The sequence below is a fragment of the Nicotiana tomentosiformis genome, chromosome 1 (assembly GCF_000390325.3).
Source record: "Nicotiana tomentosiformis chromosome 1, ASM39032v3, whole genome shotgun sequence".
Taxonomy (NCBI): domain Eukaryota; kingdom Viridiplantae; phylum Streptophyta; class Magnoliopsida; order Solanales; family Solanaceae; genus Nicotiana; species Nicotiana tomentosiformis.
In genome coordinates, this window is record NC_090812.1 from 26,336,237 (window position 1) to 26,408,325 (window position 72,089).

The window sequence follows — 72,089 nt, forward strand, 5'->3', positions numbered from 1 at the left end:
CCTTGCTTGTTAATGATATACATGTGCTTGGTAAGGAAGAGTGTAAAGCACGAAGGGTGATGTCGTGCCATTTGAGAGTGTAAAGCACGAAGGGTGATGTTGTGCCATTTGAAATTATATTATCATGTGAGGGAGAGTGTAAAGCACGAAGGGTGGTGCCGTACCATTTGAGAGTGTAAAGCACGAAGGGTGATGTCGTGTCATTGAGAGTGTAAAAGCACGAAGGGTGATGCCGTGCCATTTCATTTATATTATTAGGTGAGGATGAGAGTAAAAACACGAAGGGTGATGCCGTGCCATTATTTTTATATTATCATATATTCATGGAATGAAGGGTGTTTCCGTGAAGGCGAGGACAAGAGACATACATTATATTGTGATATCATTTTGTTGTGTATACATTCATGCCTTTATCTTGAGATGTTATTGTGCACCTATGTTTTCTATGTGACTTGTAGTTGTGGTTGCTTCATATGTGCTTTCCCATTTATTTCTTTTATTATTATTGACATTTTTCCCACCTAGTTGATATTGTTATCATGCTGAGAAAGAGATAAATGCACGAAGGGTGTTGCCGTGCCAATTGATTTGATCTACGTATATACATTTGGTGAGCATGAGACAAGTACACAAAGGTATTGCCGTGCCATTTGATGTGATATATTGAATATATTTCTCACACCATGAAAGTTAAATGAGGTGTCACATGGTGACTTTTACTTGAAAGAATTATATTCGATAGATATTTATTTGAAAGAGATTTACATGAAAGAATTATATTTGAAGATATTTATTTGAAAGAATTGTATTTGAAATAATTATATTTGAAATATATTTATTTGAAGGAATTATATTTGAAAGATATTTATTTTAAAGAATTATATTTGAAGATATTTATTTGAAGGAATTATCTTTGAAAGAGATTTATTTGAAAGATATTTATTTGAAGGGAGTATATTCGAAATATATTTATTGGAAAGTATTATATCTTAAAGATTATTATTTGAAAAGCATATAGGCGAAAGATTTATATTTGAAGGACTTGATTAATTGATTGTACTTGTACTTATTATTTATTGAACAATATTAATGATGTTCTTGTTGCCCTGCTGTGTATATCACTGGTTTATTAGTATTGCCATCATTGTTATTTATTTTCTATTATTTTTGTATACTATATTGCACATGTTATTAGACTAGTGAGTGTCTTGACTATACCTCATCACTACTCCACTGAGGTTAGTCTTGATACTTACTGAGTATCGACTGTGGTGTACTTATACTACACTTCTGCATATTTTTGTGCAGAGCCAGGTATTGGAGATATCGAACTCGGACAAAGTTAGAGTGTGATCGCAAAGATTTCAAGGTAGAGCTGCTTGGTCGTTGCAGTCCCTTGGAGTCTTTTCATTTTATGGTACTGTTAATTATTAATCAAACAATATTGAGTATTCGATCCGTGAGATCATTTCATGTATTCAATTAGAGTTCGTGACTCAGTATTACCAGTCTTGGGAGGTTGTATTAAATTATATGTTTTACAAAAAAAAGGGCTTGAATTGTAATTATAATCGACTTACTTAGTCTTAGAGACTAAGTTCCATCACGACGCCTGTGGTGGAATTTTGGATCGTGACACCCGAAAAAGGTAGAGTGGCTGTTTCCGGGAGACTCTCGGCTCAATAGAAGAGACAATAATATCATAAAAAAAAAAGAAAAGGCTTGTAACAACAAAAGATGCCAGAAAGATAATAATAACAACGAATAAGTGAAAGTACAATAACACAAAACTATGCAAAATAACAATATGAACACAACATAGACCGCTAACAAACCTAAACAAAACTCTATCAGACTACCCGGTACAAAGAGGGAAGAACTCTCGACTACCCCTAGCCTACCACCATAATGCTCGACCTCCATATGTTCCTATCAAGAGCCATGTCCTCGGAAATCTGAAGTCGCGTCATGTCCTGCCTGATCACCTCGCCCCAATACTTCTTAGGCCGCCCTCCGCCTCTTCTCGTACCTGCCAAAGCCAACTACTCACACATCCTAACCGGGGCATATATTGTTCTCCTCCGCACGTGTCCGAACCACCTAAGCCTCGCTTCCCGCATCTTGTCGTCCACGGGAGCAACACCCACCCTCTCTCGAATATCTTCATTACTGATCTTATCCAGTTTAGTATACCCACATATCCATCTCAACATCTCCATTTCGGCTACTTTCATCTTCTGGATATGTGAATTCTTTACTGGCCAACACTCAACCCCATACAACATAGCAGATCTAACCACTACTCTGTAAAACGTACCTTTGAGTTTCGATGACACCTTCTTGTCACATAAGACTCCAGACGCTAACCGCCATTTTATCCACCCCTCCCCAATATAATGCGTGACATCCGCGTCAATCTCCCCGTCTCCCTAGATTATCGACCCTAGGTACTTGAAACTTTCTCTCTTGGGGATAACTTGTGAGTCGAGCCTCACTACCATGTCCGCTTCCCCCGTCACGCTGTCGAACTTACACTCCAGATATTTCGTCTTTGTCCTACTCAACTTGAAACCTTTGGACTCCAAGGTCTGCCTCAAAACGTCCAGTATCTCATTAACGCCTTCTCGCGTCTCATCAATCAGAACTATATCATCAGCGAACAACATACACCATGACACCTCCCCTTGAATATGGTGTGTCAGGGCGTCCATTGCTAGGGCAAATAAGAACGGGCTAAGTGTAGATCCTTGGTATAACCCCATAACCACCAGAAACAGCTCTGAGTCACCTCCCGCAGTCCTGACCTGTGTCCTAGCTCCATCATACATATCTTTTATCGATCTAATATACTCTACCGGCACCCCTTTCACCTCCAGGCATCTCCAAAGCACGTCCCGAGGGAACTTGTCGTACCCCTTCTCTAGGTCAATAAACACCATGTACAAATCCATCTTCCTATCCTTGTACTATTCCACCAACCTCCTGATAAGGTGGATAGCTTCTGTAGTAGAACGTCCCGGCATGAGCCCGAACTGATTTTCAGAAATAGACACCACCTTCCTTACCTTCCCTTCCACCATTCTCTCTCAAACTTTCATGGTATGGCTTAACAACTTGATGCCCCTATAGTTGTTACAATTCTGGATATCACCTTTGTTCTTTTAAGCGCAATCATCATACTACATCTCCACTCATATGGCATTCTCTTCGTCTTGAAAATAACATCAAACAACCCAGTCAGCCATTCTAGTCCTGCTCTACCCACATACCTTCAAAATTTTATTGGAATCTCGTCTGGACCGGTCACTTTGCCCCGACTCATCTTACACACAGCTCCCACTACCTCCTCCATCTTAATACACCTACAATACCTAAAGTCTCGGAGACCCTCGGAGTGCCCCAACTCCCCCAGTACGATGTTACCACCCCCCCTCTTCATTCAGAAGTTTATGAAAGTACGCTTGCCATTTATGCTTAATCTGTGACTCCCCCATCTACACTCTACCTTCCTCGTCTTTGATGCACCTCACTTGATCCAGGTCACGAGCCTTCCTCTCTCTTGCTTTGGCTAACCGAAATAACTTCTTGTCTCCATATTTTCATGATGTAGAAAAAGTATTTTCTTTCGTTTCAACAAAACGTATACTTTCTTTTCATGATGTAAAACAAGTATTTTCTTTCATTTCAACGAACTGTGTGTTTTCTTTTCATGATATAGAAAAAGTATTTTTCTTTTATTCAATAAAATGAGTAATTTTTTTTTTTATGTTGTAGAAAAGATACTTTCTTTTTCATAAAAAAAGTATTTTCTTTTTAGTTATCGAGCTCAAATTTTAACGCTGTTCTTGTGTGAAAAAGTAAAGTACAGTAACACATTAGTTCCTTTAGGTTTGTGTGAATTTTGAAAAGAATAATTAATTTTTTTTAAAAAAATAGAGTTTCGGGGGGGCACAAAAAACATGCATAAAAAATTATTTTCCTAAAAATATTTTATACTCACATTTAGATTTATTCCTCCTTTTAACTCCCAAAATATATCATAGAGATTCTTGTTACAAATATTAACCAAACTAGTATTAGTACCCGTGTGATACGCGAACATAAATCATATCAAATTATGATTTGGGTAATTTGGATATGTGCAAATAACCTTAAAATTAAACCTTCTATATAGAAATTTTAAATAATTATTAGATATTAATTAAAAAGCATGACATGAAACCATTTTTCAATCTCAAAGTAGATAATTTGTTCCCTTTTTCTATACCGTAATAACTTAACCTTTTGATTTCGGCACTTGTATTTTATTTTACAGTCAGTATTAAAGAATACTAAACATATAACGTTGTGATCTATCTTATTTGAGCATATTACATTCATTCAACAAAATGAGTAATTTCTTTTCATGTCGTAGAAATGATACTTTTAAAAAAAAAGAGTATTTTCTTTTTAGTTATCGAGCTCAAATTTTAACGTTGTTCTTGTGTGAAAAAGTAAAGTAACACATTAGTTCTTTTAGGTTTGTATGAATTTTGAAAAGAATAATTAAATTTTTAAAAAAATAGAGTTCCGGAGGGGGGGGGGGGGGGGAGGGAGGAGCACATGAAACATGCATAAAAAATTATTTTTCTAAAAATATTTTATGCTCTCTAACCAAACACTAGAAAATATTTTTCGGAAAAAGTTTTCACTCACGACCAAACAAGGAAAAACAAGTGATAAAATCAATAATTTTTGGGGAAAACATTTCCCTTTCATACCAAACACACCCAAAATGTTGACTGTGACTGTGAGAAACGATGAATATGAATAGAATATTTAGCTTTATTCTTTCTTTTTAACTCCCAAAATATAACATAGATATTCTTGTTGCAAATATTGACTTCATTAATTTCAAATTGTTTGCTAGGTTTACCCAAAGATGCGGCATTATTAAATACCAACATTTTGCGTCATGCTTAAAGTCGTACTGTATAGACGGTATTCTTTTTTTTTTTTTTTTTTTGGGTTCAAATATAGACGGTATTCTACTTGTGAATAAACAAGAGTAAGAAAGACTAATGAAAAAAAATAAATGAGCAAAATGCATTTTAATTATTTATATATAGTTTAACATATTATAATAGGTTAGATACCGTTTTTATTAAGTTACCATCTAATACTTATCATAACAATTTACTTGCACTCACCATATTATAACTTGATTATATAAATTTTTTTGGCGTTATCCGTGCATAAAATTTAAATTCCTTAATTTACAGGAGTAACACGTCTTATTATCTTTTTCTTTTTGTGAGAGAATAAAGCTCATCAATTAACTTCAAAATCTACTTCTAATCTCTAATATGCCCATTTAAATTTGAAAACGAATGAAATCTATAAACTAAAGTACAAAAAGGCACATTTCAAGAAATATATAGGACCAGAAAGTATGACTTGAATTTATATATATTTTATACAAAACGATACAATTTACTCAAGGAATTACAGGGGGGAAAAGGAAAGGATTAGCACAAAAGGAATCGAACACATTCAGTTGCATAAACCATAACGTAGACTCATCAACAAGAAAATATCATTTCACCAACCACAGAAAAATATATATACAAATGAATGAGGTGAGATTGAAAGCAACAAATAAAAAAGGAGGTTCCATGACACATTGCAATTAACTCAAATCCAGAGTAACAGTAACTGAATCTATCTATAAGACAGAAATGTGATTACAACTCAAATATCAAAATGCAACAATTTAGTAATAGAATTACAATAGAAATTGGAAGTAAAGTAACTAGGGATATATAGAAGATGGGGATGAGACATTGAGAAGGTTAGACTTAGAGAATGGAAGACAAGGAGAAGCAAACACTTTTCTCAGCAATATGCATAATCTCCAAAATAACCGACTACTATCCCTTTTTAACAAAAACTTCTTTGCGCCAATACTCAACCTGGATCCCAAATCAACTTGGCCATATTGCTTGTTTTCGGTCCAATAGCTCTTCTCACCCCAATAATTATCTGTGTGACATTGGGCTGAGCCTTATTCATAACAATACTCATGTCCTCAATGAGAACTTGTCCTCAAGGTTCGAGTCAAGAATAGTGTTAGAAGCATGACCGCCAATTGCAACCCAACCACAATGTCCGAAGTTGCCAAAGAATCGCATGTGATCCAGTATACTTCTTGCAACAACGACCGATATGGAAACAACAAGAAATATGTTCTGCTCATTATCAAACCCCTCATAGGCAAATAAGATCTTTTTCTAACACAAATGGAGTGTAAACGTTTGCACCCATAAATGGTGTAGCACATGTAAAAACAATTGCGCATTTGAAAGGAGAATATATGACCCCAATAGCAACCAAGCCACTGATATGTGCCATGTCCCCCAAGAGAACAATTTCTTGCTTGTTACATAGTTTGCGGGTACATGCATAATTATAGAGGCGATCACAAGCACTTACCCTAGCAACGAGATAATTTGCTGTACAATTTGCATGAGGCTTAAATAAAGCAGCGTACACTTGAAAGTTAGCAGGGGTTCCAGTTAACAACTGAGCATTGTATTGGGCTCCCATTATCCATGTTTTAGTTGTTTATGTGTGGGCGTGCGGGATGGTGTTAGAGTACCCCAGATTAATTAAGGGAATGGACTGTTGTGTCATCTTTTCAAAAGCCCAGACCATTCTTCTGGATCAGCATTTTTCCTATTTCAGGTGCAAGGGAAGAACCAACCTTTAGTCAATAGGAGCCCTACCTCCCTTTTTCCGACCAATTCATTACATGGTCTTGGATAATCTTCAATTCATGAGTTGACTTTTGGGGTTGAATTAAGTCCAAATTTTATTTTTTAACAATTCACTGTTCACAGGTTCATATTTTAGTTGATTCCACTTACCTGATTTTGTAGGTGGCAATTGAATTGCCATATCTCTTAGCCCAAACTCTTGTATTTACTGTCATCACATATCCCATGATTGGATATTATGGGTCAGCCTACAAGGTTTTCTGGTTTGCACACTCTTGTACTTCACTTACATGGGAATGATGCTTGTTTCAATGATGCCAAGCTTTCCAGTAGCTGCAATTCTTCAGTCAGCCTTTTATGTATTGTTCAACCTCTTTAATTTGCTGGATTCTTGATGCCAAAGGTTGTTAAGTGGTTCAGAATTTAAGCCACTTTAATCTAGAAATCAATGAGACAACTGCAATTACCTCTTTCTACATATGCTTTTACATTTCAATATTGCAACAAATCCCAAAATGGTAGATCTGTTTCTATTATCTTAACACCTACATCATGGAATGCTTGCTTCACAGTATGGAGATATAGAAAAGGAGATTACCGTGTTTCAAGAAAAGAAATCAGTAGCAGCCTTTCTTGGGGACTATATATTTCGGATTTCACCACAATCAATTACCTATTGTAGTAGCTGTTGTTTTGATTACGTACCCCCTAGTCTATTTGCATTTTTCGTTGGGAAGTTGAACTTCCAAAGGAGGTGATGTTGCAGCCTATTCATTTGTATTCCAAATTAAATAACATCCCTGCTTCTTTAGTTCTTTTTGTACATTAAACTGGTGGCGAACAAGGTTATGGTATAGTCATAATCAGTGTGGTGGTCAAGAGGGCGAAGTGCACAAATATTCGCTTTTAGGACTGCTATTTAAAGCATACCCGAAATTTTGCTCAAGTGTTTAAAATTTAGTCATCCGTCTGTCACAAATCTCTTTTAAGAACAGAAGTGCGTATAAAACTAGATAAGTCTAATGGATTCAGCACTAATTTGCTGATTGAAGCATCAGTAAAAGACAAAGGGAAAAAAGGATGGAAAAACTCAATGCTCCTTCATCACGAGCTCAACAAAGCTCCATCTTTGCAATTCGCATCAGGAAAATCCCCTATCTTGTTTCCCTTATGATTCGTGTTGGTATCACATGATTTGCAGCTCCAAAGAGAAAATTACCGAGGCAAGTATCGGAATATCCTGGAGAGTTTGGTGTACGTGGCTTACCCTATTTCGTCTGTCTACAGCTAAAGTGGAGAGCAATGATACAATAATGAAGATGGAGATTTTCTTCTCCCAAGTTGGTGAAGACACCAAATGTCTACTACTATTACTACTACTACTACTACTACTTAAAATGGTGCCTCCTTATACGATTTGATTGGCTATGGAACTATCAGAAATCTTCTACCCACAAGGGTTAGGGCTGCCATGTGAGTATCAAGCCAAAGTTTTGAGCTTTTTGCTGCTATTAAAATATTTCTGTCCACGTCATTGGGTCTAATTTATGTTCTGGGAATTTCAATTAATATATGTTTCGGGAATTTATGTTGTTGTGATATTAATATTGTGTTCCTTTTTGTCCTTTTGTCTTTTTATTTTTTTGGGCCGAGGGTCTTTCGAAAATAGTCTCTTCAAAAATAGTCTATCTACTCCTTCGGGTAGGGATAAGGTCTGCGTACACATTATCCTCCCAGACCCTATTAGTGTGATTTTACTGGGTTGTTGTTGTTGTTGTTGTTGTTGCTGTATGTTCCGGGAATTTAGTTACAAGTGAAAAACCAGGGAGAAGAAGGTTAGATTTTTTCTTGGTCCGATGTTAAACATTATTTTGTCTCCGCTAAGACCAATGATTTGGAAAAAGAAATTGCAAACTTAAAGGACTTGTAATGTTCAGTAACAAATTTGAAGGACTAAAATAGTCCAACCCATAAACTTATGGGACCATTTGAGCCATTCTTTATTCTAGCTCTAGACATGTAGGTTGATGAATAATTATGATATTTAGGTACGTAACCCATCCTTAATTTGACGTAAAACATAGCATTATTTAGTATTGGAATGAATTGGACCAATAGAGCTAGCAAATACAAATGATTAATTATGCAGATGGCAATTGATCAGGCCTTACTTAGATTATGTAGTAGTTGACTGTTCTTTCACTGATAAATGTTCATTTGATTGATACTAATATAGTTTTGCTGTGTTGTAGTACTGTAATATTCATCTTCCTGGGGACCTTCTATTTAGCTGGGATGTCTCACGCCTTTACAAGAGCTGACATACAGAACTCACCCTCCCCCACCCACCTCCCGCCAACTACAAAGAATAGTTGGAATATTATAATACATGCCATAAACAAAGCAGTAACGGGCATGACCCAGCTATAATGAAGCTCTATTGTAGATAAAGGAAGACCCTAGCTCCTAGTTTAAGTCTTTGAACTTTGGAACTTATGAACTTACATGTCAGAACCTTAGAATAATCATTTCTTTTTTGTCCTCCTAGGAAAGTCAACTGACTCTGTCCCTTGAGGAGTTAGAGAAATGTGCAGCACTCTTTTGTTTATTCAAAGATTTTTCTTTTGTTATTCTCCATAAACAAGCCTTATTTCATTTATTATCAACTGTAAACATCTGTTTACTCTCTAGGTATGTCTCTTTAATTTACGTTATCTATATAAAGAAATCAAGAATGCTTTTATTCATAAAAAAAATGAATGATGTATTTCCTTACCTCATCTATGTTACGGTCTAAATTTAGCTGTTCAAGCAAGCAAGAATATTTTATGTTAGACATGCACGGTGCACCCCTCTTTGTTTTCTCCCTATAAATACAGCTTTGGAGCGGAAAATATTTTACACCAAAAATGGCTCAGTTGGTTGGTTCAGATGAAATAGAGTCATTTAGAATGGATCTCGCAGAGATTGGAAGAAGCTTGAGATCATCATTTAGGGGCCAGTCTTCGAGTTTCAGGAGCAATTCAGCCTTGAGTGCTTCTCAGAAGGACGACGCTGTAGATGAGGAGAACATGTTGGCCTGGGCAGCAATTGAGAGACTGCCAACATTTGATAGGTTGAGATCATCTCTCTTTGAGGAAATCAATGGCAACGACGCCAATGTTAAGAGGAAAAGAGTAACTGATGTTACCAAGCTCGGAGCTCTAGAAAGGCATGTTTTCATTGAAAAGATGATTAAGCACATTGAACATGACAACCTTCAATTGTTGCACAAAATCAGAAAGAGAATTGACAAGTAAGATTTCTGTTACATAACTTGGCTGTAAAAGACATCGAAAGGTCATTGCTCTTGCTTTTGAATTGCCATCTTTTTGGTGATTGATAATGCTAATTTATGATCATCATTATTTGTATGTCTCATAGTTTGTCTTCTCATATTATCAAAGGTTTATCTGTTAGACTTAATTCAACGAACTGAAAATGTTTTTGACTCTTGTAGAGTTGGTGTAGAATTGCCTACAGTGGAAGTGAGATATAAAAATTTAACCATTGAAGCAGAATGTGAGCTAGTTCATGGAAAGCCTCTCCCTACACTTTGGAATTCTCTCAAAAGCATAACGATGGTAAGTTTTTTCCATTTGATTGAGCACCATTTATATTTTCATCAATTTGATCTCTTACATGTGTGCTAGTTCAAACTAAAGTAGCAGCTGTTTAATGCTGGATTTAAAAATTGATAATCAGGAGGCATTTATTAGGACTTCGACTAGGAGAAGACGTGATTAATTGAACCATTATTAGCTGGAAATAGTTGAATCTTTCTTGTGCTAATATATCCAGTTCGATATTCGGGTTATCTAATTTTAATAGTATTTTCCATTAGGTCATTTTACCTATATGTGACAACAATAAGTTATTTTTCTGATGCATTGCAACCAATTCTGTTAGAAAAAGTAAGAGAGAATTGATGAGCATCTTCATAGTGATCCTGGTTTCAGAGCTCAAATGTTAAATGTATAGCATAAGGTGCAAGCTCCAGCATTAGGTTATTCTATTTTGCTACTTGTGATTCTACAGGTTTCTAAATCTAGTGATTTAATTTGTTCAACAGAACCTTGCTAGGCTTCCAGGTCTACAGTCAGAACTGGCCAAGATTAAAATCCTTAATGATGTCAGTGGTGTAATAAAACCTGGACGGTATGTCGCCGAAGCTCCTCCATCGCATATGCTCACTTTAAATAGTTATGCCAATGTAATTCACTATAAGTACGCCAACAACTTGGATTTCTAGTTTCCGACTTGCAGGAGACAGACCTTTTTCTGGTCATTGTTTTTACACTGTCAGTGATTCTCATCTCGTATCTGGTGCAGTTAGTGTCTCATCAATCCTCGCTCGTTGATTGAACAAGAATAACAACAGCAGAATCTGTGTTGGTTGTATTAAGCTCAGTTTTTGGTGAAAATGCTTGTGAACTAGTCATCCTTGTTTTTATTTGTTGTTTGATATTTTACATAGCCCTATTCAGTAATGGCCATGTTTTGACAGCACGTAAGAGAACCAGTTATGTGAACCAAAAAAGCATTCGGCCTCTCAATCATGTATTTACCTTGGGAACATAATGTGCATTGTGTACGCAGTACAAACCTCCAGACACTGGAACCGTTTGGTTGATTAATGTTCTCAATCAATTTGATAGTTGCAACTGAGAGATGAATAATATACTTGTCGCATAGTATTGTTCTGAAGAAAATTAGTTGACTAGCATTAATGCAAGTGATTAGTTAGTGATTACATTATCATATGCATAAACTTGCAAGAGGTTCTTTTGAAGTACATTTGTTGTGAAGTGGTTTTTATTTGGGTCAAGTGTCAGAACTGGTCTTGCATTCACGATAATCTTGTGATGTGAAGCTTGGTGCAGCTTACTTTTTATTGCTAATTTCAGTCTACCTTTTAGTAGTTTCTCCCTCCAGCATGTTCTGATATGGACAGTTAGTTCTTCATTTTGAAGTCATTGTTTTAAAATGTGAGTTCTTGAACCGGACACTTAGAATTTACTCAAGACATTTGCTATTTTTACAGAATGACTCTATTGCTTGGACCTCCTGGATGCGGCAAAACATCACTACTGAAAGCACTTTCAGGAAACCTGGACAAATCTCTAAAGGTCTCTTCAAGTTGTTTTGCTCTTAATGTCAGAAAAGATTAAAGTTGTTTTTGTTTTAATGTCGGCAAGAGAAAAATATAGGAATACTTTCTTAAAATAACCCGTCAGCTGATATGAAGCAACTACTTTGATCTACAACATACTGGATGTGAATTAATAGGTCTTCTTTTGTAGGAATTGTTTTATTAGTGGGTTGCTCTAGTGGTAAGCACCCTCCACTTCCAACCAAGAGGTTGTGAGTTCGAGTCACCCCAAGAGCAAGGTGGGGAGTTCTTGGAGGGAGAGAGCCGAGGGTCTATCGGAAACAGCCTCTCTACCCCAGGGTAGAGGTAAGGTCTGCGTACACACTACCCTCCCCATACCCCACTAGTGGGATTATACTGGGTTGTTGTTGTTGTTGTCGTCTTAGCCACTTTTAGTTCCTTTATATCTTTAAGATCTCAGCTAGGGAACACTTAATTGCTATCTTTCTCCCATTTCACCAAGAGAGCAGAAGCTTTATTGACTTCACCAACCCCTCCTCCAAGAAGAAACTATTGAGCAATTGCACTAATTTTTGCACCTTCACTTGAACAAGAGTGATGTTGAATTCATGGTATGGATGGAGTTCAGAATATATGGAGCTAATGTCGATCTTTTGTGTCTGCTTCTGGCCATGTCTAACAGGTTTCTGGGGAGATTTCTTACAATGGTTATAAATTGGAAGAGTTTGTCCCACAGAAAACTTCTGCATATGTAAGCCAAAATGATCTACACATCCCTGAAATGACTGTTAGAGAAACACTAGATTATTCATCTCGTTTTCAAGGAGTAGGAAGCAGAGCAGGTATGCCTTTCTGCACATAAAAGATAAACTGTAGAGATGAATGTTCCAGCACTGTTTCTAAAGCTATGCCTTTCCTTTTGAAGAGATTATGACTGACCTAAGCAGAAGGGAGAAAGAAGCAGGAGTTGTTCCTGATCCAGATATAGACACTTACATGAAGGTAGTTTTAACATCAAGTTGTTTTCATTTCATCTTTGTTGAGCTATAAGGATTGCTTGATGTATCTATCGGACAAGATTATACCATTTTTATCACAGTGTGCTTCCTGCTTCTTTGTTCAAGTAAAATGCCTGGAAATCATTTTTGCATTCCTCTGCAATCAATGTTGTAATTGATTTTAACCTTCTAAATCAAATTTCATCATATAGGCGATATCTATTGAAGGACAAAAGAAAAACCTTCAGACGGATTATATTCTGAAGGTAACTTTATTGAAGTACCCTCTTTCTTAATCCTTTGTTAGCAATCGGAATAGAAGTTAATGATTGCCATATTCTTGTCACTGTGTTCAGATTCTTGGACTTGATATTTGTGCTGACACATTGGTTGGTGATGCCATGAGAAGAGGTATCTCGGGTGGTCAAAAGAAAAGACTGACAACAGGTAATTTTAAACCACGATCTGCTTTGTAACAATGCTGTCAGTTTGTATTTCCATTAAGTAGGCTAATGTACTTGATACCATTTGCAAAACAAGTATAAAGGAACCAACTATTTGTGTGACTTAGGCGAGCTGATTGTTGGCCCCATAAAAGCATTGTTTATGGATGAAATATCGAATGGCTTAGATAGCTCGACTACATACCAGATTGTTGCTTGCCTTCAGCAGCTGGCACATATTACAGATGCAACTATACTTGTGTCGCTTCTTCAACCAGCACCAGAGACCTTTGATCTGTTTGATGATATAATCCTGATGGCTGAAGGAAAAATTCTTTACCATGGGCCAAGAAATTCTGCTTTAGAATTTTTTGAAAGCTGTGGGTTCAAATGTCCTGAAAGGAAAGGGGTGGCTGACTTCCTCCAGGAGGCAAGTCCATAGCAGCTGTTGTTAAATGGTCCTTATATTTTTCTCTGTCAATTAGAAGCTCACCAAATCTGTTCATTGTTTTCAGGTTACATCGAAAAAAGATCAAGCACAGTACTGGCATGGAACTAAAGAAACGTATAAATTTGTGTCAGTTGATATGTTATCCAGAAAATTTAAGGAATCTCCTTACAGGAAAAAGCTGAATGAAGAACTTTCTGTTCCATATGATAACTCCAGGAGTCATAGAAACTCTATAACCTTTCGTGACTATTCACTTCCTAAGTGGGAACTCTTTCGAGCTTGTATGTCAAGAGAATTCCTTCTCATGAAAAGGAATTCTTTCATCTACATATTCAAAACTGTTCAGGTAAGTGATCTGTCTTGTCTTTTTATGATGGTACTCCAAGTTACAAATATTCTCTACTCATTCGCTTTATCCTAAGCAAAGATAGAAGTCACATTTTCCTTCTTTAGATTTATCACAACTTATTGCAATCTATGCTTCTACTATGCAGCTCGCCATTATTGCATCCATCACTATGACTGTATTTTTGAGAACTCGGATGGATACTGATCTTGTACATGCAAATTATTATTTGGGAGCTCTGTTTTATGCTCTCATCATTCTTCTTGTGGATGGATTCCCTGAGCTGTCCATGACAATAACAAGACTTGCAGTTTTCTATAAACAGAGCGAGTTATGCTTTTACCCAGCATGGGCATATACAATTCCTGCTACTATTCTCAAGATTCCTCTTTCTCTATTAGAATCTGTCATTTGGGCATCTATGACCTATTATGTCATTGGTTTCAGCCCTGAGGCTGGAAGGTGAGTGCTACATGTAAATATCTTCTACTTTCTTGCTTCTATTCCTTCTACTAAATTTGTTTTGTTAGTTATATCACTATCTCCAGTAGGCTTCCGCTCAGCAGCTTGCACTTCGCTAATTCCAGTTGTATTTAAGGAATGATTTGAATAATTTCATGCATTTTCGTGACTATTCTGTCACTTACAGGTTCTTCCGGCAATTGCTTCTATTATTTGCCGTGCACATGACATCAATCTCCATGTTCCGTTTCTTGGCATCTGTCTGCCGGACTATTGTTGCTTCTACAGCTGCTGGTGGTTTATCAATCTTATTTGTCTTATGTTTCAGCGGATTCATAATACCAAGACGTAAGCATTCCTATTTCTTTGTTCTTCATTTTGATATGATGCTCATGTGAGGGTGAGTAGCAGAACTAAACTACCGGTTATTTGACAACAGCCTCAATGCCCATTTGGCTGAAATGGGGATTCTGGATTTCTCCGCTGACATATGGTGAGATAGGTCTTGCTGTAAATGAATTTCTTGCGCCAAGATGGCAAAAGGTGAGAGTCAATAGCTCAAATATTTTCTCTCTAATTATGCAATACTGAAAAGTATTCTCTAAGGCATATGTATAAGAAAATGAAAACAATATTGGTGGTTGTTTTTTCATCTTCTGTCCTGAAATCACGCTCCGAAAAAAGAAGAGATCATCCGTTTAAGATAATGATATAAGTGTTGTAGTTTGTCAGTTCTTTTTTGTTACTAAAAGACTGAAATTGTCTAGGGAAGGTTCTAGAAGTTCAATGACAGATATTCATGTCGGTAGTTATTTAGCCCAAATCTGTAACATGCAAAGCATAAATTGTCTCTTTGATTCCAGAAACACTTGAATAAGCAATGTTCATCATATACATAACGAATCACATCTTATAAAGCATTAGTACTTTTTTCCTTGACGAGAAACAGTAATCTAAAGGCTACCTTGGACTCAAGTGCTTAATGTTCTTTTGTATTCCTGCTATAACAATCCATTCAAGCCCTTCATAGGCACTCAGTAGCAATAACTGATTTTTCTCTCCAACTAGGGTACAACAGTTTCAACTATAGCTAACCTATAAAATGTGCCATAAAATTCTGCATGATGAGAATTACTCCAAATTGATAGCTTAGCAGTCTCATTAGATGTTTACCTCATTGATACATACATGTATTAACTTGAACCAATAGCTTTATCTGTCTTATCGCAGATTTTAAATTTAGTTGTCCATATCATATTCAATACTCAGTTCACATGCTTCATATTTAAACAGACGCTACCAACAAACACAAGTATAGGGAATGAAGTCCTTGAAAGCCGTGGGTTAAACTTTGATGGATATTTTTACTGGATATCAGTTTGTGCTCTGTTTGGCTTTACAATACTATTCAACATCGGTTTCACCTTGGCCTTAACTTTCTTAAAAGGTACGTTCATCTTTTTTGTACTTCAAAGAATCTGCACAATACACTTTGTAGTTTACGTGCTGGTTTTCTTGAAAATGCGATGCAGCTCCTGGTTCTCGCGCCATTATATCAACGGATAAGTACTCCCAAATCGAAGGAAGTAGTGACTCTATTGATAAAGCTGATGCAGCAGAAAATTCCAAGGCCACAATGGATTCTCATGAAAGAGCAGGTTACCCTCTTATTCTATTGCACAAATAATTGGCTGAGAAATCTTGTTTCTTACCATCTTTCTCATCATTTTATAGTTGCTTCCTTGCTCTTCAAAAGATGGTTTCTTCTGTTGTTTTCCAGGAAGAATGGTTCTACCTTTTGAACCTCTATCACTCGTGTTTCAAGATGTTCAGTACTATGTTGACACTCCTGCGGTATCTTCTAAATCTATCTCATTTCGTATTTAGATCATTTTTGGATAACTAAGAGTTGTTGAAGCTGAGTTTCAGTGGCTGAGGTTGTGGTTTTATGTCCATGTCAGGCAATGACGGAGCTCGGTTTCACTCAAAAAAGACTCCAACTTCTTTCAGATATTACCGGCGCACTTAGACCTGGTATCCTTACAGCCCTTATGGGTGTCAGTGGTGCTGGAAAAACGACCCTCCTTGATGTTCTTGCTGGTAGAAAAACAACTGGTTATGTTGAAGGAGAAATAAAAGTTGGTGGGTATCCTAAAGTTCAAGAGACATTCGCTAGAGTTTCAGGTTACTGTGAGCAGACAGACATACATTCTCCTCAGATAACTGTAGAAGAATCAGTTATATTTTCTGCCTGGCTACGACTTCATCCTCAGATTGACTCCAAAACGAAATATGTACGAACTAATTAACATAGAGTTTGAATTACTATTTCTTTCATGAACACTACTCTTTCTGGCTATATCTATATTTGAACTGCTTTGGCGCATCTCCAGGAGTTTGTGAAAGAAGTCATTGAGACCATTGAGCTAGATGGAATAAAAGGCATGCTGGTTGGCATGCCGGGTGTTAGTGGGCTTTCAACTGAACAACGTAAACGGCTTACAATTGCTGTGGAGCTTGTTGCAAATCCCTCAATTATCTTCATGGATGAACCCACAACAGGGTTGGATGCAAGATCAGCTGCAATTGTCATGCGCGCTGTGAAAAATGTTGCTGATACAGGAAGAACAATAGTTTGCACCATCCACCAACCAAGCATTGACATATTTGAAGCATTTGATGAGGTAAGATGCATGTAAGGAGTAAATACTTAGTAATGCAGATTGAAGTGGAGTTTGAATGACTTTCCAGTATGCAAACACTGTGATTGCATTTAATGGTGCATGTACTTAATGGTCCATGGTTGGGTGGAGAATACTTTCCAATTTGTGCACTGAGAACAATCAACAAATGCCTGCTTGAACATGCAATTTCAAGGTTTTAAGGTCGATTATATATTCATAGGCTTCAGTCAGATTACTCACAGAACCTAATGTCATGTTGCGTGATATATAAGTAGCATTTTAGAATTCTTGGTTAGTATTTCTCAATTTATGTGTATCAGTGCCTGGGGAAGTTGTCCTGGAAGCCATTTAAACGGTGACTTATGAGACCTTCCGAATTACTATTTAATAATATCTAGTTCCTTACAAATGAATAGAAGAAGTGTCGTCACATGAAGGCTAAGTCATTTATCTCTGTTGTTTCCCACATTTAAGGATGATTAAACATAGACCTTACAGTATGTCTCTTGATTTCTTCTTCACGTTGCCGTGAAACTTGCAACCTCCATTTGTAGTAAAAGCAATGACATCTACTTAGAAATAGGATGATTAAACATAGACTTTACAATATTCTTTTTTTTTATAAGCGTGGTGCTATGGCCAACTTGCACGCATCTCGACTAATTCCATGGTATACTTGCTACCTCCCACCAGTAACATGTACCAGGTAACTCTGTTCACCAAGGCTTGGACAAATGAGAAGAAATCACCTAGTGTTTTTGCCTCTGCTGGTATTTGAACTGAGACCTCATGGTTCTCAACCCACTTTATTGACCACGAAGTCACGCTCTTGGGTGCTAGAAGTTACACTATGTATCTTGATTTCTCCTTCAAATTGCCGTGGAAATTTGCGATACATCTAATCAGAAATATCTTTCAGTTTGTGTAACTATGTATCCTTCATGGATATCATCAAAAAGTTATTTGTTTTAAATGTGCTCTTTTGCAGCTGATTCTATTGAAAACTGGTGGGCGCATGATCTACTGGGGACACCTCGGTCGAAATTCTTGTAAAATGATTGAATATTTTGAGGTGAACTAATTTCCCATTTTATTAATGTTGCAGCAAGCTAGTAATAAAAGCTTCTTTGCATAGTAGTTGACATTGCTGTTTGTTTTTCTCATTTGACAGGGTATCTCTTGTGTCCCAAAAATAAAGAACAACCACAACCCAGCAACATGGATGCTAGAGGTTACATCAACATCTAGCGAAGCTGATATTAGCATAGACTTTGCTGAAGTCTATAAAAATTCTGCTCTACACAAGTTAGTCATAGCTATTCACCTCATCTAGCATTAGTTCTATAATGTATCTTACACATTGTATCACCTAAAAGCACATTTTGCACATAACTAGTGCATGACTCCTCTTTGGTTTACACTTATTACAGAAATAACGAAGAGCTTGTAAAGAAGCTGAGTTTCCCACCAGCTGGTTCAAAAGATTTGCATTTCCCCACCCTGTTTTCACAGAATGGCTGGGGACAATTCAAGACTTGCTTTTGGAAACAATACTGGTCCTATTGGAGGAGTCCTTCATACAATTTAATGCGCTCTCTGCACATGCTTTTTGCTTCCCTTGTTTCTGGATTGCTCTTTTGGGATAAGGGAAAGAAACTGTAAGTCAAAATACTGTTAAACCAAAGCTTCAATTAACTTACCGACAACATGCTTCATTATACCGTGCGAATTAAAAACTTTATACATCCTCATATAAATTTCTTGGCCACTTCTAAGTAACATATTTATCCCAAAAGTGATGCTTAAAGTGGTTGTCATGACACAGTTGAAAACGGAATTAGGTCGTCTGATCCAATATTTTCCGCTCAGATATCCTTTCCTGTACAGTTTGTTAACATTCAACATTTTGGCTTAATTTTATCTTTGTTGACATCACCCACACAGCTAAAACCGAACTCTGGAGTTTCATTTTTGGTTTGTGAAGGTTGATGCAGAACTGAAGTTCTGTTTAAATGATGTGACTATCTCTCTCCCATGATAATGGACTTGGTTACATCAACTAAAATAGAGTCACTTTATATATACATGTACATTGCATATATATGTATATAGACACACACACGTATATATGTTATCTTATACTTAAGCAGCTTGATTATTTTTCTTAGACTGTTCTTTTGTTTCTCTTCCTCTTTTTTGACAGAGATAACCAGCAGAGCGTCTTCAGTGTATTTGGTGCTATGTTCACTGCAGTAATCTTCTGTGGCATAAATAATTCATCTTCTGTTTTACCATATGTGACCACAGAGCGATCAGTCCTATACCGGGAAAGATTTGCTGGGATGTATGCATCATGGGCTTATGCATTAGCACAGGTATATATAAGGATTACAAAATTGGCATGTTGACTACTTGAAGTTACTGGGGATTCAGTAATGCCAAATCTTACACTTGTCTTCAACAGTTCACTGCTTCATATTTGAGTTGAGTACCATGATTTTGTAGGTGGCAATTGAAATTCCATATCTTTTAGCTCAAGCGCTTGCATTTACTGTCATAACATATCCGATGATTGGATATTATTGGTCGGCCTATAAGGTTTTCTGGTACTTCTATTCGATGTTTTGCACATTGTTGTACTTCACGTACTTGGGAATGATGCTTGTTTCAATGACGCCAAGCTTTCCAGTAGCTGCAATTCTTCAATCATCCTTTTACACAATGTTCAACCTCTTTGCTGGCTTCTTGATGCCAAAGGCCGTAAGTGGTTCAGAATTTAAGCCACTTTGAATGTAAAAATCAATGATAATTTTGTAATTACCTCAGTCAGTGTGTGACATTTCAATTTTTGTTTCTTTTCCCTACATTGCAGCAAATTCCCAAATGGTGGATCTGGTTCTATTATCTAACACCTACATCTTGGACGCTGAATGGGATGCTTACTTCACAATATGGAGATATAGAAAAAGAAATTACCGTGTTTCAAGAAAAGAAAACAGTAGCAGCCTTTCTTGGGGACTATTTTGGTTTTCACCACAATCAATTACCTATTGTAGCATTTGTTTTGATTGCATACCCCCTAGTTTTTGCTAGTCTATTTGCATTTTTCATTGGGAAGTTGAACTTCCAGAGGAGGTGATATTGCAACTTATTCATTGTATGTTTCAAATTAAATAGTTTCCATGTTACTTTTGTACATTAGACTGGGGGAAAATAAGGTTATGGTATATTCATAATACCAGGGAGAGAAGTATGGGATCTGATAAGATGCATGAATTTCTAATCTGTCTTTTCTAAGAGTAGATGAGAGTTTAAAGATTATATTAAAACGGTAAAAACTTAAGTGTTTGAAGCAATTCCATTCACAGATATTCAGAAATTGTGGTACTGTCAAATTACCTCAAGTTGAGAAGGTAAAGGCATTCTTGGTAGGAAGTAGAAGCATTCAAACCGCAACAAAGATTTTATCATTACCGTTAATAGTAAAAATACAGTTACACTACCATTAAATGCTAAGCATAAGCATCTAGATATCATACATGTATGCACTTACGTGAGTTGGGACAAATAAGGTCCAACCCCATATCAATTAATAGCCTGAAAATGAATCTGTAGCCTACGAACAATTATTTACAATCATCTCAACAGCTGAATTGCTCAGATAAATTACTGGGGAATAAAGTTCTTAACAAATTGCACAAAATCGAGCTATGAGCAAAATAACTTAGTGCTTTCACAAATAAGATAATGGACGAGACAGATGATGGATTGCGTAGAGGTGTTCAAACACGCAGCGGAAGACAATAACAATCCTAGGTAGAACTTTTCGTCTTTAAAATTTATTTACATGTCAAAGATAGGATCTAAGACGTACCTGGTGAAGAGAGTATCATTTTAGAGTTTTCTTCGATAGTGCGAAGACTCTATGCGTATCCACACCGAGACTGATCCTTGCTATCAACTTTTTGATAAATGAAACCCGCGAACAAATTGAACGAATTATTGTGCTAAAGTTCTTTTCAAAAACTTTAGCTCATAGGTGAAAGACCAAGAAACTAAATTTTCTTGTCCAAGAGTATTTCTTGACTCTTTCAATATCTGTGGCAAACCTATTATATGTTGTAGTTCATTTCTTTCCTTCTTTTTTTTGCCTTCTTCATATATGTACTGATATATATATATATATATATACTATCTTGGAAAAAGCTGCCTTAGTAACCCTTTTTCCAGTGCTTTGAAGAAAAGTTAGAGGCGGCCACTTTTTGCAAGTCTAATACCAAACGTAAATTTACAATTGAAATTGGAATTCCATTAAGTTAAGGACAAAACTCACCAACCGTGCATGCCAATTCTATAATTAGAATTTTTCATAATATTCTAATGGAAAGATACAATTCTATTCCATATTGGTGGCTGCGGAGAATCGTGGACTTTCCATGAAGTCCAATTCAAAACATTGGAATTTTCCTATAGAAAACAAGAAAACAAGTTTGAGTTGTCGACGTCCTTTTATGGACTTTCACGTTACTTCTTCAATTCAAACTTGGATTCTAATTTAGAAATCTTTTACTATTATAAAATTCAAATCTCATCTAATGAGTTGAATTTGACGAACTCTTTAGGAATTCAATTCCTAATTGAATTTCACAATCAAGTCATTAATAGCGTGTGTGTATATATATATATATATATATATATATATATATATACACACACTATCCCTTATATAAATAACTATTAATTATATATATATATATATATATATATCACATACATATTTTAATCAAGAGGTATAATTTAAATTTCCTTTCCAAATAGAAAACTTCAACTTGTCCACAATATTAATTATATCCTCCGTACTAGCAAAGAATATAATAATTTTTTATTTGGACTAAAAATTAAATTTATTTGATTAATTAAATTCTTTAATTTAATTATCAAATAATAAAATAATTAATCATTTAGTAAAGATCAGAACACTCGTTAGTGTGCGATCCCATAGATTAAATACTAAGCCGGTAGTAAATTGTTCATCAATATACTAATCAAGGGTGGTGTCTAGAAACACTCCTTAACGACTGGATAACATGAAGTATACAATTTACTTTCATGAACCCGTAGAAGAATAATGCATTAATTCCTTCTGTTCTTATAGCTCTGAGTCACCCTAGGATATGGTTTAACTGTCAAATCCTAATAGGCGACCAACTATGTGTTCATGTCAAAAAATAATCGATCATTGAATGACCTAAGAAACTCTTTTCTACTTTCATTCAATCGCCCTGACCAAGGTCTTAATTTTGTCGGTTATAATTCATTACAACATGGAGCTTAAACTCATTACCAAGAGTTGACAGATTCCATCTTGATCAATTACTAATTCTACAAGTATTTAATCATACCCAATATCCTTTCAATTATCGCCCTAGGGCCATATGTGTCTAGTATCAAAACACAATAAATAACTTGTCAATTACTATGATGATATTAGGTCAAAGGAAACTCTTACATCACATTCTTCAAGAGAATATCTTATTGACACTTTATGGTAATTCTAACCATTAGGAATTATCCAATGAATCGGTCCAATGATCATATCTCTATATGCATCATCTATTTATGTGATTCAGTTAATGAGATCAACTAATCTTATCCCATAAAGACGATCACATAAATATTGATTTAACCGAATTACTAATGTCCAAATCAATAATCCTACGATCAAGAACAAAATTTAGATTAAGTTGTAAGAGACTTTACTATCATTATTATGATCTCCATCATGATGACAACTCTCAAAATTTAATCAAGGACCTTATTAAATTAATCAAGCAATTAATAATAACTATGATAAACGAATATCAAATGCCATATATTTTTATATCAAATAACATACACAAAAATATGTTCAAATCATCAAATATGAGATTGGATCTAGGGCATATCTAATATATCCCTAACAATCCCCCACTTGCTCTAGAGCTAATCGCTCTTGTACTTCATTCCCAATTCCCACTTGTGCTTGTTAAACTCTTTTGCTCCAAGAACTTTAGTGAATGGGTCTGCATCATTTTTCTTTCCATTAACCTTTTGAATCTCGACGTCTCCACGTTCAATGATCTTTCTTATCAAGTGATACCTTCGCAGAACATGTTTGGATTTTTGGGGTGATCTTGGTTCTTTTGCTTGAGCAATGGCTCAAGTATTGTCACAAAATAATGGAACTGCACCTTCTATTGAAGGAACCATACCAAGTTCAGTTAAGAACTTTTTCATCTATACAACTTCCTTAGCAGCTTTACTAGCTGCTATAAATTCTGCTTTAGTCACTGAATCAGCTACTATAGTTTGTTTGGAACTTTTTCAACTCACTGCACCACCATTTGAGGTGAATACATAACCAGAAATAGATTTGCTATCATCTCTATCTGAAGAGAAGCTTGCATCGGTATAACCTTCAAGTTTTAACTTAGAATCTCCATAAATGAGGAATTGGTCTTTAGTCCTTCTTAAGTACTTAAGAATGGTCTTTACCACCTTCCAATGTTCCTCACCAGGATTTGCCTGATATCGGCTAGTCACTTCTAGTGCATAAGCCACATCAGGACGTGTACATGTCATGATATACATGATAGCTCCCACTGCACTAGCGTATGGGATCCTACTCACGCGTTCTCTCTCTTCAGGTATTTTAGGACAATCCTCCCTACTGAGAGTAATTCCAGTACCTATCGGTAGATAACCTCTTTTGGAATTATCCATATTATACCTCTTTAAGATGCTATCAATGTACAAGGACCGGGAAAGCCCAAGCAGCTTCCTAGATCTATCTCTATAGATCTTTATTACCAATATATAAGCTGCTTCTCCCAAGTCTTTCATGGAGAACTGTTCAGATAGTCAAATCTTGGTACTTTGCAATGCCGGTATATCATTTTCTATGAGCAATATATCATCAACATACAATATTAAGAATATGATTGTGCTCCCACTAACCCTTTTGTACACACAACGCTCTTCTTCGCATCTAACAAAATTAAACTTTTCAATTGTCTTATTAAAGCAAATATTCCAACTTCGAGAAGCTTGCTTTAGTCCATAAATGGATCTATGTAGCTTGTAAATTTTATTATGATCAGGTGGAGATGTGAAACCTTCAGGTTGTGTCATGTACACATCCTCTTCAAGCTCACTATTAAGAAAATCTGTTTTCACATCCATTTGCCATATTTCATAATCGTAGTATGCTGCTATAGCAAGCAAAATCCGAATTGATTTGAGCATTGCCACGGGATAGAAAGTCTCATTATAGTCGACTCCTTCTTTCTGACGATATCCCTTGGCAACAAGACATGCTTTGTAGGTCTCCACCTTTCCGTCTACTCCAATATTTTTCTTAAAATCCCATTTACAACTTATAGGTTTTATATCCTTTGAAGGTTCAACTAAAATCCATACTTTATTTTTCTTCATGGATTCCATGGCCTTTTGCCATCTCTCATAGTCAGAACTTTGTATAGCCTCTTCATAGGTCTTAGGGTCATCATCATTATGATCAATCTCATTTGACACATAATCTTGCACCATTAGATTTAATCTAGTTGGTACATGACGTTCTCGTGTAGACCTTCTAAGAGGTGCTTGTGCAACTTGCTCACCTTGTGTTGGATTTGGTTGTTCTTCAATTTGGTTTGGAACTGGTTTATTAACCTGTTCTTGAACTACATTTAGTTGTTGAACTTCAACCGTTGAAGATGGCAACTTCCTTGTCAACTTCAAAACATCCAATAAAGGTTCTTCAACTTGTGTCTCATGATCTTGATATTGTGTTGATTCATTGATTTCTTGAACTTCATCAAGTTCTATTTCTCTGCTATGATTTCCTTCTAAAAGAAATTCCCTTTCCCAAAAGGTTGATCCTCTAGCCACAAACACTTTATAGGGTGATAGAAATAATATCCCATTGTTATTTTTGGGATACCCAATGAACCTACACTTATCAAATCTTGAGTCAAGTCTATTAGATTGCAGTCTCTTAACATAAGCTGGACAACCCCAAACTTTAATATGCTTAAGGTTAGGCTTATGTCCTTTCCATATTTCATATGGTGTTGTAGATACTGACTTAGTGGGAACTTTATTAAGTAATTATGTTGTCGCTTCCAAAGCATATCCCCATAAATATATTGGAAGATCAGTGAACTCCATCATAGATCTCACCATATCTAATAAGGTTCGATTTCTCCTTTCAGATACACCATTATGTTGTGGTGTTCCTGGAGGTGTCCACTGTGAGAGAATCCTATTCTCTTTGAAATGCCTCGTAAAATCTTCACTAAGATATTCTCCACCTCTATCAGACCTTAGTACCTTGATACTTTTACCCGTCTATTTTTTAACTTCACTATGAAATCTTTTAAACATTTCAAAAGATTTAGATTTGTGTTTCATAAGATACACAAATCCATATCTTGACATATCATCAGCGAAGGTGATGAAGTAAGAATATCCACCTCTAGCTTGAATTTTTATGGCCCCACAAACATCTGTATGAATTAGTCCCAATAATTCAGTAGGTCTTTCTCCACTTTCAGTAAATGGAAATTTGATTATTTTTTCTTTGAGATAAGATTCACAAGTTGGATATGATTCAAAATCATACTTGTCAAGGTACCCTTCCTTGTATAACTTGTTAATTCTTTTCTCTCCAATATGACCAAGCCTACAATGCCAAAGGTATGTATGATTTACTTGATCATCTCTTTTTCTCTTAAGACTTGAAACATGCATAATCGAATTAGCATTCACATTAGGTAAGACATAAACATCATGTTGGAGGTAGCTATTTACATATAAATTATCACCATAATAAATAGAGCAAATACCATTGCTTATAATAATGCGAAAACCACGTTTGTCTAACATAGAAGCTAAAATTATGTTCGAAACAAATTTAGGAACGTAATAACAATCATCCAACATAAGTACTTTGCCCGTAGGCATTATTAAAGAAATTGATCCTATAGCTACGACCACAACTTTTGCATCATTTTCAACTTGTAGATTAATTTCTCCTTTCTTTAACCTTCTACTTATTTGGAACTCCTGCAATATATTGCAGATGTTATAACCACTGCCAGTATCTAATACCCACAATGAAGCATTAGTAGTAGTTAATGAAACTTTAAAAATATTTTTCATTTGAGTTTTACCTTGTTTCTTGTCATTTAGAGTTGCCAGATACTCCTGGCAGTTTTTCTTCCAATGTTCTATCTTCTTACAATGGAAAAATTCAGCATCAGATTGGTCAGCTTTGCCTCCTTTGCCTTTGGGTTTGGTCATACCACCCTTAGGCGCATTAGGCTTCTTCTTGGGTTTATTTTTACCCTTACACTTCTTTTTAGATGAGTTTCCAACCAACATGACAATTCCTTTCTTTTTCTCAGATGCAAGTTGATTCTCATAATCAATTAGCATGTTAAGTATCTCATGAAGATCACAATCCATTTTATGCATATTAAAATTAATAATAAATTGTGAAAATGATTCAGAGAGTGACTGCAAGTTCAAATCTTGAGAAAACTCTTTACCCAGTTTGCACCCCAACTTCTCAATTTCTTCAATAAGATCAATCATATGATTGACATAGGGTCCAACTGGAGAGTTTCCAGTCAATTTGGATCCAAATAAAGCCTTAGATAGTTGGTATCTAGCTGTCCTGCTTTGTGTACCAAACATCTTCTTAAGATGTTCAATAATTTCAGTTGGATCCATATCCTGATGTTTCCTCTGGAGCTCAGAACTCATAGAAGCGAGAATGATGCATTTAGTAGTAAGACATTCTTCCAAGTATTTCTGATAAATCTTGGTAGCATTATCATCATCCTCATCTGGGACTTCCTTGGCAGACTTATCAATTATATCAATAAGCTTTTCATGCATGAGAACAATTCTTAAATTTCTGTACCAATCATCAAAGTTTGGTCCTACCAACTTGTTGGTCTCAAGTATTCCATGCATTGATATAACAAACATATTAAGAAATTTTAAATTAGAAAGAAAAGACAATATTATAAGAATATATTTACACATATCATAAAGACATGAACTTTTATCTAAATGATATTTTCACTAATTATTTTAAACTAGTTACCCTTATTATAGTTTAGGAAATCTTTATTTCTGTTAGTGGAGTAAAGGAATCCTTTAACAATATGTACGAGCCACTTGGAAGTCAAGTCGTTTCTCACATATATTTTAAAAGTAGGTACGGTTACTAATTGCATCCCCATACAATTTTCTTAAATAACTATATGTCAATTAGTCCCCTGGTAGTCAGGTCAATCCTATTGGCATAGTTGAGTTCAACCATCATGATAGCAAAGAACTTATTAAATTTTATACTCCCCGGGTGGTCCAGGCGTCTAGTGTAAAATTAAATAATTCTTTCAATCCATGCATCTAATGCAATAAATAATTTTAACATATTCTCAACCTATAAGTCTCCTGGTTGTCAGGCAGCTCCTTATAAACAAGAAGTAAATAAAATTATTTCTTTTGATGAATAGCTTTACAATAAAATATCTAATATTTTATTAGTAAGAACTCAAATTTTAACAAGAGGGAATTGTTACTAAAATAAATTTTAATAACAAGATGATCCAATCTTTTATAGAACATTAATTTTGTTCAAATTGTTTACATGCTTTGTCCTAAATTAATTTACATCACATGTAATAATAATTCAAAATCATATAACGAACAAGCACGTGACATAAAACTAAATTCAGCATACTTCTAACATGTTTATCTTATATATCACATAAAATAATTCATGCTAGAACATTATTATTAATTTATATCTCATAAACTAATAACAATTAAAATAATTGTATAATCTAATAACCTATTATAGACTACTGTCGTATCTTGTACGAAATTTCTAATTAAAGTTATGAACTATCTTAGTAGTTTAACTTATATGAATACATATTTTATTCACAATAAAATAATATCAATCCATATGCATTCAAACAATTTGACTATTGCACAAGACACATGTATTATGGTTTGAACTCTTCAAATATAATCTTAAAATATTTCGTAAATAAATTTTAGACGCGAGAAACCATGGCTCTGATACCACTGATGGATTGCGTAGAGATGTTCAAACATGCAGCGGAAGACAATAACAATCATAGGCAGAACTTTACGTGTTTAAAATTTATTTACATGTCAAAGATCGGATCTAAGACGTACCTGATGAAGAGAGCCTCGTTTCAGAGTTTTTTTCGATATTGCGAAGACTCTATGCGTATCCACACCCAGACTGATCCTTGCTATCAACTCTTTGATCAATGAAACCCGCGAGCAAATTGAACGAATTATTGTGCTAAAGTTCTTCCCAAAAACTTTAGCTCATATGTGAAAGACCAAGAAACTAATTTTTTTTTCCAGAGTATTTCTTGACTCTTTCAATATCTATTGATGTGGCAAACCTATTATATGTTGTAGTTCATTCTTTCCTCTTTCAATATTTATTGATGTGGCAAACCTATTATATGTTGTAGTTCATTTCTTTCCTCTTTTTTTTTGCCATATATATATATATATATATATATATATATATATATATATATATATATATATATATATATATATATATATATACTACGTTGAAAAAAGCTGCCTTAGTAATCCTTTTTCCAGTGCTTTGAGGAAAAGTTAGAGGCGGCCACTTTTTGTAAGTCTAATACCAAACGTAAATTTTTAATTGAAATTGAAATTCCATTAAGTTAAGGACAAAACTCACCAACCGTGAAGACCATTTCTATAATTGGAATTTTCCATAATATTCTAATGGAAAGATACAATTCTATTCCATATTGGTGGCTGCGGAGAATCATGAACTTTCCATGAAGTCCAATTCAAAACGTTGGAATTTTTCTATAGAAAACAAGAAAACAAGTTTGAGTTGTCAACGTCCTTTTATGGACTTTCACGTCACTTCTTCAATTCAAACTTGGATTCTAATTTAGAAATATTTTACTATTATAAAATTCAAATCTCATCTAATGAGTTGAATTTGCGGAACTCTTTAGGAATTCAATTCGTATTTGAATTTTACAATCAAGTCATTAATAATATTTATATAGATATCCCTTATATTAATAACTATTAATTATATATATCACATATATATTTTAACCAAGAGATATGATTTAAATTTCTATTCCAAATAGATAATTTTAACTTGTCCACAATATTAATTATATCCTCTGTATTAAAAAAAAATATAATAATTTTTTATTTGGACTAATAACTAAATTTATTTGACTAATTAAATTCTTTAATTTAATTATCAAATAATAACGTAATTAATCCTTTAGCAAATGTAATGACCCAACCGGTTATTTTGACTTTTAGAACTCCGTTACCCTAAATAAAACTTTCCGAATATATTTTTAATAATTTACGACTTACGGGGGTGATTGGTTCAGAATTTGGAAGTGATTGGGTTGAAATCGGAATAATTGGTTCCTTAGTTTGGTTTTAAAAGGCCAAGTTTGACTTCGGTCAACATTTTGAGAAAACGACCCCGGAATCAGGATTTGACGGTTCCAATAGGTTCGTATGATGATTTCGGACTTGGATGTATGTTCGAATCGGGTTTTGAATAACCCGAGAGCGTTTTAGCGCTTAATAGTGAAAATTAACTATTTGAGGGTTTAAAGTTCTTTAAATTTGGTTTGGAATAGGTTTTGGAGTAATCGATGTCCGTTTGAAATTCTGAGTCTCGGAATAGCTCCGTATAATGATTTAAGACTTGCACGCAAAATTTGGTGTCATTCCGAGTAGTATAAGTATATTTCGGCGCATTCAAAGTAAATTTGTAGAATTTGAAATTTCTAAGTTGAATCAATTTGGTTTGGAGTATGATTCTTAGATTTGATATTGTTTTACATGTTCCGAGAGTTTGAGCTAGTCCGTTTTATGATTTCAAACCTGTTGGTATATTCGGGCGGGGCCCCGGGGGCCCCGAGTGTTAACCAGACGTGGCTCAGATCAATTTTGGAATTTTGAAGAAGAGCCGAAGCCTTCTGCTTCTGGTACGTTCGCACCTGCGCTTGGACAGCCGCAGGTGCGACCCTCGCAGATGCGAGTTCTTGTACGCAGAAGCGAAAAAGGGAAGGGACAATCGACCGCAGATGCGAATATTTTTGCGCACCTGCAAACGCGCCTGTGCGAGGCAACGCGCACAGATGCGAGAGAGGGGCAGTCAAGAGAAACTCGCACCTGCTAGGCTTTTTTGCAGATGCGAAAGCCACAGGTGCGGTACACCTTCGCAAGTGCGAAACCCCTGCTTGGCAGAATGTGTTAAAATCGGGGCTCAATCATTTTGAGCCCATTTTTTTTCATTCTTGGGCGATTTTGGAGCTTTTTGAGAGGGGATTTCAACTGGCAATTTGAAGGTAAGTTAATTCTACACCCCTTGAGTTAAATACATAGATTATGGGTAGATTATAACTGGTAAATCTTAAAAATCAAAGGTTTAGATGAAAAACCTAGATTCTTATAAAAACGAGATTTTAACCACGAAAATGGTTATGGAATTGGATAGAAACTATATATTTGAGTTCTTGAGATTAAAATGGATAATATTATTCTAACGTTGGTTCTCCTAGCATGTGAAATGTTAGGCGCCATCACGGTCCGAAGGTGAGAATTTCGGGTCGTGACAGTTGGTATCAGAGCACTAGGTTACATAGGTCTCACGAGTCACGAGCAACCTTAGTAGAGTCTGAAGGATCGGTATAGAGATGTCTGTACTTATCTCTCAGAGGCTATATAGTTTAGGAACAATTTCACTTCTATTCTACTCTGTCATGCGATTTTATTCTATCATTGACGATTGAACTCTTATATTCTTGTACTCTCGCAAATGTCGAGAACACGCACTGCGTCTACAATCGGACAGGAGCCAGAGCCCCCAGTCACAGCTACGACTAGGGGAAAAGGCCGAGGCCGAAGTCGCGCCAAAGGCTGAAGTAGAGGCTGAGGTAGAGCTCAGTCTAGAGCTCGAGCAGTCGCACCTGTTGTAGAACCTCAGGTGGATCTTCAGGAGAAGGTTCCAGTTCAAAATGTACCAATTGGACCAGTTCAGGTCCCGGAAGGTTCATAGCCACTCTAGTGCTTCAGGACGCTCTAGTCCGTTTGGTGAGTCTTATGGAGGGCGTGTCCCAGAATGGTATATTTCCAGTGGCGCCAACCGTCTCACAGGCTGGGAGAGGAGCACAAACTCCCACTACTCCCGCTCCGGAGCAGATAACTTCTCAGAATCAGGCTCCAACAGCCCCGCCAGTTGGTGTAGTTCAGTCAGTTGTTGCGGCACAGACCGGTGATAGGCCCGCCATGTGTTTTGAGGCCTTACCGAGACTGGATAAGTTTACCAAGCTCTTTCCAGTTCACTTCAGTGGTACATCTTCTGAGGACCCATAAGATTTTCTTGAACGCTGCCATGAGGTGCTACGGAACATGAGTATAGTTGAGACCAATGGGGTTGGTTTTTCTGTATTTGAGATGACGGGTTCTGCAGGAGGTGGTGGATAGATTATACATCGACTAGAATAGTTGGATCTCCTGTACTTACCTGGGAGTAGTTCTCTCAGCTATGTCTAGAGAAGTTCCTTCATATTACATTGAGGGAGGATTATCGAAAGCAATTTGAGTGTCTACAACATGGCAGTATGACTGTTACTCAGTATGAGTTCCATTTTGTGGATTTGACCCGTCATGCTCTCCTTTTACTACCTACAGAGGGAGAGAGAGTGAGGAGGTTTATTGAGGGACTCACTCACCCTATCAAGCTTCAGATGGCCAAGGAGACCGGAAGTTAAATTTCTTTTCAGGCGGCTGCTAATGTCGCGAGGAGGATCGAGATGGTTCTTGCACAGGAGAGAGGGCAGAGGTCTGATAAGAGGCCTCGTCAGTTCGGTAGTTTCAGTGGTGCCTCGTATGGAGGCAGGGGTACTTATGGTAGGGGTAAGGGAGGTCAGACCGTTAGAGGTGGAGGACAGACGGGTAGAAGGCATCCTAGAGGTGGAGACCCAGCCGTTATTATATTTATTTTATGGTATGGCGGAGGTCGTTACATCAGATGGTGTTGTTATGGGTACGACCTCGATTTATAATAAAGGAATAATTTCCTTAACTTGATTCAGTTCTGAGTATCAAGACGAGTCCTCCTATTGTGCTCCACTTATGAGAAAACTTCGTAATTCTATAATCTACTTATGTGTTTACTCATGTTGGGAGATTCTATGGAGATAACTACGCCTATCATTCCATGTTGGTCATTAATAAGAGCTGCAAGGATAAATGTGGCTTTCTGTTACTCATTTCGGTAAGTTTTGATGTAATTTATGGATAATTAATTATAAATTATGAATTATATGCCCTACCAGTGCGGGGTTCATTATGTGTTGTGATTTTGTGTAACCAAAATTATTTAAAAGGAGAAAATGGAAATTTTCGATTGGCAGGATATGCATATTACTTGTGATTCAGAACTGAGGACGAGATCCTCCCTTTTTCAAAATAAATTGATATGTTTAAACCGGGCTATGAGCTGCGGTGGAAGTTATTTAAGGACGGATCCTTGTGATGGAAATTCTTGTGTTTAAGCTCTCCCTTGTGAAATTAAATTTGTACTATAGTACTAATAGGGAGTCATGCTTGTTAGGCTTATTTGAGAATTCTTGTATGAAATTCTCTGTGCATATTTTCCAAAATTCGTGTTTGTAATTATTGAGTTTTAACCTACGATGTAGGTGCTCGCCCAGGTAGCGTTAAATGTTACTCGTTAATTCGGGTAAATAATTATGAGGTCTTCATGCCTCACATCTCGTTATAAGTATTGTGAAGGTTTGCAACGAGCCTTTTTGTTAACATGAGGTTAATTGGCAATTCGGTAATTGATCATGAACAACTATTAAGAACAAATATCCGCTGACAAGAATTGATGACCTATTTGATCAGCTTCAGGGTGCCAAGGTATTTTCGAAGATTGATTTGAGGTCTGGTTATCATCAGTTGAAGATTAGGGCATCTGATGTCCCTAAGACAGCTTTTCAGACTCAGTATGGGCATTACAAATTCCTAGTGATGTCATTTGGGTTGACAAATGCCGTATCAGCATTTATGGATTTGATGAATCGGGTGTTCAAGACCTATTTGGATTATTTTATGGTTGTATTCATTGATAATATCTTGATTTACTTCAGCAGTCGAGAGGATCATGAGCAGCATCTTCGGAGTGTGCTTCATACTTTGAATAATAATCAGTTATATGCCAAAATTTTAAAATGTGAGTTTTGGTTAGACCAGTTGCCTTTTTGGGGCATGTTGTATCAGTAGAAGGCATAAAGGTGGATCCTAAGAAGATTGAGGTTGTTCAGAACTGGCCTAGACTTACTTCAGTTACAGAGATCCGAAGTTTCCTGGGTTTAGCAGGTTATTATCATCGGTTCGTGAAAGGGTTTTTATCTATAGCAAGTCCATTGACCAGATTGACCCAGAAAAGTGTCCCATTCAGATGGTCAGACGAGTGTGAGTTGAGCTTTCAGAAGCTCAAGACCGTTTTGACTACGGCGCCAGTGTTGGTATTACCCACAGGTTCAGGATCATATACGGTATATTGTGATGCATCTCACATTGGGCTTGGTGCAATATTAATGCAAGATGGCAAGGTGATTGCATATGCATCATGGAAGTTGAAAGTTCATGAGAAGAATTATCATGTTCATGACTTAGAACTGGCAGCCATTGTTCATGCACTGAAGATTTGGAGGCATTACCTCTACGGTGTCTCGTGTGAGGTATTTACTGGTCATCACAACCTTCAGTATATGTTCAAACAAAAAGATCTTAATTTGAGGCAGAGAAGATAGTTGGAGTTATTGAAAGACTATGATATCACCATTTTGTATCACCCCGGAAAGGCCAATGTGGTGGCCGATGCTTTGAATAGAAAGGCTGTGAGTATGGGCAGTCTTGCATATATTCCGGTTTGTGAGAGGCCATTAGCTGTAGATGTTCAGACTTTGGCTAATCAATTCGTAAGGTTAGATGTTTCAGAACCCAGTCGGGTTCTAGCTTGCACAGTCGCTCGGTCTTCTTTATACGAGCGCATCAGAGATAGGCAGTATGATGATCCTCATTTACTTGTCCTTAAGGAAACGGTGCGGCACGGTGATGCCAAACAGGTTGTTGTGGGGGAAGGCAGAGTTCTGCAAATGTAGGGTCGTATTTGTGTGCCTAATATGGATGGGCTTCATGAATTAGTTCTTGAAGAGGCACACAGTTCCAGGTATTCTGTTCATCCAGGTACCGCCAAAATGTATCAAGATTTGCAGCAACATTATTGGTGGAGGAGAATGAAAAAGAATATAGTTGCATATGTAGCTCGGTGTCTGAATTGTTAGCAAGTTAAGTACGAGTTTCAGAGACCTGGTTGTTTGCTTCAGAAGTTAGAAATTCCTGAGTGGAAATGGGAGCGTATCACTATGGATTATGTAGTTGGACTCCCATAGACTCAGAGAAAATTCGATGCAGTTTGGGTCATTGTGGACAGGTTGACCAAATCAGCACATTTCATTCCAGTGGCAGTTACCTATTCTTCAGAGAGGTTAGCTGAAATTTACATTCATGAGATTGTCCGCCTACACGGTGTGCCAGTGTCTATTATTTCAGATCGAGATACGCAATTTACCTCACACTTCTGGAGGGCTGTACAGCATGAATTAGGCACGCGGGTTGAGTTGAGTACAACATTTCATCCACAGATAGACGGACAGTCAGAGCGCACTATTCAGATACTGGAAGATATGCTTCGCGCTTGTGTTATAGACTTTGGAAGTTTTTGGGATCAATTCTTGCCACTTGCTGAGTTTGCTTATAATAATAGCTACCAGTCGAGCATTCAGATGGCTCCATATGAGGCATTATATGGAAGGCAATGCCGTTCGCTAGTTGGCTGGTTTGAACTAGGAGAGGCTCAGTTATTGGGTACCGATTTGGTACAAGATGCCTTGGATAAGGTCAAGATTATTCAGGATCGACTTCACAGCTCAGTCTAGGCAAAAGAGTTATGCGGCCGTAAAGTTCGTGATATTGCATTCATGGTTGGAGAAAGAATATTGCTCCAAGTTTCACCTATGAAAGGTGTAATGAGGTTTGGAAAGAAGGGCAAGTTGAGCCCTTGGAATATCAGAACCCTTTGAAATTCTTGAAAGGGTGGGTGAAGTAGCCTATAGGCTTGCATTACCTCCTAGTTTATCAGCGGTTTATCCGGTGTTCCATGTGTCTATGCTCCAGAAATATCATGGTGATCCGTCCCATGTGTTAGATTTCATATCAGTCCAATTGGACAAAGATTTGACTTACGAGGAGGAGCCGGTGGCTATTCTAGCCCGGCAGGTCCGACAGTTGATGTCTAAGAGTTATCCTTCAATTCGGGTGCAATGGAGAGGTCAGCCGGTAGAAGCATCTACGTGGGAGTTCGAGTCGGACATAAAGAGTAAATATCCACACTTATTCACCATCTCAGGTACTTTTTTCTAACTTCGTTCGAGGACGAACGTTTGTTTTAGAGGTGGAGAATGTGATGACCCAAAATGTCATCTTTAAATTTAATAAGTAATTCGGTGTTCTAAGACCTCAAAAAGCACCATTTATCATTCCTCGACTTGCGTGCACAGTCCGTATAATTTTTCGAAAAGTTTTTATGTGAAATGGATTAAAATATGAAATAGAGCTTTAAAACTCAACTAAGTTGACTTTAGTTAATATTTTGAGCAAATGGACCCGGATCAGTATTTTGACAATTTCGGTAGGTCTATATCGTGATTTGGGACTTGGGCGTATGCCCGGAATCGAATTCCGAGGTCCCTAGCCCGAGATATTGAATTTTGATGAAAAATTAAAAGTTTGAAATTTTAATGATTTTAAAGAAATTACTGATGTTGGATTTATTGACCCCGGGTCCGTATTTTGGATCCGGAGCCCGGTAAAGGTCCACAATAATATTTATGACTTGTCTGCCAAATTTGGTGAGAATCGAAGTTGATTTGACGTGATTCGGACGTCCGGTTGTAAAAATATAAGTTTTAAAGTTTTCTTGAAAATTTCCTTTGATTTGGCGTCCGATTCATAGTTCTAGGTATTATTTTGGCGATTTGATCGCGCGAGCAAGTTCATATGATGTTTTAGGACATGTATGCATGTTTGGTTTGGAGCCCCGAGGGCTCGGGTGAGTTTCGGATAGGATACAGGAGGATTTTGAACTTAGAAAAATCTGATTTTCTGCAACTTCTGGCTTCTGGTATTTCCTTCATCACGTTCGCGAATGTACTCTCGCGAACGCGAAGAGCAAACTGGGCTGGCTGAATTTTCCTTCTTCGCGAACGTGAAGATTGGGTCGCGAACGCGAAGCTATGGGGACTTTCCCCTTCGCGAATGCGACCAGCTCAACGCGAACGCGAAATTTTAGAGGCCTAGAGGAGGGGTCAGTCGTCCTTCTATGCGAGCGCTCGCACTGGCACGCGAATGCGAAGGGCAGGGGGGAATGCATTTGTGAACGTGAAAGAGGACTCGCGAATGAGAAAGCCATAGACTGCTACTCATCGCGAACACGACAGGCCCTTCGCGAACGCGAAGAAGGCCTGACGCCCGTGACTTAAAACAGAACCAAAACGGGATTTTTCTCATTTTTCACAAACCCTCAATTAGAACTCGGTTTAGGGGCGATTTCAAAGGCGGTTTTCACGATTTCGAACTGGGTAAGTATTTTTTTTATCATATAGTGATTGTATTTCATAAATCTAAGTCTATATTCATCATTTATTTCGGATTTAGATGGAAGAAATTAAAATTTTTATAAATCTTCCAAAAACGAAAATTTAAGATTTGAAGGTCCATTTGACATCAGAATTTGATAATTTTTGTATGGTTAGACTCGTATCGGAACCGGTGTTCGGACTTCGTAAGTTTTTCCGAGATTTGAGACATGGGTTCCACTGTTGAATATTTTAATGAATTTTGGATTTTATTTGGAAAATTAGTAAATTCATATGGAATTAATTCCTATGATTCGTATTGAATGTATCGAATTGTTTGTGAATAGATTTGAAGCTTTTGGAGACAAAATTAAAAGAAAAGGTTGTGGTTGAGTAATTGATTGGAATTTGCAAAGCGGGGTAAGTGTCGTGGTTAACCTTGACTTGAGGGAATAGAACCCTTAAACTATTTATTATGTGAAATGCATGTGAACGACGTATAGGCGAGGTGACGAGTGTCTATACGTCGTCAAATTAATTGTTTGCATAATTACTTGAAAAATTATAAATCGTTTTAAATCATGAATTAATTATTATAATAATTGTTTCTCTCCTATTCTTTGTCAAATATTAATTCTTAAATTCCTGCATTAATTAGTACATGCTATTTGAATTATGTGTCTTAATTATTATTTGACATTCAGCATATTAAATATTAAACTACCTATTTTCTCCCTGATTTTCTTAATAATTTGCTATTTATCATCGTTTGTTTCATAATTAAATTATAATTATTGTATGCTTATTGTCTTATAATTTTATATGAATTGTTGCATTTATTGGAAAAATTTCTTCTATAAGAATTGGTAATGAATATATTGGGGGATCGGGTTGCACGCCGCAACAGACTTATTAAAAAGTCAATATTGGAGGAACGGGTTGCACGCCGCAACAGACTTATTAAAAAGTCCATATTGGAGGATCGGGTTGCACGCCGCAACAAACTTATTAAAAGTCAATATTTGGGGGATCGGATTGCACGCTGCAATTGACTTATTTAAAAGTCAATATATATACTTGATTAAAAATAACTATATGAGGATGGAAAATGAATATATTGTGAGAGCGGGTTGCACGCCGCAACAGAATTGAATGTGAATGTATTGTGAGAGCGGGTTACACGCTGCAACAGAATTGATGGAAATGATAATTGGTTATGACTGCTGAGTTGGTTTCAATTATTATAAATAAGTTACCCGATTTATTTCTATTATTTGTTGTTATTACTAATATTACGTACAGATTAATGTAAGTGGCCCGCCTTAGCCTCGTCACTACTTCGTCGAGATTAGGCTCAACACTTACCAGTACATGGGGTCGGTTATACTGATACTACACTCTGCACTTCTTGTGCAGATTTCGGAGTTGGTCCCAGTGGCACACCATAGACTTGCTCGGATTTCAGCTACCAGAGGAGACTTGAGGTATAACTGCATGGCGTCCGCAGTTCTGAAATCCCTGTCTATTTTATTTTAGCTGTGTGTTTATTTCCAGATAGTTTTATTTTATTCAGGCCCTTATTTGTATTATTCTAGAAGTTCGTGCACTTGTGACACCAATTTTGGGATGGTATTTAGACACCGTTGTTTTTAAGGACTATTCACTACATTTTAGATTTTACTTCCGCATTTGTTCTTTGTTATTAATAAATTTAAAAATTATTTTACAAATAGATAATATTATTCTAATGTTGGCTTGCCTAGCAAGTAAAATGTTAGGCGTCATCACAGTCCGAAGGTTGGAATTTCGGGTCGTGACAGTTTTCAACGGAAGAAATATGGACAACCTCCTTTATTCATTTTCTTTTCTTTCTTCAACTTTCAGAGTAAAGATGTCGATGACGAAGTCAATCAAGAGGCCGCCGACAAAGTTAACGATGTCATCGGAAAATAAATCTCCGGCGGTGGATAACCTCATTTACCCATCTTTTCCTTCAATTTTCAAGGTGAAGAGGTCAACGACAAAGTCAGCGTGGTCATCGGAGAATGAATGTCCGGTGGTGAATAGCCATTTTTTACCCACTTTATGTTGTTTTTGTTCTGCCGGAAAAGATTTCACTTAAAATTGAATCTTTTTTGTGTTTTAGCAAATGATTTGCTCTGGTGTTGTATTCAGACAATTTTCAAGTTAGTCAGATGTTTAAGTTATTTATATTACTTCTTTTATAAAAAAATTCATCTCCATCTTCTCCTCTCTTTAATTTTCAGATCTAACTTCCTCTGAAAAACTCTCTCTTTTGATATTTTGGTGCTGAAATGGAGGTGTAATAGTCGATATAAGATGTTTTCTAGTATAAATATTGTATAACCACTGTTTATATACACTTATACATTATTGTATAATTGTGTATAAATGTGTACATTTATATATAAACTAGTAAATTTTCTGTACATACAATAGTGAACTTATAGTATTTTATTTTTATAGATTTAGTTTAATTTAATTCTATAAATTGATGAATCAAAATATTAAAGTGTATTATTATTTGAACTTAGGCTAATTGCATTTTTCTTTACCATATTTTGTTCTATAAGAAAAAAGAAAAAGATTTCAAAAAATTTTACTTTTAATAAAAATTAACACTATGGTCCAAATCCTTCAGACGAAGAAAAAAGAAACCACTCGAGAACAAAGCTTCCATCAAAAGATAGTAATAATATAATTAAAAGAAAAACATATGTATGAAATGTTGATTGCTGCTTGATATTTCTCTTTCAAGACAAAAATTTATTGTTCGATATTTATATCGTATGCTTTTCATTTCCAATTTTAAATAAAGCAACATCATTTTTACTCTACATTTGGCCTGGCTAAAAGAAACGGCACCAAGGAGAGCAATAGAAGCCATAATATAAAGATGTTAAAGTAACTGCCTAAACTCTAATGAAATAGATGGTCATAAATAAGCAGAAAATGATCGAATTTACCTTAAGCTACATTTCTTGATTTAGGAGAACAGCGTTAGACTTTTAGAGGCCATTATTCCCATACTAATAGCAATTTTTCTTGTAGTGACAGCTTCTCCGTGGTTGTACCGTCTGGCCTTGTATGACTACTTTACCATATAATTGAGCAAACTGAAAGCGTGCATGATCAAAGAACTTAATTCATACTACATATTGGGGATATATCATATGCATTCAGAAGAAAACGGTAGTGGAAAGCTCTGCTTGTTGAATTTATCAAATGTCAATTAATAAAATGCACGTTGAACCACAATCAAAAATAAAATTACTCAATTGTACTGTATCAACGTCCAAGATAAATAGTAAGATTGAGTATATCTATCTAGTTTTAATTTCACCAAGATCATCCAATTTATCATTTATTTCACAAAAGTCACTTATCTATTTTTCATCACTTAAAAGTCACTCAACTTTAATTTTGTAACTTAAAAGTCATTTTAGTTCAAAACCTATAAAATATCCAATAAAAAAAAAAAGACATGGCATTACATTTAATTAAAATACCTAACAATAATGCCACATAAGCTTAAATAGACCATATCCAAGTTAGACCCATTTCTTCCTCAGCCCGATTTTGGTTATTTTTTTGAATATTAGTTTTAATTTATTTTATATGAAAAACCGACCGATTTCTTAAAAAATAAATTTCGCGGGATTCTAAAATAGTTTCTCGCATTTTTGCGCCAAAAAACAATCGACCGAAGTCGGTCGGTTTCGTAAAAAACAAAAATGGAAAACCGACCGACCGAAATTTATTTTTTAAGAAATCGACCGAAATCGGACTGAGGAAGAAATTGGTCTAACTTAAATATGGTCTATTTAAGCTTATGTGGTATTATTGTTAGACTTTTTAATTAAATGTAATGTCATGTCATATTTTTTATTGGATATTTTATAGGTTTTGAACAAATGACTTTCAAGTTAAAAATGTAAAGTTGAGTGACTTTTAAGTGATGAAAAATAGATAAATGACTTTTGTGAAATAAATGATTAGTTGATGACTATGGGTGAAATTAACCCTATCTATATATATGGTAGCGTACTCTTTAGCAGTTATGCAAAACTCAGTCGAATGCATGTCCTGTGTCCACCTCCTTATAAAAGAGGAAAATTACATGCAAAAAGGAAAGTATAAGAAATGATATCAAGTGCATAAATATAAAAAACCAAGGTGGCGTACCTGCTAACAAAGTACATGGAATTTCATGTGTTCATTCCCCAGGAACTTTCTCTCTAAATTTTGAATCAAATAGATACGAAGGGCTTTCTTCCCTTGGCTTACTCAATTCCCCAAAATAATTTATAACCGCGGGCTCATCAAGATTTCCCCATTATAGCATCCCATTATAGCCATTTAGGTGTCATTTTAGTTATAATTGCTTATTTACAGAGACGTTTAATGTTTAATGTTCAGTTACATAAGCGGTGGGTCAGGTTTCCTTTGGGCTTCTTCAATAAAATAAACGGTGATTTTTTATTGTCCAAGTATTATTTACCGCAGTAAGGGATCAGTATGTTCAAAACTCTTGATCTTCTTCAGTCAAGTAAACGGTGAATACAGGGTTTTCTCTTTAAGATTTTTGTTTTTTAAATAAGATTATTAACTTATAAATAATAGGAAGAATATCCCAAAAAAGGAGAAAAAAGATAAATGGGATTCCTAGTCAATGAGAGGTGTCACATCACACTTTCATTGTCCTCCTTTATATATATACTAGGGAATCCGTCCGCGCTTCGCACGGTTTTGAAAAACTTAAATGAATTTATAGAATGACTACTATTTTTTTTTTGTGTATTTAGTCAAAACAGAAGAGATGGAAAGTTTTGTATATATGCATACAAAAATTGAATTCTATGAATTGATTAAATAACAAATAGTAAGTATTATTTTTTCATTAGAATTAGAACAGTTCAATTGATGTTAGACAATAAAATATTTTAACATACAATCTTAGAAGTAATTAATTCTCGATACATAACATATACTTAAAATATTTCCTTTTAAATTAAATTTCTTGTTTTTCTAAAATTTAAAAATAAACTAAATCACAATGAATAAAAATAAAATAGCAAGAGAAAATGTACCTATTCTTTCACTGAAAAATTACTAAAATGTCTTCATCCATATTATGGAATTTATTCCACCACTAAAAATTACTGCTCCACTTTGTTACCTGTTGTTGGAAACTCAAAACATTTTTTTTATTGCATTAATAAGGAATATGAAAAGCTGGAATAGCAACAGTGGATACTTTTGGGGTTTAGAATGGGAAAAGTCGAGTAGTACTAATTAAGAACTCCATCACTAAAAGCTAATTTCGACTTGTCGTTGGAAACTTGAAGGATTATTTTTATTGCATACGCATTGATAAGAAATATGAGAAGTCGAAGTAGTAATAATTAACACTTAGGCTTTATAATAGCAAAAAGGTCGGAGCACGTAATTTTTAATTAAGAATTATGATTAGAAAAGTAATATTGATTAATAATTGTATTAATACAAAATAGGAGAAAAGGCACACAGAAAAAGGAGGAAAAAATAAATAACATTTTTGTAACGTCCCGGCCGGTCGTTTTAATTATTATAATCCCGTTCCCCCATTTATTACTCAATTTATGCCTTGCAATTAATTTATGACGTATCGAGTTAGTTGGTTCGGGTCCGGAAGGAATTCGGAATGAAATGAGACACTTAGTCTCATAATTAAAAAATTTAAGTTAGAAAAGTGGACCAGATATGGACCTATATGTAAATAACCTCGGATTTGAATTTTGATAATTCTAATAGCTCCGTATGGTAATTTTGGACTTAGGAACGTGTCCAAATTTTTTTTTAGAGCTCCGTAGAGGAATTAAGCTTGAAATGCCGAAAGTTGAATTTTTAGAAAGTTTGACCGGGGGGTTGACTTTTTGATATCGGGGTCGAAAAATAATTCTGAAAATTTTAATAAGTCTGTTATATCATTTATGACTGGTGTGCAAAATTTGAGGTCAATTGGACGTGATTTGTTAAGTTTCGGCGTTGTTTGTAGAAATGAAAAGTTTCAAAGTTCAATAGGCTTGAATTTGGGTGTAATTCATGGTTTTAGCGTTGTTTGAGGTGATTTGAGGATTTGACTAAGTTCGTATGATATTTTAGGACTTGTTGGTATATTTAGTTGAGGTCCCGAGGGCCTCGGGTGAGTTTCGAATAGTTAACGGATAAAAAATTGAACTACAACAACTGCTGCAATTTTCTTCTGTTGGAAATTTCTTCTGCCAGAAATCGAGCACAGAAATCTCTCAGAATCGAGCCCAGATCGAGCCCAGGGTCGAGGGCCACGATCGAAGCCATGATCGAGCCTAGGGTCGAGGGCCACGATCGAAGGCAGGGTCGAAGACATAATCGAAGGCCAGAGTCGATGGCCTAGGATCGAGGGCCAGGATCAAGGGCCAGGACCGATACCCAGGATCGAGACCCAGGATCAAGGACCTCGATCAAAGGCCAAGATCGAGGCAGTCTGGGCAGAATTATAAAAATAGGGACTTCGTCCCATTCGCCATTTTTGACAAATTGGAGCTTGAGCAGAGACGATTTTTGATATTTTCAAGAAAAACTTGAGGTAAGTCCCTTGTGATTATTTCTACTCCGTAATAGGGAATTATTATTGAATAATCCGACTAGATTACATGATTTTGAGGTGTAAATTGGAGATTGAAACTTAGAAATTTGGAAATAAGATTTGTAAATTTGAGAGTCGAGTTGAGGTCGAATTTCGGTAAAATTAGTATGGGTAGACTCGTGGTTGAATGAACTTTCGGATTTTGTAACTTTTGTCGGGTTCCGAAACATGGGCTCCACAGGCGATTTTTGAGCTAAATTTCGGATTTTTATGAAAAATTAGTATTTTCTTATGGAATTAATTTCAGTAAATTTTATTAACTGAAACGAATTATTTGTGACTAGATTCGAGGTATTCGGATGCCGATTTGCGAGGCAAAGACATAGTAGAGTAAAGAGTTTCACGTTTTGAGGTAAGTAACAGTTTTAAATCTGGTCCTGAGGGTATTAAACCCCGGATTTTGGTATCATGTGATTATTTTGGAGGTGACACACATGGTAGGAGACGGGCGTGTGGGCGTGCACCGAGAGGATTGTGACTTGGTCTGTCCCAGGAAACTGTAAAGTTGAATAATTTGTTGTTAGTTATATGCTCTCTATGTGTTGATAAAAATTTAATTGTAAATCATGTTAGAAATCATACTTAGGCTATGTGATAGTATTGTTGGGACCCACAGAGGTCGCGTACTTATTGAATTGCCTGCTAAATGCTATATGTACTCAGTCTCAGGTTTTACTTGCACATTTTTTCTCTGTCTCTGTTATTATTATTGATACATCATATCATTGTTGTTTGAGTTGATTTCATGATTATTAAAAGCCGAAGAGACTGGAGGAATTTATGACTTAGTGAGGCCAAGGGCCTGACTGTGAAATATTGATACTATAGCACGTGAGTTGTCCGTGTAGCACGTGAGTTGGCCGTGCAGATTCTTATATTATACTATAGCACGTAAGTTGGCCGTGCAGCACGTGAGTTGGCCGTGCGGATCCTTATATTATACTATAACACGTGAGTTGGCCGTGCAGATCCTTATATTATACTATAGCACGTGAGTTGGCCGTGCGGATCCAGATAGTTATATTATGGCACATGAGTTATCCGTGCAGCACGTGAGTTGTCCGTGCAGATTATAGCGCTTGGGCTGTAGGAGCCCCTCTGGAGTCTGTACACCCCCAGTGAGCGCGGGTACCCATTGAGAGTGAGTGATGAGGGCTGGGAGCCTAGGGAGTGATGAGGGTTGGGAGCCCAATGAGTGATTGTTTTCTTAAGAGGTTGTACTTGATTTCCATTTGTTGTTGCACTTAGTTGCTATCTGTCATTGTTGTGAAATCTCTGAAAGATTGTTGATATACGGATTACATGAACAGGAACTGTATAAAAATTGATTTGACATTAAACTGTCAGATTTGATAGCATGTCTATTCTTTGCTGGAATTACTCGAAATGAACCATAACTGTGTAGCTCGTTACTATCTTCAGTTCCTTTTTTTATTATTGTTACTTGCTGAGTTGGTTGTACTCATACTACAGCCTGCACTTCGTGTGCAGATCCAGGTGTTCCCAGACATAGCGAGTGTTAATCCTTTTGCGCGGTTAATTTTCAGGAGATTTTGAGGTAGCTTCCGTGTTCCGCAGACCTTGTCTCTCCTTCTCTATCTCTTTATTTACCGTATTTGGTCTCAGACTATTACAGACTTGTATTCATATTAGATGCTCATGTACTGAGTGACACCAGATTTTGGGGAGTGTTTGTATTGTATTTAAATATTATATTTTCAACCTTAAAAAGAAGTTTTGGTTTATTGAGATTTTCGACTTGCCTAGTATCGAGATAGGCGCCATCACGAAAGGTTGGGATTTTGGGTCGTGACAATTTTAATCTTTCCTAATTCTACCTTGAAGCTTCTGTGCAATAGCTCGTGAATGAAAAAATAAAGAAAATGATGGCATTATATTTCATCAAAAAATCTATCTGAAGAATGTATACTATATTAAAAGTATAAAGGCCCTTAGCGAAATGTTGTTCGTCTTTTTTACCCTTAAAATTTGATTTTATATTGGACAAGATTGTCATTTAAATTATCTCCTAATATTTAAAAGTTTTAAATCAAGTAAAATTTTACTTATTAAAGTTTTCCTTATTTAAACGGTTACATATAAGTCTAAGATATAGGACATTAAGTCAATTAAAATTTGACCTTGTATAGATCGAACAATTCATTTATAATAATTTATTCCTTCTTTTTTAGACCTACAAATTAGGAACGTGTATTTATAAAATTGATAAAGCATGTTAAGATTCCATTCAATGTACGGTTTTCTTCCAAATTAAATATTTAAACTTTTCGTTATATATCAAACTTATATAATTATTTTCTTAAAAAGATACTTTACCATTAAAGTTTATTCCATATTTTGACTATCTATAACTTTAATCCATTATATAGATTTGGGTGAGAAGTAAATGAATTAAAAAGGTAAATTAAAGACTATTGTCTCCTTTATTGACATGTTTTGAGAGGCAACCAAGTTAATTCATTAGAAAACAACATTTCCTCTTAGAGGAATAATTCACAATTACATATTATATTACCATCGTGTGCTTCTAATATATATTTATACTATATTAAAAGCACGGAGGCTCTTAGCGAAATGTCGTTCATCTTTTTACCATTTTAAAATAGAATTCACACTAGACAAAATAGTCATTTGCTTATTCTCCTAGCTAATATTTATGAGTTTTAAATTTAATCAGATTTATTACTTATTAAATTTTTTCTTATTAGAATTGAGTAAGAAGTTCTTATAATTAGGACTTTAATATTTAGGCTTTTTAAATTAATTTAAATTTTTACTATTAAAACTTTTCTTATTTGAGTTAGGTAAAAACTTGTAATACCTAGGAATTTAACATCGATTAAGATTTTACTTATATATAAATATAAATTCTTTCCTTATTTAAATTATTTTTTTGCAAGAATTATTACTTAAGTTTTTTAATATCTTCCAAAACAATAGGAATTAAATGACTCTAGAAGTCGTTATCCAAGTTTTGAGAAAATAATTTTTTGAATGGGATACAAAAATGTGTGTGCCTGTCAAAAAAATTAAAACAATACTATAATAATTATTCTATTTACTTAAACAACATAGTAGGTGGCTTTAAGAATTTCAAATATGTTGTGAATTTCTAAAAATTATTACAACTCTGCTATTTTGGCCATACCTTTTTAATTAAGCAAGAAAATAATAAAGCTCTAGCTAAATTTTTTTTATTGATTTGACCCAAAAATAAAAATACACAATTAAGATAGATAGTTATTTGCACCTAAAACAAATAACAGATAATACACAATTGGTATTTTATTATTTTAGCTAAACTATTTTTATACTAATGTGTTGGAATTCGGTCTACGTTTTTTTAAATAAATTTGATCCGAAAATAAAATAAAATATACAATTGGATCAAATAGCCATTAAATCTAAAAAAGAAATTAAAAATACAAAACTGGATAAAATATGTTGTATATTAGATACATTAAGAATAAATACATAATTATATTGTAATAAATAAATAATTATATTAACGATTGAAAAATATTACATCAGAATTTTGATTTTTTAATTTTTTTCACTTTCACGCGCCTAAAGGAGAGTGTATGTATCCAATCTCTTTATCACATTAACATTCCGGAGTAACAATTAAATAGCCAACTTCGAGGGTAACTAAGACTATACTTTATTTAGGTGTGTAACTATTTCGTTCAAAGTTTAGGGAATTTTTTTAACATAAGCTCCATATTTTTGGCTCATAGATTGATATGGTCCTTTTAGAATCTATTAACGTTAATTAATTTCATTACAATCTTAGATTCTTACTTCCATAAAAGAAAATATTAGGATGCATGGTTGTGTGCTTGGATAAAAATAGAAAGTTTCCTCCAAAATAAAGAAATAGTAGATTAATCAAAATGTATTGGTTGAATAATACATTTTGTAATAGTAATTTAGTCTTTTTTAATATGTTGGAAACAATTCATATGATATATCTTCTTGATCATAAAGATAGAAAATTTGTGTTTTGGTCTTGAGAGTTTCTTCCTTCGTTGAAGTTAGCTAATTAGGATCAACAACTTGTAGAAACTTAAGCTTTTGTTAATTTTATTTTTATAACTCAAACCCAAATTTAAATATAATATTTATGTAATTTTCTAAAATTTTATATACATTGAGATAGGAAGACTAGTACAATATAAATGTGACTACCTTAGAAAAAGAGTGTAACGACCCGACCGGTCGTTTTGAGCATTTACGCTCCTTTCAACTATTTAAATTATTGAGTAACTTCCTACGAGGTATTATGAGTTGTGTAAATTATCGGTTTTGGTTTTAAGGTATTTCAGAGTTTGCTTGAAAGAATGAACGTTCATATTGGAAGCTTAAGTTGAAATAGTTGACAGGATAATGACTTATGTGTAAACGACCTCGGATTTAAATTTTTATGATTTCAATAGCTCCGTATGGTGATTTTAAACTTAGGAGCGTGTCCGAAAAATTATTTGAAGGTCCGTAGTGGAATTAGGCTTGAAATGCCGAAAGTTGAATTTTTGGAAAGTTTGACCGTGGGAGGGGGTGGCTTTTTGATATTGAGGTCGGAATCTGACTCTGGAAATTGGAATAGATTCATTATGTCATTTATGACTTGTGTGCAAAATTTGAGGTCAATCGGACTTGATTCGATAGGTTTCGGCATCGAATGTAGAAGTTGGAAATTTCATATGACTAAAGTTTCAAGTGAGTTCGCACAAGACCCAACTTTAAACAAGAATATATATATATATATATATATATATATATATATATATATATATAGAGAGAGAGAGAGAGAGAGAGAGAGAGAGAGAGAGAGAGAGATACGTGATAATCTGCCTATCAAATGAAAGATCTTCGATTCTAGTTTCTAACGCTTCAAACCGTTCGTCATTTGGACATTCCTACAAGAAGTTATGACTAAATTACCAAAGTCTGGAAAAATACAATTCTGCGACCAATTCTGCGATCGCAGAACCATTATGCGATCGCAGAAGTAGTTATGCGACCGCAAAATGGTCGCAAACCTGTCCAGTGAAGCTTATTTCTGGGCATCGATTTTGCGGTGCACTTTGCGACCCGTATACCCATTATGTCGTCCATCATGCGACCGCAGACCTGCTTTTGGGGGATTAATTTTTTTATTTTTATAACCCAAATCCATTTTGATAAATAGGTTTTGGGACTTATTTTGGAGCAAAAATCTGACATTTTTAGAGAGAAGGAAGAGTGTTCTAGAGAGAGGAAGAAGCTCAAGTGCTTTGTTCATCAAGATCTTGTTCAAGCTTTGAAATCCAACAAGGAAATATCACAAGATCTTCACCCAAGAGGTAAGGTTCTAACCCCTAGTCTTCAATTTCGAGTTTAGGTAAAGATGGGTGATTAAGAGAATGATTCTTGAGTGTAATAGTATCATTTATACATATCAATAAGGTTTATGGAAAGATTGTTGAGTTCAAATGGGTATAGATTGGGTTCAAAATGGTATAAATCTTCAAAGACTTTAATTGAAGATTTGAGGGTCGAGTTGATGTCGGAATTTGGTGAAATTTATATGGTTGGACTCGTGGTTGGATGGGCGTTCATATTTTATAACTTTTATCGGGTTCTGAAATGTGAAACCCACGGGCGATTTTTGAGATAATTTCAGATTTTATTGGAAAAATTAGTATTTCCTTATGGGATTACTTACAATAATTGGTATTGATTGAATCGAATTAATTATGCTTAGATATGAGGCTTTCGAAGACCAATTCTCGTGGCAAGGGTATAGCGGAATAAAGAATTACACGGGTTGAGGTAAGTAACACTGCTAAACTTGGTTCTGAGGGTATGAATCCCCGAATTTGGTATGATATAAATTTGTTTGAGGTGACACTCACGATAGGTGACAAGCGTGTGGACATGCACCATATAAATTATGTCTTGAATAAATCCTGTGCAATTGTAAAGATTAAAGAATCATGTTATCATCTGAACATATGGCACATGTTAGAGGAATTAAGCTGAGGCTAGTAATAAAGATCATGTTTAGGCTATGTATCGATATTTTAGGACCCATGGGGTCGTGATGCTGTTGAATTAATTATTCTAAAATATACATTTCACACTCAGTAATAATTGTCCATTGTGAGGATATTTATGAGAATGAGCTGCGCAAAGCAAGAGGCCATTTAGCTTTATATATGTTATTATTAAATGGATCGGAGCTGCCCGCCTGCAGCAGGCCAGAATGGCTTTATACATTATTATTGTTTTGGATCAGGGTTGTCCGCCTGTAGCAGGCCTTATTGGCTTTACTATTTTATGGATTGGAACTGCCCGCCTGCAGCAGGCCTTAAAGGCTTTATTATTATACGGATCGGGACTGCACGCCTACAGTAGGCCATATTGGCTTTGTATTACGCTTGGGCTGAAGGAGCCCCTCCGGAGTCTGTACACACCCCCAATGAGCGTATATGATCATTGATATTCGGGATGGACTTCCCAGGGCATGAACTTGCCTTACTTACTGCTTATATATATATTTGTGATGGATTTTCCCATGGCATGGACTTGCCTTACTTATTTGTATTGTAATGAGTTTACTTGGACATGGATCTTGATCGAATTATTTATATTTGGGGGATAAATTATCCCAGGGCTGGATTGACCTTATACGGTACCAAGTGACCGGATAATTTGTGACCAGTATTTATATGAGATCTTTTTACTGAGATGTCATATGCCTCATATCATGCAATATTGATCTATTTCACTTATATTGAGTTTAACTGTTGAACTTGAAAGCATGCTTACATTTCTGTACCATTATTTTTACTGGACTGTACCTGCGGAGCTTATCATTTCTTTCAGCCCAGAGGTTAGTCTTGTTACTTATTGAGTTAGTTGTACTCATACTACACTCTGCACCTCGTGTGCAGATCCAGGTGCTTTCGAACACAGAGATTGTTAGATTTCAGAGTACTATCAGTTGGAGACTATCAAGGTAGCTGCTTGGCGTCCGTTGAACTTGTCTCTCTTTCCTTCAATTATTGTACTGTTCTATATTTTTAGACAGTGGTTTTTATCAGTTAAACATTATACTCATATTAGATGCTCATGCACTCAGTGACACCGGGTTTTGGGAGTGTTATATTTGAAATTATGAGATTTCTTCCGCTGAATTTAATTAATTATTTTCAAATTTAAAAGATATGGTGGATTATTGAGATTTTCGGCTTGCCTAGTATTGAGATAAGCGCCATCACGACAGGTGAGATTTTGGGTCGTGACAAAGAGTAAGAATTGATATACATCGAGCGAAGTGAAAACCCATAAGACAAAACAAATGTACAGTTTATTATCTTATAACTCAACATATAGATGAACCAAGAAATGCTCCAATGTTTTGACATTTCAATCTAGTAGCTTCCTCTAATGGCAATGTGACTTTAGGGCTTTTTTCATTCATAACTACATCTCAGTAGCTTTGTAATAGTTGAAATGATAACACTCAGGAGTCAAGCTATCATCTTTTTCCCTTAGTCTTGCTTTTACTAACCTGAGCTTGATCTTTTTTCGGTCTTTTTCCTTTTGGTTTTCTCATTTGATTCAACTGTGGTAATATAAACACAAAAATTCAAATGTAAACACCATAAACTGAAAAGCAAAAAATAAATTTGACTAAATTTCATATACCTGAAAAATAAGACAAAACCGAAGAAAACACCATAATATACAAAAAGAGACATATATAATTCTTATCCAATTTAAAATACCCACATAATTATACACAAAGAAAAAAGTACAATTTGTAAAACAATTAGTTACCAAAAGAAGTTGATAATTGTTCCAATACAAGACACAAAATATTCAAGAAATATTATAATACACAAGCAAAAGTATATCGATTAGATTTTATATACCCAATATTGGTTGTAGTAATCTAGGTACATATAGTGATTACAACGCGAAATGGAAATAAAAAAAGTTTTGTTATGTTGAGATGATGACCTTTCATTGAGATATTGCACTCTATGGCAGAAGAAGATCACAACTTTTGATTGACAATCTGTAGGAATAAATATATGTGAACGGTTTCATCCCTCTAAAATTTAGTATGCATTCCTGTTAACACAAAACCAAATATTAGGATATATATCATAAGGTGAATAGACAAAGATTTGAAGATTCAACAAAATTTATAAGAAAAACCTTAAAGAAAGTTAAATAACAAAAGTTAGAAAACGAACTCTTTGCTTACCTTTTCATATCGAACAACTCCACATTAGCATGGAGGAAGATCTGAAAATATGAAATGAAACAAAACTTTAAAAATATAACGACGCAACCGGTCGTTTTGACTGTTAGGACCCCATTCCCCTAAATAAAACTTTTCATATGTGTTTTTAATAATTTATGACTTGCGGGGATGGTTGGTTCGGGATTTGGAAGTGTGTGAGTTGAAAACGTGAAATCGAAACACTTGGTTCCTTAAGTTAGCTTTCAATGGACAAGTTTGACTTCGGTCAACATTTTTAGAAAACGACCCCGGAATCGGGATTTGACGGTTCCAATAGGTTCGTATGATGATTTTGGACTCGGGCGTATGTCCGAATCGGGTTTTGGATAACCCGGGAGCGTTTTGACGCTTAATAGTAAAAATCAACTATTTGAAGGTTTAAAATTCTTTAAATTTGGTTTGGAGTAGGATTTTGAGTAATTGATATCCGTTTGGAATTCTGAGTTTGGGAATAGTTCCGTATAGTGATTTAAGACTTGCACGCAAATTTTCGTGTCATTCCGAGTAGTTTAAGTATATTTCGGCGTATTGGAAGTAAATTGAAGAACTTGAAATTCTTAAGTTTGAACCAATTTGGTTTAGGGTATGATTCTTAAATTTGATGTTATTTTACGCGTTCCGAGAATTCGAGCGAGTCCGTTTTATGATTTCAAACCTGTTGGTATGTTCGGGCAAGGCCTCGGGGTCCCGAGTGTTAACAGGACGAGGCTCGGACCAATTTTGGAAAATTGATTAAGGACTGAAGCTCCCAGCTACTGTTATAATCGCACTTGCGCTTGGACAACCGTAGTTGCGAGCTCGCAGGTGCGAGCCACCAATCGCAAGTGCGAAAGAGAGGAGCCTGCCCCGCCATCGCATATGCGGAGTAATTTGGCGCACCTGCGAACGCGCAGGAACGAAGGTCTTGTGCGCAGAAGCGGAGGGATACGCAGGTGCAAAGGAATGGGCGTACTTGCCGCACCTGCGAGTAATTTCCGCAGGTGCAAAAACCGCATGTACGGTACTCCTTCCGCATGTGCGGTACTTTTTGGGATTCAGTTGTCAGAGCCGGAGCAATAATCTATTGGATCACGAGAACTCCAGGGGATATTTTTTTCTTTTCTTCTGATATGGCCAAAACTAGAATTGCATCACAAATCAGTATTTCAATTGTAATTATTTTCTTTCTATCAATAAGAAATAGATTTTTTGGAAGGTTACACAAAATATTTTGAAAGATGAAATCTCATCAGTTCTCAAAAGTTATGTACGTCATTTGCCTATGTTTCCATCTATTGTTCGCTGCAACTGTTGCTGTTGATGATACTGAATATGGTCTGTCTAGATTTCTTTTAGTTTTCCTTTGCGTAATATGCGTTTAAATGTAAAATTTCAACTTCAACACTCATACTGTTTTTGGAATAATCCGGTAAGTTCAAATCAATGTACAGTTTTAAAGGTTGCTAGGTCGTATAGTGATATTTACAGTAATTTAGCAAGTTGTGAAATAATCAAGTGTAGAAAAATGGGGTGCTACATTTACCCCAGTAGAGCGTGCCTGCGCAAAACAAGCAGGCGAGAAAAAAAAGATGCCTTTATCAATGAGGAATAATTTGTTTCCACTAATCATGAGAACTATTGCTCAAGTTGCTAATCATAAATGCTCGTGCCTGAATTAAGATTTTTGCATATGATTCAGAGAAAAATTTTACCAATCAAAGGGTTTAATTGTTGAGTCTAGAAGAGCCTATTTTGTCCTGCAGCTTAAGGCCATAATTTTAGAATAATCAAAAGTATTTTTTTTTATAGATAATTAATAAGAGAGGAAACATTGTGTAGATAATGGAACAGTCTATAACATCTTCAATTTTAGCAACTTACTTAAAAAAACATCTTAAATTTTAGCATCTTATGCCTTAGGGATAGTTTCATTTAATGTGCATTGGACAATTGCGCTGGTGCTTAAAGGACACATGTTGATGCACCTTTACTTCCAATATACTGCATTTTAGCATGTAGTTTACATGTAATATACTTCTTTGCGGAAGTTGTTAGAAGGGAGAAATGCTTCCATAAGCTCAAAATCTTAGAAAGGTTTCTCTAGATAGACGTGCATGAGAAACAGAAATGCTTTAAGATGGAAAACTCAAAAGTAGCAGATTGTCACATAGTTAGTAAGCATCTTGAGAAATGATTTAGTGAATATTTTTGTGTGTTCTTGTGATGACCGATGACCCAAAATGTCATATTTAAATTTAATAAGTAATTCTGTGTTCTAAAACCTCGAAAAGGACTAATTATCATTCTTCGACTTGTGTGCACAGTCTGTATAATTTTCGGAAAAGTTTTTATGTGAAAAATGGATTAAAATGTGAAATAGAGCTTTAAAAATCAACTGAGTTGACTTCGGTTAACATTTTGAGCAAACAGACTTGGATCAGTGTTTTGACAGTTCCGGTAGGTCTGTATCGTGATTTGGGACTTGGGTGTATGCCCGAAATCGAATTCCGAGGTCCCTAGCCCGAGATATGGAATTTTGATGAAAAATTAAAAGCTTGAAAGCTTAATAATTTTTAAGAAATTACTGATGTTGATTTAATTGACACCGGGTCCGTATTTTAGTTTCGGAGCCCGGTATAGGTCCACTATAATATTTATGACATGTCTGCCAAATTTGGTGAGAATCGGAGTTGATTTGACGTGATTCGGTCGTCCGGTTGTAAAAATATAAGTTTTAAAGTTTTCTTAAAAACTTTCTTTGATTTGGTGTCCGATTCTTAGTTCTAGGTGTTAGTTTTGCGATTTGATCGCGCTAGTAAGTTCGTATGATATTTTAGAACTTGTGTGCATATTTGGTTTGGAGCCCCGAGGGGTCGGGTGAGTTTCGGATAGCCTACGGCCAATTTGAACTTTGAGAAAAATGTGGTTTTTAGCTTCTGCTGTTATCTGGTGTTTTGTGCTTCGCGATCGCGAAGTCATTCCTGCGATCGTGAAGAGGAAAGTTGGATGGGCACAATTGTGCTTTGCGTTCGCAACTGAGGTCACGCGTTCGCGAAGGGTCGAAGTGCAAAGCTTCGCGTTCGCGAAGAGGAAATGAGGTAGAAGCTGGGGTACTCAAATTTGTTGTTTGCGTTCGCATGAAACGGTCCGTGATCGCGTAGATCTACGGGGTTATGCTTCGCGTTCGCGTGTCTGATGTCGCGTTCGCATAGAGCAAAGTGGCAGCTTGTGCAAAAATGTGCTTCGCGATCGCGAAGCCATTTCCGCGATCGCGAATAGTTAAATGGACATGTGAAAAAGTTGTTCTACGCGATCGCGAACGAATTTCCGCAATCGCGATGAATAAAAATCTGAAAAACAGAACTTTAGTTCTGGAAATGGGGGTTCGACCCATTTTCAACCATTTTCAATTTTTGAGCTCGAGTAAGGCGATTCTTGGGCGATTTTTACGGGAAAACATTGGAGTAAGTGTTCCTTATTCTATATTAATTATATTTCATGATTTCATACTCTTTTATATCATGAATCAGTGATGTTATTGAAGAAAACTCAGATTTTTATAAAATCTTCCAAAAACGAAAATTTAAGATTTGAAGGTCCATTTGACATCGGAATTGGATAAATTTTGTATGGTTGAACTCGTATTGGAACGGGTGTTCGGATTTTAAAAGTTTTTCCGAGATTTGAGATGTGGGTCCCACTATCGAATATTTAAATAAATTTTAGATTTTTATCTGGAAAATTAATAAATTCATATGGAATTAATTCCTATGATCCGTATTGAGTATATCGAATTGTTTGTGAATAGATTTGATACTTTTGGAGATAAATTCAAAAGAAAAAGCTGTGATCGAATAATTTATTGGAATTTGCAAAGCGAGGTAAGTGTCGCGGTTAACCTTGACTTGAGGGAATAGAATCCTTAAATTAATTGTTATGTGAAATGCATGTGAACGACGTATAGGCGAGGTGACGAGTATCTATACGTCGTCAAATTAATTGTTTGCATAATTCTTTGAAAATCATAAATCGTTTTAAATCATAAATGAATTGTTATATTAATTATTTCACTCATATTCCTTGTCAAATATTATTTCTTGAATTCCTGTAATAATTGTACATGCTTATTTGACTTATGTGTCTTAATTGCTATTTGACATTTAGCATATTAAATATTAAACTGCCTATTTTCTCCACGATTTTTATAATTAATTGCTAATTGCCATTGTTTGTTCATAAATAAATTATAATTATTATGTATCTTGATGCTTAATAGTTTCTTATTGAACGTGGTATTTATTGGAGTAATTTTTATTACAATTATGAGATGTTTAAAATTATATTGGTGGAACGGGTTGCACGTCGCAACGGAAATAAAAAAAAATAAAAAATATATATATATATATATATATATATATATATATATTGGGGGATCGGATTGCACGCCGCAATAGACTTATTAAAAAGTCAATATTGGGAGATCGGATTGCACGGCGCAACAGACTTATTTAAAAGTCTATATATACTTGATTAAAATAAATATATGAGAGTATTGAAAATGAATATATTGTGGGAGCGGTTTGTACGCTATAACGGAAATTGGTTGAAATAATAATGGTTTATGATTGTTAAGTTGGCTCCAATTATTATAAATGAGTTACCTGATTTATTTCTATTGTGTGTTGTTATTACTAATATTGCGTACAAGTTAAAGTAAGTGAACCGCCTTAGCCTCGTCACTACTTCGTCGAGGTTAGGCTCAGCACTTACCAGTACATAAGATTGGTTGTACTGATACTATACTCTGCACTTCTTGTGCAGATTTCAGAGTTGGTCCCAGTGGCGTACCATAGACTTGCTCGGATTTCTGTTACTCAGAGGAGACTTGAGGTACAACTACATGGCGTCCGCAGTTCTGAATTCCATGTCTACTTTACTTTAGCTGTGTGTTTGTTTTCAGATAACTTTATTTTATTCAGACCTTTATTTGTATTATTCTGGAAGCTCGTGCACTTGTGACACCAATTATGGTATGGTATTTAGACACCGTTATTTTATGGATTATTCATTATATTTGAGACCTTACTTGCGCATTTATTTCTTTGTTATTAATAAATTTAAAAATTATTTTAAAATGGCTAATATTATTCTAACGTTGGTTTGCCTAGCAAGTGAAATGTTAGGCGCCATCACGGTTCGAAGGTGGGAATTTCGGGTCGTAACAGTTGGTATCAGAGCACTAGATTACATAGGTCTCACGAGTCACGAGCAAGCTTAGTAGAGTCTGAAGGATCGGTATAGAGACGTCTGTACTTATCTCTCAGAGAGCGCTATTCTCAACTTAGTCTCTCAGAGGCTAGCTCGTTGTAACCCTAAAACATGGCGTTAGCGGGCTATGAAGTTTAGGAACAATATCACTTTTTTCTTATTCTGCCGTGCGATTTTATTCTATCATTGAAGATTGAAACATTCTACTCTTATTCTCTTGCATATGGTGAGAACACGTAATACCTCTACCGATGGACAGGGACCAGAACCCCCGGTGGCAACTATGGCCAGGGGTAGAGGTTGAGGCCGAGGTCATGCTAGGGGCCGAGGCAGAGGTAGAGCTCAGTCCAGAGCTCGAGCAGCTGCACCCATTGTAGAACCTCTGGTGGATCTTCAGGAGAAAGTTCCAGTTCAGATTGTACCATTTGGACCAGTTCAGGTCCCGGAAGGATTCATAGCCACTCCATTGGTGAGTCTTATGGAGGGCGTGGCCCAGAATGGTACATTTCCATTCGCGCCAGCCGTCTCACAGGCTGGGGGAGGAGCATAAACTCCCATTACTCCCGCTCCAGAGCAGATAGCTCCCCAGAATCAGGCTCCAGCAGCCCCGCCAGTTGTTGCGGCACAGACCGGTGAGAGGGTAGAGGTCTGATAAGAGGCCTCGTCAGTTCGGTGGTTTCAGTGGTGCCTCATCTGGAGGCAGGGGTAATTTTGGTAGGGGTCATCCTCCCAGATCATTCCATTTAGCACTTCATGCATCTCCCGGTGCTTCAGGAAGTCACAGTCCTATTATGCCTTACTATGGGCAGCCAACATTTAGTGCACATTCAGCTCCTATCAGTGCACCACTACTCCAGAGTTACTATAGCGGTTATCCGGCCCATCTGGGTCAGCTTCAACTTTAGCAGCCACGACATCAGGATGGGTGTTATGAGTGTGGGAACATTGGTCACATCAGGAGGTATTGCCCTAGGTTGGCGAGTAACAGATCTCGGCAGGATTCTCGTGCCATCATACTGGCACCGGTTGCTTTACCGCTTGCTCAGCCAACTAAAGGTAGGGGTCAGGCAGCTAGAGGTGGAGGTTAGGCCATTAGAGGTGGAGGTCAGACCGTTAGAGGTGGAGGCCAGCCAGTTAGAAGCCGTCCTAGAGACGCAGTTTAGAGTGATGGGGCTCAGCCCCAATTTTATGCTTTTCCTGCTAGGCCTGAGGCCGAGTCATCTGATGCTGTGATCACAGGTATTATTTCAGTTTATCATAGAGATGCTTCAGTTCTATTTGATCCAGGATCTACTTATTCCTATGTGTCCTCCTATTTTGCTTCATATTTGGTTGTGCCTTGTGATTCTCTGAGTGCTTCTGTGTGTGTGTCTACACCGGTAGGAGACTCTGTTGTAGTAGATCACGTCTATCATTTTTGTATGGTTACTATTGGTAGTCTTAAGACTAGTGCGGATCTTCTACTTCTTGATATGGTAGATTTTGATATCATCTTGGGTATGGATTGGCTGTCACCTTATCATGCTATATTGGATTGTCATGCCAAGACAGTGACCTTAGCCATGCCAGGGTTACCTCAGTTAGAGTGGAAAGGAACTCCTGGTCATTCTGACAGCAGGGTTATTTCTTATATGAAAGCTCGGCGTATGGTAGGGAAAGGGTGTCTAGCCTATTTGGCTTATATTCGCGTTCCCAGTGCAGATGCTCCTTCTATGGACTCAGTACCAGTTGTTCGTGAATTTCCAGAAGTATTTCCTGCAGATCTGTCGGGGATGCCACCCGACAGAGATATTAACTTCTGTATTGATTTGGCTTCGGGCACTCAGCCCATTTCTATTTCACCATACCGTATGGCCCCGCCGGAGTTGAAAGAATTGAAGGAGCAGTTACAAGACTTGCTTGATCAGGGATTCATTAGACCCAGTATCTCGCCATGGGGTGCACCAGTATTATTTGTAAATAAGAAAGATGTTTCTATATGGATGTGTATAGATTATCGGCAGTTGAATAAGGCCACTATCAAAAATAAATATCCGCTGCCAAGAATTGATGACTTATTTGATCAGCTTCAGGATGCCAAGGTATTTTCGAAGATTGATTTGAGGTCTGGTTACCATCAATTGAAGATTAGGGAATCTGATGTCCCTAAGACAGCTTTTCGGACTCGGTATGGGCATTACAAATTCCTAGTGATGTCATTTGGGTTGACAAATGCCCCAGTATCATTTATGGATTTGATGAATCAAGTGTTCAAGCAGTCGAGAGGAGCATGAGTATCATCTTCGGAGTGTGCTTCATACTTTGAAGAATAATCAGTTATAGGCCAAATTTTCAAAATGTGAGTTTTGGTTAGACTCAGTTGCCTTTTTGGGGCATGTGGTATCGACAGAATGCATAAAGGTGGATCCTAAGAAGATTGATGCTGTTCAGAATTGGCCTAGACCTACTTCAATTACAGAGATCCGGAGTTTTATAGGTTTAGCAGGTTATTACCGTCGGTTCGTGGAAAGGTTTTCATCTATAGCTAGCCCATTGACCAGACTGACCCAAAAGGGTGTCCCATTCAGATAGTCAGACGAGTGTAAGTTGAGCTTTCAGAAGCTCAAGACTGCTTCGACTACGGCGCCAGTGTTGGTATTACCCACAGGTTCAAGATCGTATACGATATATTGTGACGCATCTCACATTGGGCTTGGTGGAGTATTAATGCAAGATGGCAGGGTGATTGCATATGCGTCGCGGCAGTTGAAAGTTCACGAGAAGAATTATCCTGTTCATGACTTAGAACTGGCAGCTATCGTTCATCCGCTGAATATTTGGAGGCATTACCTCTACGGTGTCTCGTGTGAGGTATTTGCTGATCATCGTAGTCTTCAGTATCTGTTCAAACAAAAAGATCTTAATTTGAGGCAGAGAAGATGGTTGGAGTTGTTGAAAGACTATGATATCACCATTTTGTATCACCCCGGAAAGGCCAAGTCAGCACATTTCATTCCAGTGGCAGTTACCTATTCTTCACAAAGGTTAGCTGAAATTTACATTCGTGAGATTGTCCGCCTACTCGGTGTGCCCGAGTCTATTATATCAGATCGAGGTACGCAATTGTAATGACCTAGACGGTCATTTTGAGTATTATAAACCTGTTCCCCTATTTACTTCTCCATTTATGCTTTATAGTTGTTTCATGACTTACTGGGTTAGTTGGTTTGGGTCCGGAAGGAATTCGAAGTGAAGTGAGACACATAGTCTCACAATTGAAAATTTAAGTTAGAAAAGTGGACCGGATATGGACCTATGTGTAAACAACCTCGGATTTGAATTTTGATGATTCCAATAGTTCCGTATGGTGATTTTGGACTTAGGAGCGAGTCCAGAAAATTATTTGGAGGTCCGTAGTGGAATTAGGCTTGAAATGCCGAAAGTTGATTTTTTGGGAAGTTTGACCGGGGATTAACTTTTTGATATCGGGGTCGGAATCCGATTCTAAAAATTGGAATACCTCCATTATGTCATTTATGACTTGTTTGCAAAATTTGAGGTCAATTGGACGTGATTTGACAGGTTTCAGAGTCATTTGTAGAAATTAAAACTTTCAAAGTTCATTAGGCTTGAATTAGGGTGTAATTCATGATTTTAGCATTGTTTGAGGTGATTTGAGGATTCTACTAAGGTTATATGATGTTTTAGGACTTGTTGGTATATTTGGTTGAGGTCCCGAGGGCCTCGGGTGAGTTTCGGATGGTTAACAGATCAAAAATTGAACTACAATAGTTGCTGCAATTTCCTTATGCTGGAAATTTCTTCTGCCAGAAATCGAGCCCAAATTCGAGTCCAGAATTGAGCCCAAAAATAGAGCCCAGAATCAAGCCACGATCGAGCCCAGGGTCGAGGGCCACGATCGAAAGCAGGGTCGAGGATCAGGATCGAAGCCACGATCGAGCCTAGGGTCGAGGGCCACGATTGAAGGCAGGGTCGAGGACCAGGATCGAGGGTCAGAATCGAGGCCCAGGATCGAGGACCACGATGGAAGGTCAAGATCGAAGGCCAAGATCGAGGCATAACCGAGGCTGTCTGGGCAGAATTATAAAACATGGACTTCGTCGCATTCGCTATTTTTGACAAATTGGAGCTTGAAGAGAGGCGATTTTTGATAGATTTTTAAGGAAAACTTTAGGTAAGTACCTTGTGATCATTTCTACTCCATAATATTGAATTATCATCGAATAATCCGACTAGATTACATAATTTTGAGGTGTAAATTGGAGATTTGAACTTAGAAATTTGGAAATAAGATTTTATAGATTTGAGGGTCGAGTTGAGGTCGGATTTTGGTAAAATAGGTATGGGTAGACTCATGGTTGAATGGGCTTTCGGATTTTATAACTTTTGCCGGGTTCCGAGACGTGGGCCCCACAGGCAAATTTTGAGCTAAAATTTAGATTTTTATGGAAAATTGTATTTTTCATATGGAATTAATTCCAATAAATTTTATTGACTGAAATGAATTATTTGTGACTTGATTCGAGGCATTCGGAGGCCGATTTACGAGGCAAAGGCATAGCAGAGTAAAGAATTTAACACTCTGAGGTAAATAATAGTTTTAAATTTGGTCCTGAGGGTATAAAACCCAAGAATTTTGTGTCATGTGATTATTTTGGAGGTGACGCACATGCTAGGTGACAGGCGTGTGGGGGTGCACCGAAGGGATTGTGACTTGGTCCGTCCCGTGGAAACTGTAAAGCTGAATAACTTGTTGATAGTTATGTGCTTTCTATGTGTTGTGGAAACTTTACTATAAGTCATGCTAAAAACCATGTTTAGGCTATATGTTGGTATGGTTGGGACCCACAGAGGTCGTGTACATGTGAATTATCTGCTTAAATTATTGTTTTGTACTCAGTCACAACTACTTGATTATTTTATCTTAGTCTCTATTGTTCATTATTGATGTATCATATCATTGTTGTTTGGGCTGATTTTATGATTATGGAGAGCCCGGGAGACTGGAGAGCTTTATGACTGAGTGAGGCCGAGGGCCTGATTGTGAGATATTATACCATAGCACGTGAGTTGGCCGTGCAACACGTGAATTGTCCGTGTGGATCTTTATATTATACTATAGCACGTGAGTTGGTCGTGCAACACGTGAGTTGTCCGTGTGGATCCTTATATTATACTATAGCATGTGAGTTAGCCATGCAGATCCAGATATTTATATTATGGCACGTGAGTTGTCCGTGCAGCACGTGAGTTATCCGTGCAGATTATAGCGCTTGGGCTGTAGGAGCCCCTCCGGAGTCTGTACACCCCTAGTGAGCACGACTACCCATTGAGTGTGAGTGCTGAGGGCTGAGAGCCGAGTTGATGAGTTGTTGTGACGAGTGGAGTGATTTTTGGCCTAAGAGGCTATACTTGATTTTCATTTGTTGTTACACTTAGTTGCTATCTGTCATTGTTGTGAAATTCTCTGAAAGATTTTATATCCAGATTACATGAACTTGAACAGTATAAAATTGATTTGACTTAAACTGCCAGATTTGAAAGCATGTCTATTCTTTGCTGGAATTACTGGAAATGAACTGTAACTGTGTAGCTCGTCATTATCTTCAGTTCCTTATTTATTATTGTTACTTGCTGAGTTGGTTGTACTCATACTACACCATGCACTTCGTGTGCAGACCGAGGTGTTCCTGGACATAGCAGGTGTTGATTCTTCCGTACAGCTGATTTTTTGGAGATTCAGAGGTAGCTGCCGTATTTTGCAGACCTTGTCTCTCCTTCCCTATCTCCTTATTTACTGTATTTGGTCTTAGACTATTATAGATCTTTTTCTTTTTACTTGTATTCATATTAGATGCTCAAGTACTCAGTGACACCAGGTTTTGGGGAGTATTCGTATCAGTATTTGTGGGATTTTGTATTGTATTTAAATATTATATTTTCAAACTTAAGAGAAATTATGGTTTATGGAGATTATCGGCTTGCCTAGTATCGAGATAGGCGCCATAACGACAGGTAGGGATTTTGGGTCGTGACAAGTTGGTATCAGAGCCCTAGGTAACATAGGTCTCACGAGTCATGAGCAGGTTTAGTAGAGTCTTGCGGATCGGTACTGAGACGTCTGTACTTATATTCGAGAGGCTGCAGAACCCTTAGGAAAATTTCACTTTCTTGTATTTTGTGGTGCGAATTTGTTGATTCTGGAAACTAAATATCTGTTATTCTATTCTCTCACAGATGGTGAGGACACGCACTACCGGATCGGATGATCAGCCACCAGTGCCACCAGTTAGGGCTACGAGAGGCTGGGGCCATGGTAGAGGCCGAGGTCGAGGTAGAGGTCATACCATAGTTGGACCAGCACCTGTAGTACCACCAGTCTCTCCAGCTTAGGAGCAGATTCCAGATATAGCTGAGCCGACAGGATCAGCCCAAGCACCAGCTGTGCCCATTGAGATTCCAAGCCTTCAAGAGACTTTAGCCCAGATATTGGTAGCTTGTACTGGTCTGGCTTAGGTGGTTTCGGCTCAGGCTGCACCTGCCACTTCTTAGGCCGGGGGAGGTACTCATACCCCTGTTGCCCATACTCCAGACCAGGTAGTACAAGGACTTCAGATACCGGGGGCATTACCAGCCCAGCCGGTTACAGCTGTTCAGGCCCCGGTAGTTCCTGTTATGGCAGATGATGAGCAAAGGAGACTTGAGATATTTGAGAGGCTTCGACCTCCACCGTTTAGCGGTACTGAGTCAGAGGATGCTCAAGGTTTTCTGGATAGGTGTCAACGGATGCTTTGGACAGCGGGTATTCTGGAGACCAGTGGGGTCTCATTCACTACTTTTTAGTTTTCTGGGGCTGCACTCAGATGGTGGGAGACTTACGAGAGGCGTAGGCTTGTTGGCGCAGCACCCCTTACTTGGCAGCAATTCTCTGTGGTCTTTTTGGAGAAGTTTGTGACTCAGTCCCGTAGAGAGGAGCTGCGCAGACGGTTTGAGCAGCTTCGCAAGGGTGATATGTCCGTGACGCAGTGTAAGATGAGATTTTCTGAGTTGGCTCGTCACGCAGTCTAGATGGTTCCCACTAATAGGGAGAGGATTAGGAGGTTCATTGATGGCCTCACATATCAGCTGCGGTTACTTATGACTAGGGAGAGAGTATCTGGTGCTACGTTTGATGAGTTAGTAGACATTGCTTGGCAGATAGAGATGGTTCGTAGCCTGGAAAATGGAGAGAGAGAGAGAGAGAGAGAGAGAGAGAGAGAGGCTAAGAGGCCTCGTGGTCCAGGTAATTACAGCGGTGTTCCTTCAGGGGGTCAGTTTTACTGCGGTAGGGGTCGTTCTTACAGACACGCTCAGATGGGTCGTCCATCTCATCCTGGTGCATCAGCTAGCCACGGTTCTTACAGTGCTCACTCAGGCCAGTCTTCATTCAATGCACTACTAGCGCAGAGTTCTTATCATGCCTCGTCCGCTCAGGCTTCTGAAGGGGTTGTTTCAAGTGCAGAAAATTTGGTCATTTCAAGAGAGAGTGTCCTAGGCTGTTGAGTGGGGCTCCACAGCAGAGTTCTCGACTGATGGCACCGGCACCAGCAGTTACACCACCCGCCCAGCCATCTCGGGGTAGGGGTCAGGCAGCTAGGAGTCGCCCAAGAGGGGGAGGCCGATCAGGAGGCGGGCAGGCTCGATTCTATGCTTTTCCTGCCAGGCCATAAGCTGTTGCCTCAGATGTAGTGATCACATGTATTGTTTCAGTGTGCCACAGGGAGGCTTCTATATTATTTGACCCTGGTTCCACTTATTCATATGTATCATCGTATTTTGCTCATTATCTGGATATGCCCTGTGAGTCCTTAGTTTCACCTGTTTGTGTATCTACACCGATGGGCGATATTATTACCGTGGATCATGTGTATCGGTTGTGTGTGGTAACTATTGGGGAACTAGGGACTAGAGTTGATCTCTTATTACTCGATATGGTTGATTTCGATGTAATCCTGGGTATGGATTGGTTGTCTCCATGTCATGCTATTCTGGACTATCATGTAAAAATCATGACGTTGATGATGCCGGGGTTTCCAAAGGTTGAATGGAGAGGTTCTCTAGATCTTGTTCTAGCAGGGTAATTTCCTATTTGAAGGCCCAACGTATGGTTGGAAAGGGATGCTTGTCATATTTGGCCTTTGTGAGAGATGTTGATGCAGATACTCCTATTATTGATTCAGTACCGGTCGTGCGAGACTTTCCGGATGTATTTCCTACAGACCTGCCGGGTATGCCACCCGACAGGGATATTAATTTCGGTATTGACTTGGTGCAAGACACTCAACCCATTTCTATTCCTCCGTATCGTATGGCACCAGTTGAGTTAAAAGAATTGAAAGAGCAACTTCAGGAGCTCTCTGAAAAGGGGTTTATTAGGCCTAGTGTGTCACCATGCGGTGTACCGGTTCTGTTTGTGAAAAAGAAAGATAGTACTATGCAGATGTGTATTGATTATAGGCAGTTGAACAAGGTTACAATCAAGAATAATTATCCTTTGCCATGTATTGATGACTTATTTGACCAACTTTAGGGAGCGAGGGTGTTCTCCAAAATTGATTTGAGATTAGGGTATCACCAGTTGAAAATTCGGGATTCGGATATTCTAAAGACGGTATTCAGAACTCGTTATGACCACTATGAATTTCTTGTGATGTCTTTTGGGCTAACCAATGCCCCAATATCATTTATGCATTTGATGAATAGTGTGTTCCAACCGTATCTTGATTTATTTGTAGTGGTATTTATTGATGATATTATGGTGTACTCATGTAGCTAGAAGGAGCATACACAACACTTGGGTATTGTATTATAGAGGCTGAGGGAGGAGAGACTTTATGCCAAATTCTCTAAGTGTGAGTTCTGGGTTAGTTCGGTGGCATTATTGGGACATATAGTGTCTAGTGAAGGACTTAAGGTGGATCTGAAGAAAATAGAGGCAGTTCAGAATTGGCCCAGACCATCTTCAGTTACTGAGATTCGGAGTTTTCTCGGCTTGGCCAGTTATTATCGTCGCTTCGTGGAGGGTTTCTCGTCTATTGCATCGCGTATGACTAAATTGACCCATAAAGGTGCTCCGTTCAAGTGGTCGGATGAATGTGAATGTGATGACCCAAAATGTCATATTTAAATTTAATAAGTAATTCTGTGTTCTAAGACCTCAAAAAGCACCATTTATCATTCCTCGACTTGCGTGCGCTGTCCGTACAATTTTCCGGAAAGTTTTTATGTGAAAAATGGATTAAAATGGGAAATAGAGCTTTAAAACTCAACTAAGTTGACTTTTGTCAAAAGTTTGAGGAAATGGACTTGGATCAGTATTTTGAAAATTTCGGTAGGTTCGTATCGTGATTTAGGACCTGGGCGTATGCCCGGAATCGAATTCAGAGATCCCTAGCCCGAGATATGGAATTTTGATGAAAAATTAAAAGCTTGAAAGCTTAATGATTTCTAAGAAATTACTGATGTTGGATTTATTGACCTCGGGTCCATATTTTATTTTCGGAGCACGGTATAGGTCCACTATAGTATTTATGACTTGTCTGCCAAATTTGGTGAGAATCAGAGTTGATTTGACGTGATTTGGACCTCCGGTGTAAAAATATATCTTTTAAAGTTTTCTTGGAAATTTCCTTTGATTTGGTTTCCGATTCGTAGTTCTTGGTGTTATTTTGGTGATTTGATCGCGCGAGCAAGTTCATATGATGTTTTAGGACTTGGGTGCATCTTTGGTTTGGAGCCCCGAGGGATCGGGTTGGTTTCGGGTGGTTAACGGATCATTTTTGGACTTGAGGAAACTGCAGAAACCTGCTTCACGAACGCGAGGCACTGACTGCGTTCGCAAAGGGTAAAAATCCCAGAAACAAAACTTAAGTTCTGGAAATGGGGTTTCAACCCATTTTCTACTCTTTTCCATTTCTAAGCTCGGGTAAGGCAATTTTTGGGCGATTTTCACAAACAAATATTGGGGTAAGTGTTCCTTATCCTATATTGATTATATTTCATGACTTCATACTCATTTATATCATGAATCCGTGAATTTATGGAAGAAAAATCAGATTTTTATAAAATCTTCCAAAAACGAAAATTTAAGATTTGAAGGTCCATTTGATATCAGAATTGGATTATTTTTGTATGGTTGGACTCGTCTCGGAATGGGTGTTCAGATTTCGTAAGTTTTTCTGAGATTTGAGATGTGGGTTCCACTACCGAATATTTTAATGAATTTTGAATTTTATCCGAAAAATTAGTAAATTCATATGGAATAATTTCCTATGATTCGTATTTAGTATATTGAACTGTTTGTGAATAAATTTGAAGCTTTTGGAGACAAATTTAAAAGGAAAAGTTGTGGTCGAGTAATTGATTGGAATTTGCAAAGCGAGTTAAGTGTCGTGGTTAACCTTGACTTGAGGGAATAGAACCCTTAAATTATTTGTTATGTGAATTGCATGTGAACGACGTATAGGCGAGGTGACGAGTGTCTATACGTCGTCAAATTAGTTGTTTGCCTACTTACTTAAAAAATCATAAATTGCCTTAAATCATGAATTAATTATTATAATAATTATTTCTCTGCTATTCTTTGTCAAATATTAATTCTTGAATTCCTGCATTAATTGTTACATGCTACTTGAATTATGTGTCTTAATTGTTATTTGACATTTAGCATATTAAATATTAAGCTGCCTATTTTCTCCCTAATTTCTATAATAATTTGTTATTTAGCATTGTTTGTTTCATAGATAAATCATAATTATTGTATGCTTGTTGTCTTATAATTTCATATTAATTGCTGCATTTATTGAGGAAATTCCTTTTATAAGAATTAATTGAAATGAATATATTGGAGGATCGGGTTGCACGTCTCCACAGACTTATTAAAAAGTCCATATTGGAGGATCAGGTTGCACGCCATAATAGACTTATTAAAAGTCCATATTGGAGGATCGGGTTGCACGCCGCAATAGACTTATTAAAAGTCAATGTTGGGGGATCGTATTGCACGCCGCAATAGACTTATTTAAAAGTCAATATTGGGGGATCGGCATGCACGCCGCAATAGACTTATTTAAAAGTCAATATTAGGGGATCGGATTGCACGCCGCAACAGCCTTATTTAAAAGTCTATATATATACTTGATTGAAATAAATATATGGCAGACTTGATTAAAAGGAAAATATTGGGAGAGCGGGTTGCACGCTGTAACAGAATTGAATGTGAATATATTGTGTGAGTGGGTTGCACGCTGCAACAAAATTGGGTGAATTAATAATGGATTATGACTGCTGAGTTGGCTTCAATTATTATAAATGAGTTACCTAAATTATTTTTATTATTTGTTGTTGTTATTAATATTGCGTACAGGTTAATGTAAGTCAACCGCCTTAGCCTCGTCACTACTTCGTCGAGGTTAGGCTCAGCACTTACTAGTACATGGGGTCGGTTGTACTGATACTACGCTTTGCACTTCTTGTGGAGATTTCGGAGTTGGTCCCAGCGGCGTGCCATAGACTTGTTCGGATTTCAGCTATTCGAAGGACACTTGAGGTATAACTGCATGGCGTTCGTAGTTCTGAAGTCCCCGTCTAATTTTACTTTAGTTGTGTGTTTATTTCCAGATAGCTTTATTTTATTCAAGCCTTTATTTGTATTATTCTAGAATGCTCGTGAATTATGACACCAATTCTGGGGTGGTATTTAGACACCGTTGTTTTTTTATGGATTATTTCACTATGTTTCAAACTTTGCTTCCGCTTTTGTTTCTTTGATTATTAATAATTTAAAGATTGTTTAAAAATTGGTTAATATTATTCTAGCGTTGGCTTGCCTAGCAAGTGAAATGTTAGGCGACATCATGGTACGAAGGTGGGAATTTCGGGTCGTGACAGTTGATATCAAAGCACTAGGTTACATAGGTCTCACGAGTCACGAGCAAGCTTAGTAGAGTCTGAAGGATCGGTACGGAGACATCTGTACTTATCTCTCAAAGGCTATGAAGTTTAGGAACAATATCACTTCTTTTTTATTTTGTCGTGCGATTTTATTCTATCATCGATGATTGAACCATTCTACTCTTATTTTCTCGCAGATGGTGAGAACATGTAATACCTCTATCGATGGTCAGGGACCAGAACCCCCGGTGGCAACTATGGCCAGGAGTAGAGGTCGAGGCCGAGGTCGTGCTAGAGGCCGAGATAGAGGCTGAGGTAGAGCTCAGTCCAGATCTCGAGTAGCTGCACCTGTTGAAGAACCTCCGGTGGACCTTCAGTAGGAGGTTCCAGTTCAGAATGTACTAGTTGGACCAGTTCTGGTCCCGGAAGGATTGAAAACCACTCCAGTACTCCAGGACGCTCTAGTCTGTTTGGTAAGTCTTATGGAGGGCGTGGCCCAGAATGATACATTTTCAGTGACACCAGCCGTCTCACAGGCTAGGGGAGGAGCACAAACTCCCACTACTCCCGCTCCGAAGCAGATGGCTCCCCAGAATCAGGCTCCAGCAGCCCCGCCAATTGGGGTAGTTCAACTAGTTGTTGCGGCACAGATCGGTGATAGGCCTGCCATGTCTTTTGAGGCCTTATTGAGACTGGATAAGTTTACCATGTTCTTTCCAGTTCACTTCAGCGGTACACCTTCTGAGGACCCACAGAATTATCTTGAACTCTGCCATGAGGCGCTGTGAAACATGGGTATAGTTGAGACCAATAGGGTTGATTTTGCTGTATTTTAGATGACGGGTTCCGCCAAGAGGTGGTGGAGAGATTATACATTGACCCGACCAGTCGAATCACCTGCACTTACATGGGAGCAGTTCTCTCAGCTATTTCTGGAAAAGTTCCTCCCTATCACACTGAGAGAGGAATTCCGCAAGCAATTTGAGCCTCTATAGCAGGGCAGTATGACTGTTACTCAGTATGAGTCCCGTTTTGTGGATTTGGCCCGTCATGCTCTCCTTTTACTACCTACGAAGGGAGAGAGAGTGAGGAGGTTTATTGAGGGACTCACTCACCCTATAAGACTTCAGATGGCCAAGGAGACCGGAAGAGAGATTTCTTTTCAAGCGGCTGCTAATGTCGCAAGGAGGATCGAGATGGTTTTTGCACAAGAGAGAGGGCAGAGGTCCGATAAGAGGCCTCGTCAGTTCGGTGATTTCAGTGGTGCCTCATCTGGAGGCAGGGGTAATTTTGGTAGGGGTCATCCTCCCAGACCGTTTCATTCGGCACTTCATGTATCTTCTGGTGCTTCAGGGAGTCACAGTCCTATTATGCCTTACTCTGGACAGCCAGTATTCAGTGCACATTCAGCTCCTATCAGTGCATCACCACTCCAGAGTTACTACAGCAGTTATTCAGCCCATTTGGGTCAGCTTCAGCAGCCACAGCATCAGGATGGGTGTTATGAGTGTGGAAACATTGGACACATCAGGAGGTATTGCCCTAGATTGGCGAGTAACAGATGCTGTGATCACAGGTATTATTCCAGTTTGCCATAGAGATGCTTCAGTTCTATTTGATCCAGGATTTACATATTCCTATGTGTCCTCCTATTTTGCTTCATATTTGGTTGTGCCTTGTGATTTTCTGAGTGCTTCTGTGTGTGTATCTACACCAGTAGGAGACTCTGTTATAGTAGATCCTGTCTATCGTTCGTGTGTGGTTACTATTGGTAATCTTGAGACTAGTGTGGATCTTCTACTTCTTGATATGGTAGATTTTAATGTCATATTTGGTATGGATTGGATGTCCCCTTATCATGCTATATTGGATTGTCATACCAAGATAGTGACCCTTGCTATGCCGGGGTTACCTCGGTTAGAGTGGAAAGGAACTCCTGGCCATTTTGCCAGCAGGGTTATTTCTTATATGAAAGCTCAGCGTATGGTAAAGAAAGGGTGTCTAGCCTATTTGAATTATATTCGCGATCCCAGTGCGAATGCTCCTTCTATGGACTCAGTACCAGTTGTTCGTGAATTTCCAGAAGTATTTCCTGCAGATTTGTCGGGGATGCCACCCGATAGAGATATTGACTTTTGTATTGATTTGGCTCCGGGCACTCAGCCCATTTCTGTTCCACCATACCGTATGGCCCCGCCGGAGTCGAAATAACTAAAAGAGCAGTTACAAGACTTGCTTGATCAGGGATTCATTAGACCCAGTGTCTCGCCCTGGGGTGCACCAGTATTATTTGTAAAGAAGAAAGATGGCTCTATGCTAATGTGTATAGATTATCGGCAGTTGAACAAATCCACTATCAAAAACAAATATCCGCTGCGAAGAATTGATGACTTATTTGATTAGCTTCAGGGTGCGAAGGTATTTTTGAAGATCCATTTGAGGTCTGGTTACCATCAGTTGAAGATTAGGGTATCTGATGTCCCTAAAATAGCTTTTCAAACTCGATATGGGCATTACAAATTCCTAGTGATGTCATTTGGGTTGACAAATTCCCCAACCGCATTTATAGATTTGATGAATCGGGTGTTCAAGCCTTATTTGGATTCTTTTATGGTTGTATTCATTGATGATATCTTGATTTACTCCTGCAGTCGAGAGGAGCATGAGCAGCATCTTCGAAGTGTGCTTCACACCTTGAAGAATAATCAGTTATATGCCAAGTTTTCAAAATGTGAGTTTTGGTTAGACTCAGTTGCATTTTTGGGGCATGCTGTATCGGC

General features: G+C 37.1%; 1 protein-coding gene and 1 long non-coding RNA gene across 3 annotated transcripts; one reads left to right on the forward strand and one right to left on the reverse strand.

The window, feature by feature from the left end:
• Positions 1 to 7,737: 7,737 nt before the first annotated feature.
• LOC104090371 (pleiotropic drug resistance protein 3) lies at positions 7,738 to 20,487 on the forward strand. Its single transcript, XM_009595442.4, has 24 exons — positions 7,738 to 10,050; positions 10,255 to 10,378; positions 10,867 to 10,952; positions 11,839 to 11,923; positions 12,590 to 12,749; positions 12,833 to 12,909; positions 13,118 to 13,171; positions 13,262 to 13,352; positions 13,477 to 13,778; positions 13,864 to 14,145; positions 14,294 to 14,607; positions 14,795 to 14,955; positions 15,047 to 15,150; positions 15,901 to 16,054; positions 16,140 to 16,265; positions 16,388 to 16,461; positions 16,569 to 16,901; positions 17,001 to 17,291; positions 18,280 to 18,363; positions 18,463 to 18,596; positions 18,722 to 18,949; positions 19,495 to 19,666; positions 19,797 to 20,051; positions 20,164 to 20,487. Exons 1-24 carry the CDS (start codon positions 9,665 to 9,667, stop codon positions 20,428 to 20,430), a joined length of 4,344 nt encoding a protein of 1,447 aa, XP_009593737.1. The 5' UTR covers positions 7,738 to 9,664; the 3' UTR covers positions 20,431 to 20,487.
• LOC117275295 (uncharacterized) lies at positions 18,978 to 20,203 on the reverse strand. 2 transcript variants are annotated; one of them, XR_011409185.1, is made up of 2 exons: positions 20,113 to 20,203; positions 18,978 to 20,035 (listed from the first exon to the last, which is right to left on the reverse strand). It is a non-coding gene; the product is annotated as an uncharacterized lncRNA (long non-coding RNA). The 2 variants fall into 2 exon arrangements; XR_004505451.2 differs by having other exon boundaries at positions 18,978 to 20,032; positions 20,113 to 20,202.
• Positions 20,488 to 72,089: the final 51,602 nt, after the last annotated feature.

Coding starts and splice junctions, on each gene's coding strand:
- LOC104090371 (XM_009595442.4), top strand. CDS start 9,665: ATGGCTCAGTTGGTTGGTTCAGATGAAATAGAGTCATTTAGAATGGAT. Junction 16,055..16,139: donor GGCCTTAACTTTCTTAAAAG/GTACGTTCATCT, acceptor AATGCGATGCAG/CTCCTGGTTCTCGCGCCATT. Junction 18,950..19,494: donor TGGGATAAGGGAAAGAAACT/GTAAGTCAAAAT, acceptor CTTTTTTGACAG/AGATAACCAGCAGAGCGTCT.